This window comes from Oncorhynchus tshawytscha, linkage group LG19 (assembly GCF_018296145.1).
Source record: "Oncorhynchus tshawytscha isolate Ot180627B linkage group LG19, Otsh_v2.0, whole genome shotgun sequence".
NCBI classification, from domain to species: Eukaryota; Metazoa; Chordata; class Actinopteri; order Salmoniformes; family Salmonidae; genus Oncorhynchus; species Oncorhynchus tshawytscha.
In genome coordinates this window covers 56,956,511-57,017,458 of record NC_056447.1, presented here as the reverse complement: position 1 = coordinate 57,017,458, position 60,948 = coordinate 56,956,511, and the positions used below count along the sequence as shown (strand labels likewise).

At 45.2% G+C, this 60,948-nt stretch overlaps 1 protein-coding gene and 1 non-coding gene across 7 annotated transcripts; both read left to right on the top strand.

The window, feature by feature from the left end:
* Nucleotides 1-740: 740 nt before the first annotated feature.
* LOC112240224 (guanine nucleotide exchange factor for Rab-3A) lies at nucleotides 741-27,661 on the top strand. Of its 6 annotated transcripts, none has more exons than XM_042301962.1 (13): nucleotides 741-964; nucleotides 1,596-2,028; nucleotides 5,460-5,703; nucleotides 6,965-7,060; nucleotides 7,276-7,353; nucleotides 7,684-7,923; nucleotides 12,155-12,274; nucleotides 18,656-18,784; nucleotides 21,171-21,283; nucleotides 23,002-23,025; nucleotides 24,056-24,155; nucleotides 24,375-24,441; nucleotides 24,632-27,661. In XM_042301962.1, exons 2-13 carry the CDS (start codon nucleotides 1,811-1,813, stop codon nucleotides 24,721-24,723), a joined length of 1,521 nt encoding a protein of 506 aa, XP_042157896.1. In that variant the 5' UTR covers nucleotides 741-964; nucleotides 1,596-1,810; the 3' UTR covers nucleotides 24,724-27,661. The 6 variants fall into 6 exon arrangements, with proteins under 6 accessions (XP_042157896.1, XP_042157894.1, XP_042157897.1 ...); XM_042301960.1 differs by having other exon boundaries at nucleotides 1,592-2,028; XM_042301963.1 differs by lacking the exon at nucleotides 23,002-23,025 and having other exon boundaries at nucleotides 1,592-2,028.
* An 11,333-nt stretch (nucleotides 27,662-38,994) lies between these two features.
* Nucleotides 38,995-39,185, top strand: LOC112240225. The gene has a single exon (XR_002951990.1). It is a non-coding gene; the product is annotated as a U2 spliceosomal RNA (small nuclear RNA).
* Nucleotides 39,186-60,948: the final 21,763 nt, after the last annotated feature.

Genomic DNA, 60,948 nt, shown 5'->3' with positions numbered 1-60,948 from the left:
AGACGGATGTGGGAGAGGGAAGGAGAGGGAAGGAGAGGGAAGGACTTGTAGACCTCCGGTCACTTGATGTGTTAAGCTGTTTCAGCAACACTGCTGCATTGTAAGGCCTGGTACTGAGCTAATCTCAACAAATCTGTGTACAACACACATTGAAACAAGTAAAAGTTCAAAGTTACAACACAATTTTTACTGCCAAAATGTGAGTGGGAGCCGGTCTGCACCATACCCTCGCCAACCAAAAACCCACCGCCCAATGTATTACCTCAATAATATCACATACCACAGGAGGTTGGTGTCATGGGGAGGACATACTCGTGCTACGGAATAAGTTGAACAGTATCAAATACATCTAACACATTGGTTTGATGCCATTCCATTCGCTCTGTTCCAGACATTACTAAGAGCCGCTTTCGCCTCAGCAGGTTCCTCTGGAATTCTTCAATAGGACACATCTTAATAAGCCCAGAAAACTCAAATAGCGGTCAAACCATAGAGATAGATAGAGGACTCGTCTTTTATATCTGTGCCATTATAGTGCCTGTGACAGCATGGGCCGCACCATTGAGGCTACAACCCATAGGAATCCCCATCCAGCTGACTACTTTAAATGGCAGAAGTACGGTGGAAGCCCTAAATGGCGCCGCCCATTGCTAAAATGACTTTTTGACCGCTAGAGTCCTTTATCATTCTCTATGGGTCAAACCAATATGAGGCAAACCTGTCGGTGGCCACCTGGCGGTAGTAATGTGCATCGCAGGCCACCGGGAGCGAAGGTGTTAGTAATTAACCCGTTTGCGGTGGATCAAGAGAACAACAACACGAACTAGAGGCTGAACTTCGGACTGTGCTGTTTTGTTTCTGACTTCTGCAACTTTCGGTCAATGACATATGGGTCACTAAGATGATTGTGTTCAATATTAGACCATAAATTGATCTATCAGCTATCAAGTTTGATCCACACGTGGTGAGTTGCAAAACCCATATGCCAGCAACTTTTAACTTTTGAAAAAGCGTCTGTACAGCCAATCAATGTGTAAACTTGTCCTCAATGAATACATCTAAACAAATATGCGTACACAACGTAAAAACAAGTAGGCTATGATTTTTGTCGAACCCGTTCATGTGTAGCTGTATGAGGGAGAAAAAAAAACCACTTTCATTTTTCTGCTGGACGAACCGATTAACCGAAGTCCATGGGCGGACTGGAGCTCTGACGTCACAACACGATTTCAGCACCCGAACAAAAGCCCATAATAACACGCGACATTGTTCTGTGTAATTGCGTGCCATTCGTTTTTGGATGCTGAAAATCGGTAGTTTGCTTAATAAAAACGTCATTTTATGCGGCACTTCGGAGCTCCAGTCGGCCCACACGAGTAGCAAATCGTGGAGATGAGTTTAGTCGGCTAGTGCTGGCCAGGAGAGGGGTACCTGCTAAAGCTCTCCAGCAGGAGTGGAGCAGACGGCTCGGTTTATTCTAAAAGTAGTGCCTCATTATAATACGGCAGGTTGAAAGTCCACCTAAGTATTTTTAAAATTCTAATACGCATTATCATATTCTATTCCAGTAAAGAATATGCATTTTTCCCAGGTAGACTTCAGGTAAACAAGTTGGAAAGTGTTTATGCCTGCTGAAGTGAAGGTTTTTCCTACAACACCATTACACACAAGGAAAGAAAAAGAAGATTGAAGAAGGTGGAAGAACTCATCCCTTCTTAAGGGCCTTAATTATGATCTCACGAAAGCCATAACCTTCACAGTAACTGAAGTTACGGTAAACTGCAGTTGGATTAGTGGCTCTGTCTGGAACATGGATGCTTTTGAGGGTCTCCACAGTGTCCAGCTGTCCTCCTCTCCGCCTGCCTCTGCCTGCAACCCTGGGTATGAAGTACTAGTCTCAGCTGGGTCTGGTGTCCAGGTGTACTCCAACGCTACGTTCTATGGAAAACCCAGTGTTCTGGAGCATACACAACGGAGAGGGAGAGATAAATATCCCTCCTACCGAGAGGAGAGGTGTGAGGTTGGAAGGTAAGAGACCGATAAATCGTTTTTGATTTGATACTGACAGGTGGAAGTCGGTTCCAAGCCTGAAGATATTTTTAGGGTGGTCATAACAAATCTTAATTTGTACCACATTAATTCACAGATATACTGTGAATATCAATATTCTGTCTGATAATGTGTAATAAGGTGTTTCGGTCCTTTTTCATAGCATGTGATAGTCAGTCCACTAATGCAGGCTTTTTCCACTGAGGCCCTGTGCCCCTTTAGTTAAACAACAACAACAATCAAACCAGAAATATCTAGGCCAATAGCAGGATGTGTCTCCCACCAATAAACTGCACACTCCATTTGCAGTATCGTCATCAATGGACAGTAGAGAGAATATAGATTATGATTTGTATCCACTATTCTATGATTCTACTCTATATTCTATTCTATGATTCTACTCTATTCTATGATTCTACTCTATTCTATGATTCTACTCTATTCTATGATTCTACTCTATTCTATGATTCTACTCTATTCTATGATTCTACTCTATTCTATGATTCTACTCTATTCTATGATTCTACTCTATTCTATGATTCTACTCTATTCTATGATTCTATTCTATGATTCTACTCTTTTAAAATGGATTCTACTCTGATTCTATTCTATATATTCTATGATTCTACTCTTTTAATATTGATTCTACTCTGATTCTATTCTATGATTCTGATCTATTCTATGATTCTACTCTATAATATTGATTCTACTCTAATATTGATTCTACACTAGACATGTGTAGTCTATATCAACTGTATTGTATTGACACTAGACATGTGTAGTCTATATCAACTGTATTGTATTGACACTAGACATGTGTAGTCTATATCAACTGTATTGTATTGACACTAGACATGTGTAGTCTATATCAACTGTATTGTATTGACACTAGACATGTGTAGTCTATATCAACTGTATTGTATTGACACTAGACATGTGTAGATACTGTATGCATGTGTAGTCTTTCAACTGTATTGATTGTTGACATTGCAACTGTATTGTATTGACACTAGACATGTGGCTGTAGTATTGACACTAGACAGTAGTCTATATCAACTGTATTGTATTGACACTATTTGTCTATATCTATTCTATTCTGTTTCCTTAAACTGTAGTGTGAAGTAGGTAGCTATTTGTTCTGTTTCCTTAAACTAGATTTTTTTGGGGGGGTTGGGATGGGAAGATGTGTCATCATGTGACCTATGGACGACGACACAATTCGTTATTTTCTCTATTGGAATGAACATAGATTTACAGCGCTTCGCAAACATCGTTGAAAGCGAGTCAAAACGTCAGTAACACAAAAATAACATTCGCTTAACTTTATATCGTTTGATAACTCGATGAAACATTAATTGTAGTTCATAGCGTTGTCGTGAACATTATTTAATAGTAGACTAACATTTTAGCATTGTTTTGAAACTATTGCATTTCGTCTTTCTGAATGATATCGACAGCAAGTAGTAAACATTGGACACTAAGAATGAATGGAATTCTTGGGAACAGGGAGTAGATGCCGTCACGGCGGCGGTACGCGGTGAATCATCCAGCCGGGTGGTGAGAGGGTAAGTGCGGGGAGCTGGGAAGGGAAATCCGATGAAATGTTGTGCTGTCAGACTGCCATCATGGCATTAGCGAAAGTTGTGAAAAAAGTTGTGTAGGCTAGTTCGGCCTCACATGCTGTGATGATTCTTAATGATATATTGATGTTTGTAATGTTATTGTTTTTGACTGGGCCAGATAAATGCAAGGGGCTGAAGCCCTGGGGCCCAAGCCCGTAGAGGGCCCTTGAGACATAGAAAAATGTAAATGTTATTATTATTTTTACTGCAAACACAGGAGGTAATGGTAATCATCAGATGGGGGAGGAGAGCAGGTAGGGAGGCCCATAGTAGCCTGGTGGTTAGAGTTTTGGGACAGTAACCGAAAGGTTGCTGGATCCCCGAGCTGACAAAAGTAAAAATCTGTCATTCTGCCTCCTGAGCAAGGCAGTTAACCCACTATTCCCCGGGCGCCGAAGACGTGGATGTCGATTAAGGCAGCTCCCCTCACCTCTCTGATTCAGAGGGGTTGGGTTAAATGCAGAAGACACATTTCAGTTGAAGGCATACAGTTGGACAACTGTCAAGGTATCTCCCTTTCCTGATGTGGGTAACTGGAGATCCTGCCATGGTTGGGCAACTGATTCAGGGCCTCTTGGGGGCCCTAATCGATATTCGGTTGGCCCCCTCTTGATGGCAGAGAGGAAGTTAACCTCTTAGAGTCGCTTTGTGCATCCACCAACTTTCCTTCAATTTGCAAGTGGCTGAAACAATCTCACCGGAGAAAGCATTTGAGCGAGTGAAACAGCACCCACTGTCTTACTATACGAACCCCATGTATTCTGTGTGGCCAATAAGAGTTTGACATTCTATACTCTATTTGGCCAGACAGCATCAGATACATGGTCTACACACACTGAGACAGCATCAGATACATGGTCTACACACACTGAGACAGCATCAGATACATGGTCTACACATACTGAGACAGCATCAGATACATGGTCTACACATACTGAGACAGCATCAGATACATGGTCTACACACACTGAGACAGCATCAGATACATGGTCTACACATACTGAGACAGCATCAGATACATGGTCTACACATACTGAGACAGCATCAGATACATGGTCTACACACACTGAGACAGCATCAGATACATGGTCTACACATACTGAGACAGCATCAGATACATGGTCTACACATACTGAGACAGCATCAGATACATGGTCTACACATACTGAGACAGAGAGGTGCTGTTTCACTGTCCAGACAGCATCAGATACATGGTCTACACACACTGAGACAGAGAGGTGCTGTTTCACTGTCCAGACAGCATCAGATACATGGTCTACACATGGAGAGACAGAGAGGTGCTGTTTCCCTGTCCAGACAGCATCAGATACATGGTCTACACATGGAGAGACAGAGAGGTGCTGTTTCACTGTCCAGACAGCATCAGATACATGGTCTACACATGGAGAGACAGAGAGGTGCTGTTTCCCTGTCCAGACAGCATCAGATACATGGTCTACACATGGAGAGACAGAGAGGTGCTGTTTCCCTGTCCAGACAGCATCAGATACATGGTCTACACACACTGAGACAGAGAGGTGCTGTTTCCCTGTCCAGACAGCATCAGATACATGGTCTACACATGGAGAGACAGAGAGGTGCTGTTTCCCTGTCCAGACAGCATCAGATACATGGTCTACACATGGAGAGACAGAGAGGTGCTGTTTCCCTCGCTCGGCTGCTGTATAGTCTGCTCTACAGTCTAGGTTTCTAACTATATAGTATGCCTAACTATAAACAAATGTAACTATGTTATTTAAATATCAGGTATTTTTATGTTTTGTAAAGGTTGGTAGACCTGGAGCCCGGTCCGAGCCCCCGGGTGGACGGCGGTGGGCCGGCTGACCCAGGTTTCACCAGGCCCCAGGAGGGAGCTGTTGCCCAGGCCCGGCGCCGGGAGGGCAGCAGGCTGGAGGGTGCTACCCAGGGCGGGGAGCATGAGGACAACGTGTCCCGCCTCCGGAGCTCTTCCCTGGAGATCAGAGAGAAGGGATCAGAGATCCTACGGGAACAACTGGATGCTGCACAGAAGGTAGGGACCGGTATTACAGGCTGGCACACACACACACACACACACCCTAATCTCACACACACACACCCTAATCTCACACACACACACCCTGATCTCACACACACACCCTGATCTCACTCACACACACACACACACACACACATCACACACACACACACACACACACACACACACACACACACACACACACTGATCTCACACACACACACACACACACACCCTGATCTCACACACACACACCCTGACACACACACACACACCCTGATCTCACACACACACACACCCTGATCTCACACACACACACACACACACACACCCTGATCTCACACACACACACACCCTGATCTCTCACACACACACACCCTGATCTCACACACACACACCCACACACACACACACCCTGATCTCACACACACACACACACACACCCTGATCTCACACACACACCCCGATCCCTGATCTCACACACACACACACCCTGATCTCACACACACACACACACACACACACACACCCTGATCTCACACACACACACACCCTGATCTCACACACACACACACGATCACACACACACCCCGATCTCACACACACACACACACACACACACATCACACACACACACACACACACACACACACACACACCCCGATCTCACACACACACCCCGATCACACACACACACACACACACACACACCCCGATCTCACACACACACACACACACACACACCCCGATCACCCACACACACACACACACCCCGATCTCACTCACACACACACACACACACCCATCTCTACTGTATGACAGTTGCTTGACTCCATAACAATGTGTGACCTGGAAAAGGGTGTGACCATGCAGTCATCCCAATAGGTTCAGCCCTACGCTATGCTACTGCATACTGACCTAGTTCCCCTCCACCTCTCTCCACTCGTCTCCTCTCCTCTCCTCCACCTCGCTCCTCTCCTCCACCTCGCTCCTCTTCTCTCCTCCACCTCGCTCCTCTTCTCTCCTCCACCTCGCTCCTCTTCTCTCCTCCACCTCGCTCCTCTTCTCTCCTCCACCTCGCTCCTCTTCTCTCCTCCACCTCGCTCCTCTTCTCTCCTCCACCTCGCTCCTCTTCTCTCCTCCACCTCGCTCCTCTTCTCTCCTCCACCTCGCTCCTCTCCCCTCTTCTCTTCTCCTCTCCTCCACCTCGCCCCTCTCCTCCACCTCGCCCCTCTCCTCCACCTCGCCCCTCTCCTCCACCTCGCCCCTCTCCTAGGAGCTGAAGCTGAAGGATAAGGAGTGTGAGCGTCTGTCGCAGGTCAGAGATCAGCTGGAGCAAGAGCTGGAAGAGCTCACTGCCAGTCTATTTGAGGTTAGTCTTGGTCTAGATTAGATCTAGTCTAGGTTAGTACTCCCTGGAGCCTGGAATCGAGGCTAGTCTGACGGAGGCAGGAATGAGTCCTACAGCCTGCAACACACCGATCTGTCCTGGGTGTGCTCTTGTGATGGTATCAGTACATCTTGACATTGAGAAAGTGTGGCCCCTGCATGGTTGTTGTAACACACGGTTGTCTTCCTGTCCTCCAGGAAGCTCACAAGATGGTGCGGGAAGCCAACGTGAAACAAGCCGCAGCAGAGAAGCAGCTGAAGGAGGCTCAGGGCAAGGTTAGTCTGTGATCCCTCCGGGAATTGAACCCACAACCATGCCGAGCTCTAACCAATAGAGCCACACAGTCCTACCTGATTAATGCAGGAAAACCTACAAGAATCTGGGGTTGCTGAAAAAATTTGGCGTGAATGAGCCCGGCAGCTGAAGAGTTGCTGGTATCATTATCTACTGCTTTTGTGCCCTTAAACAAGGCACTTTTACCTGCTCCAGGGATGCTGCACTACGTCTGACCCTGTGGTGTTCCCCTGCTGTCGTGTGTGTGTCGGTTTGGGTACAATCTATAACTACTGTCTATAACCACACCCCGTGTTCTTGTCTCTTCCCAGATTGATGTCCTTCAGGCGGAGGTGTCAGCCCTGAAGACCATGGTCCTAACCTCCACCCCGTCTTCCCCCAATCGCCAGGCCCACCCTCAGCTCCTCTCCCCGGGCACCAGGTCCAAGGGGGCCAGCCCCCGCCATGGAGGAGGACACACGCGCAACAAGAGCGCCAGCTGGGCCTTGCCATTGGCCCCTGGTGGGAACTTAGACCTGCACTCCCTGCAGCCAGTCAGAGAGGACAAAGAGGTCAGCTGCTTTCAGACTACACACCGGCCGTGTCCCAAATACTCAGAATTGCGTTCTAAATACAGTGCCTTGCGAAAGTATTCGGCCCCCTTGAACTTTGCGACCTTTTGCCACATTTCAGGCTTCAAACATAAAGATATAAAACTGTATTTTTTTGTGAAGAATCAACAACAAGTGGGACACAATCATGAAGTGGAACGACATTTATTGGATATTTCAAACTTTTTTAACAAATCAAAAACTGAAAAATTGGGCAATGCGGGTAATGCGAAAACACGTGACTACTGCTATCAGAATACGAAGATCACATTATAAAGACTGGTCTAGAAGCACAAATGTTGCATTGTGGTCTGATTGTGTACAGATCTGGTCGCATTAATGCGGATTAATCCTTAGTCTGGACGCCATTCAGGCTACCGAAAGCACGTACAGTGGGCAATATCATTAGCACTTTGGAAGCGAAAGGCACCTTTTTTCATTATAACGTTAAGAGGAAATACGTTCCAAGCGTGTAAGGAACATGTTTGCTGGCCTCATAAATGCTAACCCGCTAGCTAATATTTAGAAAATAAATGTGGGTTTGGTTAGAGTTATGGTAACCTGTTTGCAATCCCTTTAGCTTTGCTAGCTGGCTCGTTGGCGACAGAGGTTAGCCGGCTCGTTGGCGACAGAGGTTAGCCGGCTCGTTGGCGACAGAGGTTAGCCGGCTCGTTGGCGACAGAGGTTAGCCGGCTCGTTGGCGACAGAGGTTAGCCGGCTCGTTGGCGACAGAGGTTAGCCGGCTCGTTGGCGACAGAGGTTAGCCGGCTCGTTGGCGACAGAGGTTAGCCGGCTCGTTGGCGACAGAGGTTAGCTACAGTAGTTAGCTATTGACATCAGTTGTTGTTGTGTTATCATATTTAGCCTATTCCACCGTTTGTAGAATGCATGCTGGCATTTGAATATAGCGCAGGAAAAAGGGGAATCCGGACACAATGTGGACACGGAAGACACATTTAAATGTAAACTCAGCAACAAAAAAACGTCCCTTTTACAGGACAACGTCTTTCCAAGATCATTTGTAAAAGTCCAAATAACTTCACAGATCGTCATTGTAAAGGGTTTAACCACTGTTTCCCATGCTTGTTCAATGAACCATAAACAATTAATGAACATGTACCTGTGGAACGGTCGTTAAGACACTAACAGCTTACAGACCGTAGGCAATTAAGGTCACAGTTATGAAAACACAGGACACTAAAAGAGGCCTTTCTACTGACTCTGGAAAAAGTCTAGACAGGCCGATACTCACTTTGGATTTTCATGTAGTAGAATTTTCTGCACACTATTGAGGAAAACACCCACGTGTGCTTGACTGCAGCTGATAATCAGAATAGGAGAAGCGCTCTACGAAAATGAACGAATAGAGGGGAACAAGTCTGATTGTGCATTAGATGATGTCTTCTCCGTATGAATGAGTAGTATGTTGATATTTGTTGCTTACTGCATACGTTTTTACTAAACAATACTCTCTAAGTAGTACACTATATATACAAAAGTATGTGGACACACTTTCAAATAAGTGGATTTGGCTATTTCAGCCACTCCTGTTGCTGACAGGTGTATAAAATTGAGCACACAGCCATGCAATCTCCATAGACAAACACTGACAGTAGACTGGCCTTACTGAAGAGCTGTGACTTTCATTGTGGCTCTGTCCATAGGATGCCACCCTGCTAGAGCTGCCCCGGTCAATTGTAAGTGCTTTTATTGTGAAGTGGAAACGTCTATCAGCACCAACAGAACGGGACAGACGAGTGCTGAAGCGTGAAAAAATTGTCCGTCCTCAGTTGCAAAACCAATCAATCAAATGTATTTATAAAGCCTAAAACCCCAAACAGCAAACTATGCAGATGAAAACTCACTACCGAGTTCCAAACTGCCTCTGGAAGCAACGTCAGCACAAGAACTGTTCGTCGGGAGCTTCGTGAAATGGGTTTCCATGGCTGAGCAGCTGCACACGAGCCTAAGATCACCATACACAATGCCAAGCGTTGGCTGGAGTGGTGTAAAGCTCGCCGCCGTTGGAATCAAAAGCAGTGGAAATGCATTCTCTGGAGTGATGAATCACGCTTCACCACCATAGCAGTCCGACGGACAAATCTGGGTTTGGCGATGCCAGGAGAATGCTACCTGCCCCAATGCATAGTGCCAACTATAAAGTTGGGTGGAGGAAAAATAATGGTCTGGGGCAGTTTTTCATGGTTCGGGCCCCTTAGTTCCAGTGAAGGGAAATCTTAACGCTACAACAAACAATGACATTCTAGATGATTCTGAGCTTCCAACTTTGTGGCAACAGTTTGAGGAAGGCCCTTTCATGTTAAAGCATGACAATTTCCCCCGTGCACAAAGCAAGATCCTTGTAGAAATGGTTTGTTGATATCAGTGTGGAAGAACTTGACTGGCCTGCACAGAGCCCTGACCTCAACCCCATTGAACACCTTTGGGAAGAATTCGAACGCCGACTGGGAGCCAGGCCTAATCGCCCAACATCAGTGCCCGACCTCATTAATGCTCTTGTGGCTGAATGGAAGCAAGTCCCCCTGCAGCAATGTTCCAACATCTAGTGGAAAGCCTTCCCAGAAGAGTGGAGGCTGTTATAGCAGCAATGTTCCAACATCTAGTGGAAAACCTTCCCAGAAGAGTGGAGACTGTTATAGCAGCAAAGGGGGGGGACCAACTCCATATTAAAATCCCATGATTTTAGATCGAGAAGTTGGACCAGCAGGTGTCCACATACTTCTGGTCATTTATTGTATGTTGTATTGTTAGTGTACAGTATGTCGTTTTTAGTAGTTAGTGGGCAAGACAGATTTCAGACACAGCCATACTGTTGTGATGTGCGTACTTATGTACTATAGATTATGGCGCACACATTCTCAATCTAATCTTGGGTCTGCTTCTGGTTGAACTTTTCAATCAACCTACTGTGACCACTAACAGCGATCTACAGAAATGCACAACAATTCAATGCTTGTTTCTGCACTAACTCTTCTACTGCTTCCCACTATAACCCTTGTGAATGTATTTCTCTCCTCCCTTCCTGCATCCTTTCATCACTCTCCATTTCTCTCCTCCCTTCCTGCACCCTTTCATCACTCTCCATTTCTCTCCTCCCTTCCTCCATCCTTTCATCACTCTCTCCATTTCTCTCCTCCCTTCCTCCATCCTTTCATCACTCTCTCCATTTCTCTCCTCCCTTCCTCCATCCTTTCATCACTCTCTCCATTTCTCTCCTCCCTTCCTGCATCCTTTCATCACTCTCCATTTCTCTCCTCCCTTCCTGCACCCTTTCATCACTCTCTCCATTTCTCTCCTCCCTTCCTCCATCCTTTCATCACTCTCCATTTCTCTCCTCCCTTCCTCCATCCTTTCATCACTCTCTCCATTTCTCTCCTCCCTTCCTCCATCCTTTCATCACTCTCTCCATTTCTCTCCTCCCTTCCTCCATCCTTTCATCACTCTCCATTTCTCTCCTCCCTTCCTCCATCCTTTCATCACTCTCTCCATTTCTCTCCTCCCTTCCATCACTCTCTCCATTTCTCTCCTGCCTTCCTCCATCCTTTCATCACTCTCTCCATTTCTCTCCTCCCTTCCTCCATCCTTTCATCACTCTCTCCATTTCTCTCCTCCCTTCCTCCATCCTTTATCACTCTCTCCATTTTCTCCTCCCTTCCTCCATCCTTTTCACTTGCTCCATTTCTGCCTCCCTTCCTACACCCTTTCATCACTCTCTCCATTTCTCTCCTCCCTTCCTACACCCTTTCATCACTCTCTCCATTTCTCTCCTCCCTTCCTACACCCTTTCATCACTCTCTCCATTTCTCTCCTCCCTTCCTGCATCCTTTCATCACTCTCTCCATATCATCCTCTCCCTGTCCCCATATACCATCCTCTTCCCATATCATGGGATTATTTTTCTTTCACTTGCTCATTGCCTTTCCCGGACCCCCCTCTCTCTCTCTCTGTCTGTCTGTCTGTCTGTCTGTCTGTCTGTCTGTCTCTCTGTCTGTCTCTCTGTCTGTCTCTCTGTCTGTCTCTCTGTCTGTCTGTCTCTGTCTGTCTCTCTGTCTGTCTGTCTCTCTCCTTCCCTCCATCCTCCTCTCTCCTTCCCTCCATCCTCCTCTCTCCATCCTCCTCTCTCCTTCCCTCCATCCTCCTCTCTCCTTCCCTCCATCCTCCTCTCTCTCAGCCTACGGTTCCTGCGCTCCTCTCTCTGATTTTGTGTCTGGTTCCGGGCCACTCGATCTCTGTGACCTATGAACCCTACTGGGCAGAGAAGGGGGAGGGGCCACGCTCTCTCAGCCGACAGGTAACCACACCCCTCTGGTTCCTCTTAAGATTTCTTCCTTCTAGGGACTTTTTCCTTGCCACTGTGTTTCTGCTTGCTCTTTGAGGTTCTAGGACGGGGTAGCCTTGGCTTCCTTCACGTTGTTCTCCAGAGCCAGAGTTCATATTGGTAAAGTAGGTTTTGAGTGAAGCGCTGATTGCCATCTTCTGCTGACTGATTGGCCGTGAGTAGACGTTGATAAAAACAAAAAACAAATCTACCAACCCTTCCATCCCTCTTCAGAAGCTCAAATTATCCAGAGTAAGCTAATTTACGGTGATAGCATTGCTTGTGTACTATATTTTTGAAAATTGATACCTCAGACAAAAAAAATGACATTTTGTTCTATAATTTGGTTGAAATGACTCTACCCCATGTGGGCACCACTGGAAGATTATTGCCTTCCGGTTTCAAATCTCCTCTGTTTGAACGTGCCAACGGCTTTCATGCTCCACCTTCTGTTGGCCTCTTTTTCTACAGGCTTTCATACCGAAGGTGAGGTGAACTGGAAGAGACTAAGGGATGGGTTACTGGAAAACAAATTATATAAAAAGGGCTTCATTACAGGGCCTACACAGGGCCATGGACAGGCTGGGAAGCTTAGCCATGGACAGGCTGGGAAGCTTAGCCATTGATAGGTTGGGAAGCTTAGCCATTGACAGGCTGGGAAGCTTAGCCATTGACAGGTTGGGAAGCTTAGCCATTGGGAAGCTTAGCCATTGACAGGCTGGGAAGCTTAACCATTGACAGGTTGGGAAGCTTAGCCATTGACAGGCTGGGAAGCTTAGCCATTGACAGGCTGGGAAGCTTAGCCATTGACAGGCTGGGAAGCTTAGCCAGTGACAGGCTGGGAAGCTTAGCCATTGACCGGTTGGGAAGCTTAGCCAGTGACAGGTTGGGAAGCTTAGCCATTGACCGGTTGGGAAGCTTAACCATTGACCGGTTGGGAAGCTTAACCATTGACCGGTTGGGAAGCTTAGCCATTGACCGGTTGGGAAGCTTAGCCATTGACCGGTTGGGAAGCTTAGCCATTGACCGGTTGGGAAGCTTAACCATTGACCGGCTGGGAAGCTTAGCCATTGACAGGCTGGGAAGCTTAGCCATTGACAGGCTGGGAAGCTTAGTCATTGACAGGCTGGGAAGCTTAGCCATTGACAGGCTGGGAAGCTTAGCCATTGACAGGCTGGGAAGCTTAGCCATTGACAGGCTGGGAAGAGCCAGTGACAGGCTGGGAAGCTTAGCCATTGACCGGTTGGGAAGCTTAGCCAGTGACAGGTTGGGAAGCTTAGCCATTGACAGGTTGGGAAGCTTAGCCATTGGGAAGCTTAGCCATTGACAGGCTGGGAAGCTTAACCATTGACAGGTTGGGAAGCTTAGCCATTGACAGGCTGGGAAGCTTAGCCATTGACAGGCTGGGAAGCTTAGCCAGTGACAGGCTGGGAAGCTTAGCCATTGACCGGTTGGGAAGCTTAGCCATTGACCGGTTGGGAAGCTTAACCATTGACCGGTTGGGAAGCTTAACCATTGACAGGCTGGGAAGCTTAGCCATTGACAGGCTGGGAAGCTTAGCCATTGACAGGCTGGGAAGCTTAGTCATTGACAGGCTGGGAAGCTTAGCCAGTGACAGGCTGGGAAGCTTAGCCATTGACCGGTTGGGAAGCTTAGCCAGTGACAGGTTGGGAAGCTTAGCCATTGACAGGTTGGGAAGCTTAGCCATTGGGAAGCTTAGCCATTGACAGGCTGGGAAGCTTAACCATTGACAGGTTGGGAAGCTTAGCCATTGACAGGCTGGGAAGCTTAGCCATTGACAGGCTGGGAAGCTTAGCCAGTGACAGGCTGGGAAGCTTAGCCATTGACCGGTTGGGAAGCTTAGCCATTGACCGGTTGGGAAGCTTAACCATTGACCGGTTGGGAAGCTTAGCCATTGACCGGTTGGGAAGCTTAGCCATTGACCGGTTGGGAAGCTTAACCATTGACCGGTTGGGAAGCTTAGCCATTGACCGGTTGGGAAGCTTAGCCATTGACCGGTTGGGAAGCTTAACCATTGACCGGCTGGGAAGCTTAGCCATTGACCGGTTGGGAAGCTTAGCCATTGACCGGTTGGGAAGCTTAACCATTGACCGGTTGGGAAGCTTAGCCATTGACAGGCTGGGAAGCTTAGCCATTGGGAAGCTTAGCCATTGACAGGTTGGGAAGCTGTGGATATGCAGCCATTTCTATAGTTGTTATTCCTTCCCTACTTTACTGTGTGATCAGTGTCTAGTGGTTGATATGTCAGTTTTATTCGGTCTGACTGAGTAGGTTTAGATCAACATTATTATCCCACCAGGGGGGAAACTCATTTGTTCATGTGCTTACAAAGTACAGCTGAATAATACACAATATAATTCATATGTGAGTGAATGTCTACCTTTCCTCTACTGAGTGATGTTGCCTGGATCATTTTTACGTGGACTGTGACACTACAGTGCATTCGGGAAAGTATTCAGACCCCTTGACTTTTTCCACATTTTGTTACGTTGCAGCCTTATTCTAAAATGGATTAAATAGTTTTTTTCCCCTCGTCAATCTGCACACAATACCCCATAATGACAAACGAAAACAGGTTTTAAATACATTTTTGCAAATGTATTACAAATAAAAAACAGGTCACATTTACATAAATATTCAGACCCTTTACTCAGTACTTTGTTGAAGCACCTTTGACAGCGATTACAGCTTCGAGTCTTCTTGGGTATGACGCTATGAGCTTGGCACACCTGTATTTGGGGAATTTCTCCCATTCTTCTCTGCAGATCCTCTAAAGCTCTGTCAGGTTGGATGGGGAGCGTCACTGCCCAGCTATTTTCAAGTCTCTCCAGAGATGTTTGGGTTCAAGTCCGGGTTCTGGCTGGGCCACTCAAGGACATTCAGAGACTTGTCCTGAAGCCACTTCTGCATTGTCTTGGCTGTGTGCTTAGGGTCGTTGTTCTGTTGCAAGGTGAACCTTCACTCCAGTCTGAGGTCCTGAGTGCTCTGGAGCAGGTTTCCATCAAAGATCTCTCAGTACTTTACTCCACTCATCTTTCCCTCGATCCTGACTAGTCTCCCAGTCCCTGCCACTGAAAAGCATCCCCACAGCATGATGCTGCCACCACCATGCTTCAAGTAGGAATAGACTTAGTCATGGCTCTATGTAGTGCTGTGTGCCTCCCATAGTCTGTTCTGGACTTGGGGACTGTGAAGAGACCTCTTGTGGCATGTCTTGTGGGGTATGCATGGGTGTCCGAGCTGTGATAGACAGCTCGGTGCATTCAACATGTCAATACCTCTCAGAAATAAAAGTAGTGAAGAAGTCAATCTCTCCTCTTTCAGCCAGGAGAGATTGACATGCATATTATTAATATTATCTCTCTGTGTACATCCAAGGGCCAGCCGTGCTGCCCTGTTCTGAGCCAATTGCAATTTTGGACAGACTTCTCCCCATCTTAGTTACTGTTGTATCAATATGTTTTGTCCATGACAGTTTACAATATAGTGTTACTCCAAGCAGTTTAGTCACCTCAACTTGCTCAATTTCCACATTATTTATTACAAGATTTGGTTGAGGTTTAGGGTTTAGTAAGTGTTTTGTTCCAAATACAATGCTTTTAGTTTTAGGGCTAATTTATTCCTTTACCACCCACTCTGAAACTAACTGCAGCTCTTTGTTAAGTGTTGCAGTCATTTCAGTCGCTGTAGTAGCTGACGTGTATAGTGTTGAGTCATCCGCATTCGTTGACACTCTGCCTTTACTCAGTCAGGGGAATGTTGTTAGTAAAAATTTTAAAAAGCAAGGGGCCTAAACAGCTACCCTGGGGAATTCCTGATTCAAACTGGATTATATTTGATATGCTTCCATTAAAGAACACCCTCTGTGTTCTGTTGGACAAGTAACTATTTATCCACATTATAGCAGGGGGTGTAAAGCCATAACACATACTTTCCAGCAGCAGACTATGATCAATAATGTCAAAAGCTGCATTGAAGTCTAACAAGACAGCCTCCACAATCATTTTATCATCAATTGCTCTCCAATCATCAGTCATTTGTGTAAGTGCTGTGCTTGTTCAGTGTCCTTCCCTATAAGCAATCTGAAATGATGTTGTCAATTTGTTTACTGTATCTGGTAAACAAAAAATGTACAGAAGTTTACTAAGGGTTCGTAACAGGCTGATTGGTCGGCTATTTGAGCCAGTAAAGGGGGCTTTACTATTCTTAGGTAGCAGAATGACTTTAGCTACCCTCCAGGCCTGAGGGCACACACTTTCTAGTAGGCTTAAATTGAAGATGTGGCAATATCGTCTGCTATTATCCTCAGTCATTTTCCATCTAGATTGTCAGACCCCGGTGGCTTGTCATTGTTAATAGACAACAATCATTTTATCACCTCATGGTCTAAGAGTCTTTTAGGTGCCTTTTGGCAAACTCCAAATGGGCGGTCATGTGCCTTTTTACTGAGGAGTGGCTTCCGTCTGACCACTCTACCATAAAGGCCTGATTGGTGGAGTGCTGCAGAGATGGTTGTCCTGGAAGGTTCTCCCATCTCCACAGAGGAACTCTGGAGCTCTGTCAAAGTGACCATCAGTTCTTGGTCACCTTCCTGACCAAGGCCCTTCTTCCCCAATTGCTGTTTGGCCGGGCAGCCAGGAAGAGAGTTGGAGGTTCCAAACTTCTTCCATTTAAGAATGATGGAGGCCACTGTGTATTTGCGGACTTTCAATGTTGAAGACATTTTTTTTGGTACCCTTCCCCAGATCTGTGCCTCGACACAATCCTGTCTTGGAGCTCTATGGACAGTTCCTTCTACCTCTAGCTTGTTTTTTTCTCTAATAAGCAATTTCAACCTTTTAATATAGACAGGTGTGCTTTTCCAAATCATGTCCAATCAATTGAATTTACAACAGGTGGACTTTAATCAAGTTGTAAAATCATCTCAAGGATGTTCAATGGAAACAGGATGCACCTGAGCTTATTTTTGAGTATAATATCAAAGGGTCTGAATACTGATGTAAATAAGTTATTTCAGTTTTAGATATTTTTTTTTACACATTTGAAAAAATGTCTTAAACCCTGTTTTTGCATTATCATTATGGGATATTGTGTGTCGATTGAGTAAAATTAGTTATTTAATCCATTTTAGAATAAGACTGTAAATGTCATGCCTTCTCTCAGGAAGCCCTTTTATATTAACCACACAGTACCAAATGTCATGGAATCACACCAGTGAAAGAGGCTTGTAGGAAGACAACAGCTGCTCTAGAATCACACCAGTGAGAGAGGCTTGTAGGAAGACAACAGCTGCTCTAGAATCACACCAGTGAGAGAGGCTTGTAGGAAGACAACAGCTGCTCTAGAAACACACCAGTGAGAGAGGCTTGTAGGAAGACAACAGCTGCTCCAGAATCACCCCAGTGAGAGAGGCTTGTAGGAAGACAACAGCTGCTCTAGAATCACCCCAGTGAGAGAGGCTTGTAGGAAGACAACAGCTGCTCTAGAATCACACCAGTAAAGAGGCTTGTAGGAAGACAACAGCTGCTCTAGAATCACCCCAGTGAGAGAGGCTTGTAGGAAGACAACAGCTGCTCCAGAATCACACCAGTGAGAGAGGCTTGTAGGAAGACAACAGCTGCTCCAGAATCACCCCAGTGAGAGAGTCTTGTAGGAAGACAACAGCTGCTCTAGAATCACACCAGTGAGAGAGGCTTGTAGGAAGACAACAGCTGCTCTAGAATCACCCCAGTGAGAGAGGCTTGTAGGAAGACAACAGCTGCTCCAGAATCACCCCAGTGAGAGAGTCTTGTAGGAAGACAACAGCTGCTCTAGAATCACACCAGTGAGAGAGGCTTGTAGGAAGACAACAGCTGCTCTAGAATCACACCAGTGAAAGAGGCTTGTAGGAAGACAACAGCTGCTCTAGAATCACACCAGTGAGAGAGGCTTGTAGGAAGACAACAGCTGCTCTAGAATCACACCAGTGAGAGAGGCTTGTAGGAAGACAACAGCTGCTCTAGAATCACACCAGTAAGAGTCTTATAGGAAGACAACAGCTGCTCTAGAATCACAGATACATTATCAATCTGGCATCAAACTTGAACCATAACGTACAATACTGGCAGTTTAACAGGTCAAAGGTAGGAACCTCAATAAAGTTGCAACAGATTATAGACTTACAAGTGACAACTACTTACTTAAATATACCTGGTTAACTCCTGTTTCCCATCTGTCCTGCAAATACAATCATGTTTATTACATATTAATCTATATACACAGTAAATCAAATACAGGAAAATAATTAAATAAAATCATTTCTCATTGAAATTATACAGTGTTTCCTGTCCTCAGATGGACAACGTGCTGTATGCAGAGTTCCTGACCTGGAAAGACAGACCTAGTCTGGACAGAACGTCAGCCTTCCTGGGCCGTATCTACAGAGAGGACATCGGCCCCTGTCTCTCCTTCACCAAATCTGAGGTATGTACCTTTGTGTTTCTCTGTACATACAGTTGAAGTCGGAAGTTTACATACTTAGGTTGGAGTCATTAACTCGTTTTTCAACCACTCCACAAATTTCTTGTTAACACACTATAGTTTTGGCAAGTCTGTTAGGACATCTACTTTGTGCATGACACAAGTCATTTTTTTCCAACAATTGTTTAGACACAGTGAAATAATCTATCACAATTCCAGTGGGTCAGAAGTTTCAGAAAATGATGTCATGGCTTTAGAACCTTCTGATAGGCTAATTGACATAATTTGAGTCAATTGGACGTGTACCTGTGGATGTATTTCAAGGCCTACCTTGAAACTCAGTGCCTCTTTGCTTGACATCATGGGAAAATCAAAAGAAATCAGCCAAGAACTCAGAAAAAAAATTGTAGACCTCCACAAGTCTGGTTCATCCTTGGGAGCAATTTCCAAACGCCTGAAGGTACCACATTCATACTATTGTACAAACAATAGTGCGCAAGTATAAACACCATGGGACCACGCAGCCGTCATACCGCTCAGGAAGGAGATGTGTTCTGTCTCCTAGAGATGAACGTACTTTGGTGCGAAAAGTGCAAATCAATCCCAGAACAACAGCAAAGGACCTTGTGAAGATGCTGGAGGAAACAGGTACAAAAGTATCTATATCCACAGTAAAATGAGTCCGATATCGACATAACCTGAAAGGCCACTCAGCAAGGAAGAAGCCACTGCTCCAAAACCGCCATAAAAAAGCCAGACTACGGTTTGCAACTGCACATGGGGACAAAGATCGTACTTTCTGGAGAAATGTCCTCTGGTCTGATGAAACAAAAATAGAACTCTTTGGCCATAATGACCATCGTTATGTTTGGAGGAAAAAGGGGGAGGCTTGCAAGGCAAAGAACACCATTCCAACCGTGAAGCATGGGGGTGGTAGCATCATGTTGTGGGGGTGCTTTGCTGCAGGAGGGACTGGTGCACTTCACAAAATAGATGGCATCTTGAGGTTGGAAAATTATGTGTATATATTGAAGCAACATCTCAAGACATCAGTCAGGAAGTTAAAGCTTGGTCGCAAATGGATCTTCCAGATGGACAATGACCCCAAGCATACTTCCATACTTCCAAAATGGCTTAAGGACAACAAAGTCAAGGTATTGGAGTTTCCATCACAAAGCCCTGACCTCAATCGTATAGAAAATATGTGGGCAGAACTGAAAAAGCGTGTGTGAGCAAGGAGGCCTACAAACCTGACTCAGTTACACCAGCTCTGTCAGGTGGAATGGGCCAAAATCTACCCAACTTATTGTGGCAAGCATGTGGAAGGCTACCCAAAACATTTGACCCAAGTTAAACCATTTTAAAGGCAATGCTACCAAATACTAATTGAGTGCATGTTAACTTCTGACCCACTGGGAATGCGAGGAAGGAAATAAAAGCTGAAATAAATAATTCTCTCTACTATTATTCTGACATGTCACATTCTTAAAATAAAGTTGTGATCCTAACTGACCAAAGACAGGGACTTTTTACTAGGGTTAAATGTCAGGGATTGTGAAAAACTGCGTTGAAATGTATTTGGCTAAGGTGTATGTAAACTTCCTACTTCAACTGTACGTACAGACAGAATAGAATGGCACAACTACTCGTACCAGAATAGAATGGCACAACTACTCGTACCAGAATAGAATGGCACAACTACTCGTACCAGAATAGAATGGCACAACTACTCGTACCAGAATAGAATGGCACAACTACTCGTACCAGAATAGAATGGCACAACTACTCGTACCAGAATAGAATGGCACAACTACTCGTACCAGAATAGAATGGCACAACTACTCGTACCAGAATAGAATGGCACAACTACTCGTACCAGAATAGAATGGCACAACTACTCGTACCAGAATAGAATGGCACAACTACTCGTACCAGAATAGATTGGCACAACTACTCGTACCAGAATAGAATGGCACAACTACTCGTACCAGAATAGAATGGCACAACTACTCGTACCAGAATAGAATGGCACAACTACTCGTACCAGAATAGAATGGCACAACTACTCGTACCAGAATAGAATGGCACAACTACTCAAGTCAATCCAGAATAGAATGGCACAACTACTCGTACCAGAATAGAATGGCACAACTACTCGTACCAGAATAGAATGGCACAACTACTCGTACCAGAATAGAATGGCACAACTACTCGTACCAGAATAGAATGTTATTTTTCTGAGAGGGAACTTCATCTGTAACATTCAGATTAGACAATAAATGCTTAGTGACAGAATTCACATGAAACAAGTCAATCACAAGATTCAATGTCTATATTCTGTATGTGTTTGTTTTTATTCAGGTTTTTATGAATAATCTTCTGTCAACAGTTGTCTCAGTCGGTGCAGAATGCAGTGGAGAACAACTCGCTGACCATCGAACCGGTGGCCGTGTCTGCTTTACCCATGGTCAAAGCCAACGCCATAGAGTGTGGCGGGCCCAAGTGAGTGATCAGTCAACGTTTTTACAAGGTTGTTTTCCTCAGGAAATGTATTCTGGGTAGTTTTGTTGTTGTTGTTGATACTATCTTGACAACAGTAATCACATCTGCACTACTCCCATCACTCGTTCTTTCTCTGTCACCTCTTATTCTCATACACTGCCTATTCATGCTCAAATTAAAATGGACAGTTCCTCTCCTCTTGGTGACTACACCTGTCTTCTGTGATGAATATCACATTAAAACAGACACTTCCTCTCCTCTTGGTGACTACACCTGTCTTCTGTGATGAATATCAAATTATAGGAACTTGGTTGGTCTTTTTATGTCATATTTTATTTTACAACAAACACCCCCAAAAAACAACAATAAATAACTTATCGTTTACATTTCCACAAACATGAATGACATCACACTTCCTCAGACACACATGTTCCCCACCATGCCCAATGTTGTTGACATCACCATTGTGTTTTATATAGTGTTATATAGTGTTTATATAGTGTTTATATAGTGTTATATAGTGTTATATAGGTTATATAGTGTTATATAGTGTTATATAGTGTTTATATAGTGTTTATATAGTGTTTATATAGTGTTATATAGTGTTATATAGTGTTTATATAGTGTTTATATAGTGTTTATATAGTGTTATATAGTGTTTATATAGTGTTATATAGTGTTATATAGTGTTATATAGTGTTTATATAGTGTTAGGTTCTATATATAGTATATATAGATTATATATAGTGTATAACATACGGATATATGTATATATATCTATATATATCTATATATATATATCTATATATATAGATATATATATATAGATATATATATATATATATCTTATATAGATATATATATATATAGATATATATATAGATATATTTATATATATATATATATATAGATATATATATATATATATATATATATATATATATATATATATATATATATATATATATATCTATATATATATATATAGATATATATATATATATATATATATATATATATATATATATATATATATATATATATATATATATATATATATATATATATATATATCGATATATATATAGATATATATAGATATATATATATATACATACATATATATATCTATATATATATATATATACATACATATATATATATATATATCTATATATATATAGATATATCTATATATATATATATATATATATAGATATATATAGATATATATATAGATATATATATATAGATATATAGATATATATAGATATATAGATATATATAGATATATATATAGATATATACACACACACACACACCACTGTTATATAGGGTAATAGACTGCTCCTTCTCCCTTGATGTGACCTCGGCCTCCATTCCTCACTAATCCACAGCTCTCCATCCTTATCAGTGACTGCAACCATGTGATTATCTTTCCTTCCCTCAGAACATTCCAGCTCAATCCTTAAGTCCTCGTTTCCATAGGATACCGGATGATTTAACCATATTTCAACTTTAGAAGTCAAAACCCATCAGTAGTTTCTGTCTATAGCTTGATGGTTTTTTTTGTGGGGGGGATTTGTCTGACTTTCTAATAGATTGGTTTTGGGTTTCTCTTCAAATCTGTTTTCTGAGTGCTAATGGGTTGACTCAATGGGCTACGTTGCTTCACCTCATGCTTCCTATTCACAATTTGATTGAATTCTTTTTCCCAGTGGCCTGAGAGCAGCAGTAGAGACGTAAGTGATTTTTTTTTATTTTTTAGGAGCCAATCGTTTTATTTACTTTCCTTTTCCACAAAAAAAAGGACTTGTTCTATGGTGTGACTATATGTAGTACTGTATACTGAGTCGCTCTCCTTAGTCGCTCTTCTTCGTCAGAATGTCCTCTAACACTTTGTCTAACCAGGCAGGCATGTGTTGTTCCACTGTTCCAGACCACGCTTTGTTCATTTATTGTTTCTAATGTTAAACAACTAACAATGACATTTTCATATCGTTTACATGTAGGGCCAATTTCACAGACCCAGAATAAGCCTGCTCTTGGGCAACAAATACTAAGGATTAGTCTTAATTTGGTCCGGAAACCGGCCCATAGATGAATTTCCGAAAACTGGCCCATAGAGTTCCATAGATGAATGAGGTTCTGGAAAACTGGCCCATAGAGTTCCATAGATGAATGAGGTTCTGGAAAACTGGCCCATAGAGTTCCATAGATGAATGAGGTTCTGGAAACTGGCCCATAGAGTTCTATAGATGAATGAGGTCCTGAAACTGTCCCATAGAGTTCTATAGATGAATAAGGTCCTGAAACTGTCCCATAGAGTTCTATAGATGAATGAGGTCCTGAAACTGGCCCATAGAGTTCTATAGATGAATGAGGTCCTGAAACTGGCCCATAGAGTTCTATAGATGAATGAGGTCCTGAAACTGGCCCATAGAGTTCTATAGATGAATGAGGTCCTGAAACTGGCCCATAGAGTTCTATAGATGAATGAGGTCCTGAAACTGGCCCATAGAGTTCTATAGATGAATGAGGTCCTGGAAAACTGGCCCATAGAGTTCCATAGATGAATGAGGTTCTGGAAAACTGGCCCATAGAGTTCCATAGATGAATGAGGTTCTGGAAACTGGCCCATAGAGTTCTATAGATGAATGAGGTCCTGAAACTGTCCCATAGAGTTCTATAGATGAATAAGGTCCTGAAACTGTCCCATAGAGTTCCATAGATGAATGAGCGAGTAGTGTTATGTTTCTCTGCCTCTGACAGGAAGTGTGCGTTGAGCGGCATGTCCCGGTCCTGTAAGCACCGCATCAAACTTGGAGACAGAGAGAGTTACTACCACATCTCTCCCTCCAGCAGGGCACGGGTACCTAACCATGTTTGTTGTGTCCTAATCATTTAAACAACATTATGCATTCTAAACATTGATGCATAACATTCATTCATTCAGATGAATTTATTATTCATGAATCCTTATCCTTATTCATCTTATTCATGAAGTCACCTTTTGTGTTCATAAAGACTTATCATTGCAGAACTTTTATTTTGAAATTGTGAAACCCGTTCTCATTTCCAACCCCTCCAGATTACAGCGGTGTGTAATTTCTTCACCTATATCCGCTACATACAGCAGGGCCTGGTCAGACATGATGGTAAGTGGGACGTCCTTCCTCTTAACAGATAAACACTGAGGTCAACAATGGACCCATTTTTAACAGTAATGGTGGGTGACCCAGGCATTACATTCCTCTTTTGTCAATGTAGACAGCAAATCTGTCTGGGGTTCTGAAACCCTTTCAACTAATGAAACCCTAATGTCTTTGACCCCTGACCCCCCCCCAGCGGAACAGATGTTCTGGGAAGTGACACGTCTACGGCGGGAGATGACTGTGGCCAAGCTGGGCTTCTACCTCACAGACACAGACCAGGGATAGAAGACAGACAAGAGGAGACGTCACCGTTAGCCCTGGGTCATGTTCATTAGGGCACACCGTAGCAACAAAAAAAAACGTTGTGCTCGACAGACCGTTTTTTTTTGCAAGCGCTTCGTATTGGACAAGTTCAAGATATTATCACCCGTTTAGGGACACTTTCTTCTGTTTTCATGCCTACTGAACACGACCCTGGGCTTAGAAAGACAAGAGCTACCAATCAGCTGTACAGAGACACAAGATCACCAGTACCCTTTTTACACTGTCCTGATAATCCAACCCAAAAACAAACTGGGCTGGTTTGGCTCAGTAGTGTGAAAAGTCCTCAGCTGGACACAGTGAACACAGAAACCAGATCACTGATCTTATTGAGTAGGGGAGCGATTTTCAAGTGTGTCTGACGAGGGAAGCAGAAATGCTACAGCTAATATGACACCACTTAGCAATTAGATTAGTGTCGTAACAAATCAGCCCGATCTGGCGAGCTACACGGTAGCGGAAAAAAACATTTGTAGCAAAACAGAATGTAAGCTTGTGAGATCAGTATAGTTCGTACGATGCTAGCAGTTAGAGCTATGTGCTTTATAAACTAGCACAATATTATAACACAACCACAAAGACATGCAATGAATAGCATCTTTTAAAAGGACAGTAGCGTATATGTGAAAACGTATCAATATACCATAGAAACTCTTGTTATTACTACGTAAAATTGACAAGTGGTTACACAGCTGATCTTAGTTGGCACAGATTGAAACTATATACGCATGTGTCATGCTGCCACGGAAACACTAACATGGGTTGAATCCTAACTGGTCAGGTTAATCACGCAGATGTTTTTAAGTTGGAGTTCTGACCAATAGAGAACTATGCTGCTCACTTTTCATTCTAACAGCTGTCATGTGGTACCTGTGTACTAGTCCTGCATGTTGTCTCATCTCCTCTCACCTTAACAACCAGACTACGTACGTGATGTCGTCGTCTCCTCTCACCTTAACAACCAGACCTACGTACGTGTCGTCGTCTTCTCTCACCTTAACAACCAGACTACGTACGTGTCGTCGTCTCCTCTCACCTTAACAACCAGACTACGTACGTGTTGTCGTCTCCTCACCTTAACAACCAGACTACGTACGTGTTGTCGTCTCCTCTCACCTTAACAACCAGACTACGTACGTGTTGTCGTCGTCTCCTCTCACCTTAACAACCAGACTATGTACGTGATGTCGTCGTCTCCTCTCACCTTAACAACCAGACCTACGTACGTGTCGTCGTCTCCTCTCACCTAAACCAGACTACGTACGTGTTGTCGTCTCCTCACCTTAACAACCAGACTACCTACGTGTCGTCGTCTCCTCTCACCTTAACAACCAGACTACGTACGTGTTGTCGTCTCCTCTCACCTTAACAACCAGACTACCTACGTGTTGTCGTCTCCTCTCACCTTAACAACCAGACTACCTACGTGTTGTCGTCGTCTCCTCTCACCTTAACAACCAGACTACGTACGTGTTGTCGTCTCCTCTCACCTTAACAACCAGACTACGTACGTGTTGTCGTCTCCTCACCTTAACAACCAGACTACCTACGTGTCGTCGTCTCCTCTCACCTTAACAACCAGACTACGTACGTGTCGTCGTCTCCTCTCACCTTAACAACCAGACTACCTACGTGTTGTCGTCTCCTCACCTTAACAACCAGACTACCTACGTGTCGTCGTCTCCTCTCACCTTAACAACCAGACTACGTACATGTTGTCGTCGTCTCCTCTCACCTTAACAACCAGGCTACGTACGTGTTGTCGTCTCCTCTCACCTTAACAACCAGACTACCTACGTGTTGTCGTCTCCTCTCACCTTAACAACCAGACTACGTACGTGTTGTCGTCTCCTCTCACCTTAACCAGACTACGTACGTGATGTGTCGTCTCCTCTCACCTTAACAACCAGACTACCTACGTGTTGTTGTCTCCTCTCACCATAACAACCAGACTACGTACGTGTTGTCGTCTCCTCTCACCTTAACAACCAGACTACGTACGTGTTGTCTCCTCTCACCTTAACAACCAGACTACGTACGTGTTGTTGTCTCCTCTCACCTTAACCAGACTACGTACGTGTTGTTGTCTCCTCTCACCTTAACAACCAGACTACGTACGTGTTGTCGTCTCCTCTCACCTTAACAACCAAACCACCCATTACGTTGCCTTAACCTTGATAGATTCTTGCACTACGTTGTAAATGCCTTGCATGGCTTATATAGGAACCTCGACTGAGAATGGGTTATGGAAGGGAAATATTCACTCAGTGTGGATTTAAAAATAAAACAAAATAATACAAAATAGCTGAGTCTGTTTTAGTACAAACCAGTTCAGAAGTAGTGTGTGTTGCAGGTACACAAAGTAAAAGCAGTGATCTGAAATATCCTCGTCTTCACTCTGGATACTGTGACCGCTTAGCAACGACTATCCTAGAAATTAAGAATACAGTTTTAACATAACAGAGTTATGAACCAATCATAGATGACTAAGCAATACGTTTTTTTTATTTTTGTTTTCTTCTTCCTCCTTCCTGATACCACCAATTTTTATTCACAGCTTTAAAATAACTGTAGTTTTGGGAGAGAAAACAGTTGTAAATGATTGCAGTATGTTATGCTCAACCTTAGTTGTAAATTGCACTCCTGTAAAATGTTATTGAAATTGCACTCCAGGTTGTGTATGATAAATGATGTTTAAAGCCAATACGTGACCATGAATTGTGTCGCTTTGCGTGGATACATAGCCAATAGTGTGTACAGGGGGTGTGTTTGTGTTCTACAACTCTAAAACACTATAGTGTTGATATTAGCCATATCCTGCATGAAAATATATTTATGAAACTTTTAAATGAAGAATATCGGAAGTCTGAAAGTGCAATTAAAGCTTCGTTCTTACAGCCGCGTTATGAGTTTGGAATCCTTGACTTATTATGCCAATAAAACAACACACGCCATCTTTAGATTGAAAGAAACATACACTGAGTGGACAAAATATTAAGAACACCTGCTATTTCTGTGAGATTGACCAGGTGACTGCTATGATCCCTGATTTGATTGTCACCTGTTAAAACCACTTTAAATCAGTGTAGATGAAGGGGAAGAGACGGGTTAAAGAAGGATTTTTTTTCTAAAGCCTTGAGACAGGGATTGTGTATGTGTCTTGGAACTGGGCACCGGTTTGTGTCAAGAACTGCAATGCTGCTGTTTTTTTCTCTCACACTCTCACACTAAACAGTTTCCCGTGTGTATCAAGAATGGCCTACCACCCAAAGGACCTCCAGCCAACTTTAAAGAATTGTGGGAAGCATTGTTGTCAACGTGAGCCAGCGTCCCTGTGGAACGCACTGAGCCGGTCAGGACAAAAGACTGAACCACCCATCTGTGTGTTGTCTGGCGCGGTTATAGTCTCTCAAATTATATAACCTTTTAAAATAATTGTTGCTGCTAGATGTCACAGAAATGAACTTCTATTTGTTATGTGAAAATGCCATGTGATGCACTTTCTCCATTGTCTCCATTTGTTGGATGCCTTTGTGGCCCCCCCCACTGTTTTTAAGGAGTGTGGCTTTAACCCACAGAAGCCCTGTCGGAAGTAGCCTACAAAATCATGTCACATGTAAAAGCCTACCGGTACAAATGTAAGAAGATGCACGTGGCCTTTTCCCAGCAACTTCGAGGAACAACGACTTTCTGGTGCGTGTTGTTCGCACGCGTATCTGCCCTCTCATTGGCTAGAATGTTACCACCTGATCTCACTGAGGACATGTATTTTCATTGTTAAAGCGGTTACTCTGCTATCTTGTCAATTAAATAGATAATCTTTGCCTCGAACTCGAGACCCTCCCACACATCACAGTTGTTGCTGAACCGGTTTAAAGGGAGGGAATATGGAGCTCCAACATCCTGGGAATGTTCCAGACTCACTACATTGTAGATGCCTGGCTGATCATACAGCGCCTGGACAGGTGTTGAACTTATCAGCTAACTACATCATATATATAGCTATCAGTAAAACCCTGGAATGAGTAGGTGTGTCCAAACTTTTGACTGGTGTGTGTGTATGTATGTATATATATATATATGAGCAACATACATACAGTGCCTTCAGAAAGTATTCATACCCCTCTGTACTCAATATTACATTTTCTTATTAATTTGTCAAACATTTCTAAAAACATAACTCCACTGACATTATGTGGTATTGTATGTAGGTCACTGACCCAAAATCTCAAATTTAATCCATTTTAATTTCAGGCTGTGACAACAAAATGTGGAGAGAAAAAAAGTCAAGGGGTGTGAATTCTGTAGCTATAGACATCTGACCTCGCAAACATAACATTCTGCATGCAAGCACAACTGCAATATAGTCAGCCTGGAACGGGGCCATAGTTTGAGAATTGCAGTCTGAGTCAGAAAAGCTGTTCCAGGAACATGCTTTCCGGATGCTAATGGATTATTGCTCAGAGTTTTAAGCACTTCAAACAAAGGAGTGACGTACTGTATCCTTAATACAGCTAATGAATTTAACTTCATTCAGAGGTTAACATAGCGTGTCTTTTATTATTTTAGAAGTCATTCTGTCCAACTTGAAGTGGTATTCTCATCCATGGTAATAACGATCAGTATAATGTGGTCTAAAATAGGGTTACTTGAATCATCTGAAAAAACGTGTACAATTCAGTATTTTTTTAAGGTTATATTGATATTTTCTAACAATCTGGAGTTAAGTATGTTGTGCATACTGTTATTTATCAACATATGATGTATGTCACATTTTAGTGTAGTGAAATAATATCGGTCCATCTTGCAGCAACCACCGGTCATCAGCTCTGACGTACCTTCTACAACAGGCCAGTATCATCAACATGACAACCACACCCCCAACCACCGGTCATCAGCTCTGACGTACCTTCTACAACAGGCCTGTATCATCAACATGACAACCACACCCCCAACCACCGGTCATCAGCTCTGACGTACCTTCTACAACAGGCCAGTATCATCAACATGACAACCACACCCCCAACCACAAATCAGTTCTGACGTACCTTCTACAACAGGCCAGTATTATCAAAGCTGACCACGACCGCGACTCCATTTTGCTGATCCCTGCCTACAGACAGAAACTAAAACAAGAAGCTCCCACACTGAGGTCTGTCCAACGCTGGTCCGACCAAGCTGATTCCACACTCCAAGACTGCTTCCATCACGTGGACTGGGATATATTTCGTATTGCGTCAGATAACAACATTGACGAATACGCTGATTCGGTGTGCGAGTTCATTAGAACGTGCGTTGAAGATGTCGTTCCCATAGCAACGATTAAAACATTCCCTAACCAGAAACCGTGGATTGATGGCAGCATTCGCATGAAACTGAAAGCGCAAACCACTGCTTTTAATCAGGGCAAGGTGACCGGAAACATGACCGAATACAAACAGTGTAGCTATTCCCTCCGCAAGGCAATCAAACAAGCAAAGCGTCAGTATAGAGACAAAGTAGAATCTCAATTCAACGGCTCAGACACAAGAGGTATGTGGCAGGGTCAACAGTCAATCACGGACTTCAAGAAGAAAACCAGCCCAGTCACGGACCAGGATGTCTTGCTCCCAGGCAGACTAAATAACTTTTTTGCCCGCTTTGAGGACAATACAGTGCCACTGACACGGCCTGCAACGAAAACATGCGGACTCTCTGGGTCTCGACCCCGCCCTGTGCAACTGGGTACTGGACTTCCTGACGGGCCACCCCCAGGTGGTGAGGGTAGGCAACAACATCTCCACCCCGCTGATCCTCAACACTGGGGCCCCACAAGGGTGCATTCTGAGCCGTCTCCTGTACTCCCTGTTCACCCACGACTGCGTGGCCACGCACGCCTCCAACTCAATCATCAAGTTTGCGGACGACACGACAGTGGTAGGCTTGATTACCAACAACGACGAGACGGCCTACAGGGAGGAGGTGAGGGCCCTCGGAGTGTGGTGTCAGGAAAATAACCTCACACTCAACGTCAACAAAACTAAGGAGATGATTGTGGACTTCAGGAAACAGCAGAGGGAACACCCCCCTATCCACATCGATGGAACAGTAGTGGAGAGGGTAGTAAGTTTTAAGTTCCTCGGCATACACATCACAGACAAACTGAATTGGTCCACTCACACAGACAGCATCGGGAAGAAGGCGCAGCAGCGCCTCTTCAACCTCAGGAGGCTGAAGAAATTCGGCTTGTCACCAAAAGCACTCACAAACTTCTACAGATGCACAATCGAGAGCATCCTGGCGGGCTGTATCACCGCCTGGTACGGCAACTGCTCCGCCCACAACCGTAAGGCTCTCCAGAGGGTAGTGAGGTCTGCACAACGCATCACCGGGGGCAAACTACCTGCCCTCTAGGACACCTACACCACCCGATGTTACAGGAAGGCCATAAAGATCATCAAGGACATCAACCACCCGAGCCACTGCCTGTTCACCCCGCTGTCATCCAGAAGGCGAGGTCAGTACAGGTGCATCAAAGCTGGGACCGAGAGACTGAAAAACAGCTTCTATCTCAAGGCCATCAGACTGTTAAACAGCCACCACTAACATTGAGTGGCTGCTGCCAACACACTTGACTCAACTCCAGCCACTTTAAGAATGGGAATTGATGGGAAAATGTAAAATATATCACTAGCCACTTTAAACAATGCTACCTAATATAATGTTTACATACCCTACATTATTCATCTCATATGTATACGTATATACTGTACTCTATATCATCTACTGCATCCTTATGTAATACATGTATCACTAGCCACTTTAACTATGCCACTTTGTTTACATACTCATCTCATATGTATATATACTGTATCATCTTGCCTATGCTGCTCTGTACCATCACTCATTCATATATCCTTATGTACATATTCTTTATCCCCTTACACTGTGTATAAGACAGTAGTTTCGGAATTGTTAGATTACTTGTTGGTTATTACTGCATTGTCGGAACTAGAAGCACAAGCATTTCGCTACACTCGCATTAACATCTGCTAACCATGTGTATGTGACAAATAAAATTTGATTTGATTTGAAAAGGGTGGCCTGGTCCAGCTCTGGGAAACACATCACAGGAATAAGGACAGATGTATTGCCTCTTGCCAGACCACCATAGGTACAGAGAACTTGTTTACAATCTCGCTTGGTTAAGGACTTCACGTTTTTTTCCATTACATACAATAAGAGCATTTACTACAGTCCCTGTACAGATGTATGACCCTGGAGTGTTGAGGCATGTTTTGGTTTGGCTGATCGACACCTACAGCAAATCAATCAAAAACACAAAAATAGTACAGGACCAACCAAAACAACATTCACCTCCTTCACTATTACCCTCCTCACTAGGCCCTGTAGAGCTGAAGGTGTCGATACAGTACTCCTCACTAGGCCCTGTAGAGCTGAAGGTGTCGATACAGTACTCCTCGCTAGGCCCTGTAAGAGCTGAAGGTGTCGATACAGTACTCCTCGCTAGGCCCTGTAGAGCTGAAGGTGTCGATACAGTACTCCTCGCTAGGCCCTGTAGAGCTGAGGGTGTCGATACAGTACTCCTCGCTAGGCCCTGTAGAGCTGAAGGTGTCGATACAGTACTCCTCGCTAGGCCCTGTAGAGCTGAAGGTGTCGATGTAGACAGTACTCCTCGCTAGGCCCTGTAGAGCTGAAGGTGTCGATCGCTAGGCCCTGTAGAGCAGTACTCCTCGCTAGGCCCTGTAGAGCTGAGGGTGTCGATACAGTACTCTAGGCCCTAGAGCTGAGGGGCCCTGTAGAGCTGAGGGTGTCGATACAGTACTCCTCGCTAGGCCCTGTAGAGCTGAGGGTGTCGATACAGTACTCCTCGCTGGGCCCTGTAGAGCTGAGGGTGTCGATACAGTACTCCTCGCTAGGCCCTGTAGAGCTGAGGGTGTCGATACAGTACTCCTCGCTAGGCCCTGTAGAGCTGAGGGTGTCGATACAGTACTCCTCGCTAGGCCCTGTAGAGCTGAGGGTGTCTGTGACGTAGAAGTCCGTCACTGGCCGCGGGCAGCATTTGGTTCTTTAACGCACACACATATTCATCACTCCTCCCTGCGCCATTATACCATAAGTTAACAATGTGGGTCGACACACAATTTAACTTCTGTCTTGGTGCATGCATTTCACACTTGTCAATGTTCATATTTGAGAGATACAATAATTATTATACTTATCAATGTTGTGGATGAGCGCATTGTTTGTTTGTTCTGTTCCTCTCTCTCCATCTCTGTAGCTTCTGGGTATGCTGGAAAAGGACCCGAGCTAAGGGAATTGGGTTGGCTTTATAGTGCCTGTCCCAAATGGCTCATTAATGCATGTGGGCATATTGAAAGATATTGTCAGTAATGATGTAATGTTGTAAATGTTATGTTGTGATATTGTTTAAAACCGTGTTGCAATGTATATCCTTTAGTATGTTTAGTTCATGGAAAATGTAGGTTTGTATTGTTAATTGATTCATTAATTAGGGTTAATTGTTCTGAGGGGAGGGGCTAGCCCTACAAAAGGAGCCTCTCTCCAGTCTCTAAGGGGGATTTTTTGGATTGAGCTGTGGATGGGGCAGCATTGTTGTTAAGCTGTCCCATAAGGTAGATGTTGATGGCAGTACTGTTATTTTCTGTTCCGGAATCACTTGTAAATAAACACCTTTGCACAGAAGAACTTTTGCGGTTCCGCCATCTTTTTATTTTTATAGAGGTTAGGTGATCCAGTTTAGCCATCTGGCCTACTCTACGTGACAGTGTCGATACAGTACTCCTCGCTAGGCCCTGTAGAGCTGAAGGTGCCGATACAGTACTCCTCGCTAGGCCCTGTAGAGCTGAGGGTGTCGATACAGTACTCCTCGCTAGGCCCTGTAGAGCTGAGGGTGTCGATACAGTACTCCTCGCTAGGCCCTGTAGAGCTGAGGGTGCCGATACAGTACTCCTCGCTAGGCCCTGTAGAGCTGAGGGTGTCGATACAGTACTCCTCGCTAGGCCCTGTAGAGCTGAAGGTGTCGATACAGTACTCCTCGCTAGGCCCTGTAGAGCTGAAGGTGTCGATACAGTACTCCTCGCTAGGCCCTGTAGAGCTGAAGGTGTCGATACAGTACTCCTCGCTAGGCCCTGTTGAGCTGAAGGTGTCGATACAGTACTCCTCGCTAGGCCCTGTAGAGCTGAGGGTGTCGAAACTGTGAGGTTCTGTGTTATGCACTATAGCCCCTTACCATATCATATGTGATTGAATATTATCTGCTGTTGGCTTGTGTGGATGTATGTGTTATGCAACATGGCTGACTTGAGACATTGTTAACAGTTTCAGGGCCATGGGCCTTTCTCATGATGGAAAAATACAGAATGACATGAAGACAGGAACTGTGCAATGAGTTGGGGGGGGGGCACATTCAGAACGTAGTGTTGCGAGAACAAACGGTCTTTTGTTAGATAACAGGAGCCAGGTGCCTGATAACTGTATATTCTACACAGCTTCAACGACTGACCGTTGAAGCGCTTAAGGGGCTGGGACCAGCCTCGGCGCCAACAATCAACGATAGGCTGGGTGAGTCTAAACCACGCCCAGTCTCTATTCTGACAGGCCGGCTCAGAAGCAGGAACTACCTCTGTCAGTATATTTATAATATCTTTGTCAGGAACAAGTCAGTTCTCTGTTTGCCCTGCGAGGTGGGACAGAGAGCCCGTATATACAAAAATTGCATATACAGTGCCTTGCGAAAGTATTCGGCCCCCTTGAACTTTGCGACCTTTTGCCACATTTCAGGCTTCAAACATAAAGATATAAAACTGTCTTTTTTTGTGAAGAATCAACAAGTGGGACACAATCATGAAGTGGAACGACATTTATTGGATATTTCAAACTTTTTTAACAAATCAAAAACTGAAAAATTGGGCGTGCAAAATTATTCAGCCCCCTTAAGTTAATACTTTGTAGCGCCACCTTTTGCTGCGATTACAGCTGTAAGTTGCTTGGGGTATGTCTCTATCAGTTTTGCACATCGAGAGACTGAAATGTGGCAAAAGGTCACAAAGTTCAAGGGGGCCGAATACTTTCGCAAGGCACTGTACCACTTATTGCTTAGCTAATAAAAAATACATAGTATACAATTGGTGACTCTTTGTCATATTTATCCTGTTGACGCAAGCCTAACAGTATGTTGAAGAGACGGAAAGACTGAAGGGTTGGATTGAGGTTGGAGAGGTTTGGAAGGGGGATGAGGGAGGTTTTTTTAGACGTTAGTAGGGCTTTTCTTTTTTCCCAGAAGTACTGAGTTAGGTAGGAGGATTTAGAAATGTGGAGCTAATGTTGTGATTGACCAGACACTCCAGCACAATAGGTGGTGGCAAACACATTTTAACGTTTGTTTGCGGACCCCCGTTATATCATAGAAGAATAACAAGCCCGTCTGAGTTCTTATTTGGTCTTGAACACAGCTCATATTCTGTGTTTACATTGGCGAAGTCTTCCCCCCACCCTGTCTTTCAAGTGGACGTTTTCCAAATGACCCCGTCGTTTCAACAAGTGGTTAGATGGAGAGAAAATATATATCAATTGCTTATAGTTAGTTAGCTCGTAGATTTATCAAAAGCAGAGTGGGTAGACACTTTTTGTCGATGTGCACAAGAGTAACTAACTTAATGAATCGGCACACCTTTGAGAAAGGCAAGATGGCCTAACCTTGTATTCTTTGCTGGCTTATAGATATTATATAAATAAAAATGAAGGAATCATATACAGTGGGGAGAACAAGTATTTGATACACTGCCGATTTTGCAGGTTTTCCTACTTACAAAGCATGTAGAGGTCTGTAATTTTTATCATAGGTCCACTTCAATTGTGAGAGACGGAATCTAAAACAAAAATCCAGAAAATCACAGTGTATGATTTTGAAGTAATTAATTTGCATTTTATTGCATGACATAAGTATTTGATACATCAGAAAAGCAGAACTTAATATTTGGTACAGAAACCTTTGTTTGCCAATTAGAGACCATACGTTTCCTGTAGTTCTTGACCAGGTTTGCACACACTGCAGCAGGGATTTTGGCCCACTCCTCCATACAAACCTTCTCCAGATCCTTCAGGTTTCGGGGCTGTCGCTGGGCAATACGGACTTTCAGCTCCCTCCAAAGATTTTCTATTGGGTTCAGGTCTGGAGACTGGCTAGGCCACTCCAGGACCTTGAGATGCTTCTTACGGAGCGACTCCTTAGTTGCCCTGGCTGTGTGTTTCGGGTCGTTGTCATGCTGGAAGACCCAGCCACGACCCATCTTCAATGCTCTTACTGAGGGAAGGAGGCTGTTGGTCAAGATCTCGCGATACATGGCCCCATCCATCCTCCCCTCAATAAGGTGCAGTCGTCCTGTCCCCTTTGTAGAAAAGCATCCCCAAAGAATGATATTTCCACCTCCATGCTTCACGGTTGGGATGGTGTTCTTGGGGTTGTACTCATCCTTCTTCCTCCTCCAAACACGGCGAGTGGAGTTTAGACCAAAAAGCTCTATTTTTGTCTCATCAGACCACATGACCTTCTCCCATTCCTCCTCTGGGTCATCCAGATGGTCATTGGCAAACTTCAGACGGGCCTGGACATGCGCTGGCTTGCGCAGGGGGACCTTGCGTGCGCTGCAGGATTTTAATCCATGACGGTGTAGTGTGTTGAGTGTGTGGACAGTGTGTGGACAGGTGTCTTTTGTACAGGTAACAAGTTCAAACAGGTGCAGTTAATACAGGTAATGAGTGGAGAATAGGAGGGCTTCTTAAAGAAAAACTAACAGGTCTGTGAGAGCTGGAATTCTTACTGCTTGGTAGGTGATCAAATACTTATGTACTATTCAGCACTATTCAGTTTACTTTTCTATTGTAGATCAGTGTGAAAAGAACTACATTTCCCATAGCTACTGATGAACCACATGAATGTTTTAGATTTTCAGGATAAATAGAAATGGGATAGAGCTAAGCACAGGCAAAATCCTAGAGGAAAATGTGCTGCTTTACACCAGACACTGGGAGATGAATTCACCTTTCAGCAGGACAATAACCTAAAACACAAGGCCAAATCTACCCTGGAGTTGCTTACCAAGAAGACAGTGAACGTTTTTGACTTAAATCTGTTTGAAAATCTATGGCAAGACTTGAAAATGGTTGTCATGATTCCCAATATCTTGACAGAGCTTGACTAATTTTGAAAAGAATAAAGAACACAATCAGAGGTGCAGAGCTCGTAGAGACTTACCCAGAAACACTCACAGCTGTAATCTCAGCCAAAGAATGGATTCAGGGAGCGCAATACTGATGCAATACATTTGAGTTATTTCATTTTTATTAATCTTATTATGAAATGTAGCTTTTCTTCCAGTTTAACATGAGTATTTTGTGTAGATTGTTGACAATTAAAAAAAACATATTTAAATAAATTTGAATTCCATTTTGTAACACATAAAATGTCAAGGAATCCAAGGGGTCTTTATACTTTTTCAAAGCACTGTATAAACTGGGTAAAACAGTATGTAAACATTATTAAAGTGACCAGTGTTCAATGACTCCAGGGCAGCAGCCTATAAGGTGCTGGGTTGAGTAACCAGGTGGAAGCCGGCTAGTAACAGTGACTAAGGTTCAGGGCAGGGTACTGGGTGGAGGCCGGCTAGTAACAGTGACTAAGGTTCAGGGCAGGGTACTGGGTGGAGGCCGGCTAGTAACAGTGACTAAGGTTCAGGGCAGGGTACTGGGTGGAGGCCGGCTAGTAACAGTGACTAAGGTTCAGGGCAGGGTACTGGGTGGAGGCCGGCTAGTAACAGTGACTAAGGTTCAGAGCAGGGTACTGGGTGGAGGCCGGCTAGTAACAGTGACTAAGGTTCAGGGCAGGGTACTGGGTGGAGGCCGGCTAGTAACAGTGACTAAGGTTCAGGGCAGGGTACTGGGTGGAGGCCGGCTAGTAACAGTGACTAAGGTTCAGAGCAGGGTACTGGGTGGAGGCCGGCTAGTAACAGTGACTAAGGTTCAGGGCAGGGTACTGGGTGGAGGCCGGCTAGTAACAGTGACTAAGGTTCAGGGCAGGGTACTGGGTGGAGGCCGGCTAGTAACAGTGACTAAGGTTCAGAGCAGGGTACTGGGTGGAGGCCGGCTAGTAACAGTGACTAAGGTTCAGGGCAGGGTACTGGGTGGAGGCCGGCTAGTAACAGTGACTAAGGTTCAGGGCAGGGTACTGGGTGGAGGCCGGCTAGTAACAGTGACTAAGGTTCAGGGCAGGGTACTGGGTGGAGGCCGGCTAGTAACAGTGACTAAGGTTCAGGGCAGGGTACTGGGTGGAGGCCGGCTAGTAACAGTGACTAAGGTTCAGGGCAGGGTACTGGGTGGAGGCCGGCTAGTAACAGTGACTAAGGTTCAGGGCAGGGTACTGGGTGGAGGCCGGCTAGTAACAGTGACTAAGGTTCAGAGCAGGGTACTGGGTGGAGGCCGGCTAGTGGTGGCTGTTTAACAGTCTGATGGCCTTGAGATAGAAGCTGTTTTTCAGTCTCTCTGTCCCAGCTTTGATGCACCTGTACTGACCTCGCCTTCTGGATGATAGCGGGGTGAACCAGGGGACGTATCAGATATTAAACTGATAAGAACATAATTTGTTTTATTCTGGAAAAGTTTTATTAACAAATTTCTGTTAAATATATATATATATATATATTTTTTGCGTTGATGACGTATGCATTGAAGTCAAGTGGTTCAACATTCAAATGTATTTTATTGACAACAATGAACAGCTTGAACAAGGCGACGGTCGGTGGAAGTCTGGCGCCACCAAGTGGACACTTATTTTAGTTCCCTTGTGGCATCAACGCTTCCTGAGATATTATATAAAAGATAACATGTTATGTCAATATTAATTATTTCTCCAACCCCTATTTGCTAGATTATTATTCCAATTTAGCTGTAAATCTGGTATTAACTCAATAAGGATTTGTCTCGTTTCCGATTGGAGGGTGGATGTCCACGTCACTTTGGAACCTTCCAATATGTTACATTGTAACAGTGAAAAGTGTCTTTTCCCGACGTTGATCAACTCCCAGTCTATGTCACCATTCATTTTAAATAGCATCATCTTTGATATTTGTTGTAAAGTGTACAGAGCTCATTTTGGTGTAACCTTTACCGGATTTGACGTGTCTGAGAACGGCACCTTCCTCCCGAAAGCATTGCGGTATCGCTTCTCGGCCTTTTGGCTAAGATCAAGTGTAGTATCTGTTCTTATCAGTTTAATATCTGATACGTCCCCTATCTGGGGACCATATATTAAATTGATTTTTGGAATAGGGAGATGGAATAGGGGCTTGCTCCGTCCACTCCACGCATCGACCTGGTATTGCAGTACCTCCAGGAACGGTGCACCCCCTGCCGTTGTAAAGGAAAAGTAGACCAAGTTAACCGGACTGCTCTTTTATCAGAATCATGATGGAAATTGCGTTTAAGCAATTCTATGTCAATGATGCCTCAACAGTGGTGGTCAAGTCAGTCACCCAATTAATCAAAGAAAATTACATTTGTCACATGCCGAATACAATTTTACCGTCGCTACAATTTTTCATCGCTACTGTATTCAATACATAGACTGGTTTGCGCATTGTTTTGCAGACTTTCCATTGGCGTCGTGGCATGAAAAACAAGTGTCAAGTGTCGCTTTTTGCAATGTAAAATTCTAATAAACACAAACAAAGTTCCTCTTCCTTAATTCTTCTGCCCCCTGTATCTCTCACCAAACTAGAATGAGATTCACTTTCTATGATCTCTCTCTCTCTGCTCTGATAGACATGAGCCTGCAACTCTCATCTCTCCAGCGTTGCACTTCATCATGTTTCCTCTTATAGAATCACAGCCACGCGAAGGGTTCTGGAGGAGCTGCAGCACGCATGAGAAATTGAAATAAATGTGCCAAAGTTATAGAGTTACTGCTGTCTGTTCAGAAATAAATTTAATAATTCAGAATAGCCTTCTACACTATGACAACGCCTAAACTTCAGCCACAGAGGATAAATGGCTTATTTTTTTTAAAAATTGCCTAATGGCAGTGTAGCCCAATTACAAGGCATAGTCTACAGTCGGGGATGCGCGGTGAATATGTTAGTGAACAAACAGTATGCAGACAAAACTGGCCTTTCGCAAAATATTTAAAAATGCCTACAATCGCTGAAAAACACAGGTCGGAAAGAAAATGGCTCTTGCTAAAAAGAGAATAATCTAATTTGTCAGCTGTTACCAAAATATTTGATCAACTTCCAAATATGGTTTGTTTACCAAAGTAAAACAGGAGAGTGGCGTTTGGCAGGAGCGCATAGGCCATCACCAGCGAGTGAGATGCGCATCTTTGGGTGAATCAGTGAAACTGAAAGCAATTTCCTCCTCATATTGTAGCCTAATGTGTCTCCACACAACTAGACATTGGCTATCGATGGATTCAAGAAGAGGTCATTTTCATTGATCTCAGATTCTCAGCTTGTCATTTCTCTAATTTCTGATGTATTATGGTGCTTTGAAGATGACAGGGAACTCCGGAAAAAAACGAGGTCGAATCATGACGTCAGTGATCTTTAGGTCGGAAAGTCGGAGCGCTAGAAAGAGACCAGAGTTCCCCACTTCGAATTCCTAGTAGGATGACCTTCCAAGACGAATTTTCCCAGTCGGAGCTTGTTTTTTCCAGATTTCCCAGTTGTCTTGAACGCCTTGAAGTCGGTGATTTCCCAGCGCCGAGTTCCCAGTTGTTTTGAACGTGATATTAAAAAAGATTATACCAAAGTCTCCAGTCATGTAAAATGACGTAGAACTACATGAAATGTGTTCATAAAAGGCCAAACATTTCCCTGAACCTAGCGGTGTCTAGGGATATGATTCTCACTTTGGGTGTGAGATTCAGGTTCAGATTGTGGGTTCAGATTGTGGACTTCAGAAAACAGCAGAGGGAGCACCCCCCTATCCACATCGACAGGACAGCCGTGGAGAAGGTTTTAAGTTTTAAGTTCCTCGGCGTACACATCACAGACAAACTGAAATTGTCCACCCACACAGACAGTGTGGTGAAGAAGGCGCAACAGCGACCTCTTCAACCTCAGGAGACTGAAGAAATTCGTCCTGTCACCTACAACCCGCACAAACTTTTACAGATGCACAATTGAGAGCATCCTGTCGGGGGCTGCATAGCCGCCTGGTACGGCAACTGCTCCACCCACAACAGCAAGGCTCTCCAGAGGGTAGTGAGGTCTGCACAACGCATCACCGGGGGCAAACCACCTGCCCTCCAGGACACCAACAGCACCTGATGTCACAGTAAGGCCAAAAAGATCATCAAGGACAACAACCACTCGAGCCACTGCCTGTTCACCCCGCTATCATCCAGAAGGCGAGGTCAGTACAGGTGCATCAAAGCAGGGACCGAGAGACTGAAAAACAGCTTCTATCTCAAGGCCATCAGACTGTTAAACAGTCACCACTAGCCGGCCTCCACCCAGTACCCTGCTCTGAACCTTAGTCACTGTTACTAGCCGGCTTCCACCTGGTTACTCAACCCAGCACCTTATAGGCTGCTGCCCTGGAGTCATTGAACACTGGTCACTTTAATAATGTTTACATACTGTTTTACCCAGTTTATACAGTGCTTTGAAAAAGTATAAAAGACTCCTTGGATTTCTTTACATTTTATGTGTTACTGTAACAGGATTTTTCCAGACGAAGGAGAGCTGGACCAAAACGCAGCGTAGTTGAAGTTCATAGTTCTTTAATAAGAGAAACTATACGTGAACAAACTACAAAACAATAAATGTGAAAACCCGAAAACAGTCCCATGTGGCACAAACACTGACACAGGAGAGAACCACCCACAAAACACCCAAAGAATATGGCTGCCTAAATATGGTTCCCAATCAGAGACAACGATAAACACCTGCCTCTGATTGAGAACCACTTTAGGCAACCATAGACTTACCTAGACAACTAAACTGAACACAACCCCATAAATCTAATAAACCCCTAGACAAGACAAAACACAATAAATCCCCCATGTCACACCCTGGCCTAACCAAAATAATAAAGAAAACAAAGATAACTAAGGCCAGGGCGTGACAGTACCCCCCTCCCACAAAGGTGCGGACTCCCGGCCGAACACCTAAACCCATAGGGGAGGGTCTGGGTGGGCGTCTATCCACGGCTCTGGCGCGTGACGTGGACCCCACTCCAACATAGTCTTAGTCCGCTTTCTTAGCGTGCTTTGAGTGGCGACCCTCACCGCCGACCTTGGCCTCGTAACCCTAACAAAGGGCCCACCTGGACCGAGGGGTACCTCATTACCGAGGGGTAGCTCAGGACCGAGGGGTAGCTCAGGACCGAGGGGTAGCTCAGGACCGAGGGGTAGCTCAGGACCGAGGGGTAGCTCAGGACCCAGAGGTAGCTCAGGCTGGTTGACGGCTCTGGCAGCTTCTGGCAGATCCTGGCTGACTGGCGGCCCTGGAATATCCTGGCTGACTGGCGGCCCTGGAATATCCTGGCTGACTGGCGGCCCTGGAATATCCTGGCTGACTGGCGGCCCTGGAATATCCTGGCTGACTGGCGGCCCTGGAAGACTCCTGGCTCTGGACTGGCGGGAGACTCTGGCGGCTCTGGACGGGCGGGAGACTCTGGCGGCTCTGGACGGGCGGGAGACTCTGGCGGCTCTGGACGGGCGGGAGACTCTGGACGGGCGGGAGGCTCTGGACGGGCGGGAGACTCTGGCGGCTCTGGACGGGCGGGAGACTCTGGCGGCTCTGGACGGGCGGGAGACTCTGGCGGCTCTGGACGGGCGGGAGACTCTGGCGGCTCTGGACGGGCGGGAGACTCTGGACGGGCGGGAGCGGCTCTGGAGAGGAGGAGAGGCTCTGGCAGCGCTCTGGACAGGGAGAGGCGCTCTGTACGGGCGGGGCCTGGTGCGGGAGACTCTGGTGCCGGCACTGGTGGTACTGGGCTCTGGAGGCGGCTCTGGACGGGCGGGAGACTCTGGCGGCTCTGGACGGGCGGGAGACTCTACGCTGGACGGGCGGGAGCTGGACCTGGCTCAGGGCGGGAGACTCTGGCGGGGAGGGCGGGAGAGCGGCTCTGGACGGGCGGGAGACGCTCTGGCGGGGGAGCTGCCACCGGAGGGCTGATGCGTGGAGGTGGTACTGGACGGGCGGGAGACTCTGGCGGCTCTGGACGGGCGGGGATAGACCGGACCGTGCAGGCGCACTGGAGGCTTGAGCACCGAGCCTGCCCAACCTTACCTGGTTGAATGCTCCCGGTCACCCTGCCAGTGAGGCGAGGTGGAATAGCCCGCACTGGGCTGTGCAGGCGAACCGGGGACACCATGCGCAAGGCTGGTGCCATGTACGCCGGCCCAAGGAGACACACTGGAGACCAGATGCGTAGAGCCGGCTTCATGGCACTTGGCTCGATGCCCACTCTAGCCCGGCCGATACGAGGAGCTGGTATGTACCGCACTGGGCTATGCACCGCACTGGGCAGGCTCGGTGCTTTACATTTAAAAAAAAGATTCATTAAAATGAAATAACAAAAATATAAAAGTATTACATAAGTTTTCCACTCCCAGAATCAATAGTTTGTAGAATTACCTTTGGCACAGATTACAGCCTTGTGTCTTCTTGCGTATGATGCTACAAGCTTGGCACACCTGTATTTGGGGAGTTTCTCCCTTTATTCTCTGCAGATCCTCTCAAGCTCTGTCAAGTTGGATGGGGAGCGTTGGTGCACAGCTATTTTCAGGTCTCTACAGAAATGTTCGATTATATTCAAATCCGGCCTCTGCCTGGGCCACTCAAGGACATTCAGAGACTTGTTCCGAAGCCACACCTGCATTGTCTTGGCTGTGTGCTTAGGGTGGTTGTCCTGTTGGAAGGTGAACCTTAAACCCAGTCTGAGGTCCTGAGCTCTCCGGAGCAGGTTTTCATTAAGGATCATTAAGGATTCATTAAGTATCTCTGTACTTTGCTCCGTTCATCTTTCCTTCAATCCTGACTAGTCTCCCAGTCCCCGCTGCCGATTGAAGTTTGAGTAGATATTAGCTTGACTAGCGGTAATTATTTCTCTGTCTCTCGCGTTTCCACGGTGTATTTCTTTGTTTACCGCGTGTTCCGGTAAAACATCACAAAAATAAAGCAGAGAAATGGTTTGAACGTAATACGTTATAAGTAAAAGCGTTCCCTTTGCTGAAGGGGATCCTATTTTGTGCTTGGAAGCAAGATTTCTATACAAATAGGATTAGCTTAACACTAGATGCTGCAGCTAACAAAGGAACAGCAGCCATTTTGTTTTCTTGTGTAAAAGTATTGGCAAATACCTGATTGACCATTCTTTTCATGTTTTCGAGCCAGCAGTCTCTGTGAATGAGCAACTTCCCTCCTCATTGTAGTCGTGCAATACCTTAGTTGAGATGAAATTCTCATGCCCCTCTGATATTTCCGCAAGCACTGCGGCAGTCTCAGCAAGAAAAACATAGATGCTTTTTATGATACATCTTCCACTTTGTGGGGACTGTCACCCCTTTCAATGACACTAATGGCGTCAGTCCAGCAACTGACCCGATGACTACCACTGGTGAAACATTTTGCAATATCACAGACAGATATCCTTGTCTCAATTCACAGGTAATGAAGAGGTTGCCACATGCAGATGCTGTGGTGACTGACAGGCCTTGACAGCCACTGAGGGTGTTGAAGCACAAACACCAGGAGATTTGGTTGAAAGGTTACAGCCACTCTCATAATAACGCGGCCACTGACAACTCATACATAGGGTCCAACCTTTTAGTTTGCACCTCTGACACTAACACCATCCGCTGGTGGGGGTCCCGAGACACAAAGGGTAGACCAGACCCATGATGGGGGGGGGGGAGGGGCGTCAAGACCACGTGCAACACCGTACGAGGCCGCCAGAGCAAAAAAACAAATCTATTCGTAAACTCCCCTGTGAAAACAGTGAGGAGCAGACAGGCCCCTAGAAAGCAATAATCTTAGAACACTTCTAAGATAGTCCTGAGGTGTCCCACACTGGTCGTAGAAGAAGTCCAGTGGACTTCCACCCCCAAAACAAATGGCAAAAATAGTCATGTCTTGCCATGTGTAGGTTCAACTACAAAACAACTAGTAAAATGCTCTAAGCATGTGTTCCTGTAGGATAACATTTCAGAATAAATCAGTAGGACAACTGGTCCCCTTGAGTACCGGTACCAATATCTCAGTCAGTCCAGCAACAATCAGTAAGAGGATTAGAGAGCTCACAAGTCAAATTGCTATTGATAATAGCGACAGAGGAGTTAGTAGTCACTCAGATTGCAACATGTGGAAGGGAATCTCCAAAACACTCTTCTGATGGTTAACACACAAGCCTCTAATAAATAGAACCCTCCATTCAGTAGGAAAGTTATTAGAAGTCATGAACCATGATCACACCGCATACGAGTCGTTCAGTGCTTAGAGAGTACTTCCGTCGTGAGGTTAGCGAGCTCCTCAGTGGATAACTTAGCTATGAAATAGACTCTTTAATACCTATCACCACTACAATGGTGGAAGACACAGTGACTTGTAGTAAAACCACTACAGACTCCTCAACACCTATTCTGACTGACCTCCAGACATTGACCTGAAAATAACCTGATTAATTCAGACTCATTCTGGACAAGTTGTAGTCTACGAGGATACTTGGTTTTCTTCCCTTGGCATGCACGCTTGGGTAAGCATAAACGCACATGTACAAAGGAACATTCAATGAGGATTTATCCTAGATCACATAAAAACCTCTTAGGGCTAGGGGGCAGTGTTCGGAAGTTCGGATGAATGACGTGCCCAAAGTAAACTTCCTGTTACTCAGACCCAGAAGCTAGGATATGCATATAATTTGTAGCATTGAATAGAAAAGTAGTTGCGCACTCTTCGTTATTTATCTTCTCTATTGAACACGCTATTCTCTGTCTTAACTTCTTTGGGACTGGGGGGCAGTATTGAGTAGCTTGGATGAATAAGGTGCCCAGAGTAAACTGCATTCTACTCAGGCCCAGTTGCTAATATATGCATATTATTAGTAGATTTGGATGGAAAACACTCTGACGTTTCTAAAACTGTTTGAATGATGTCTGTGAGTATAACAGAACTCATATGGCAGGCAAAAACCTGAGAGGAAATCCACCCAGGGAGTGGGAAATCTGAGGTTTGTAGTTTTTCAGCTCATGCCCTATCGAATACACAGTGTCTATGGGGTTATATTGCACTTCCTAAGGCTTCCACTAGATGTCAAGAGTCTTTAGAACCTTGTTTGATGCTTCTACTGTGAAATGGGGGCGAATGAGAGGGGAAAGAGTCAGAGGTCTGGCAGAGTGCCATTAGCTGACCACACGCGTTCACGTGAGAGTTAGTTTGCTTTCCATTGCATTTCTACAGACAAAGGAATTCTTCGGTTGGAACATTATTGAAGATTTATGATAAAAACATCCTAAAGATTGATTCTATACATCTATACTTAGTTTGACATATTTCTACGAACTGTAATATAACTTTTTGTCTGAACTTTCGCATGGACTTGGCTGGCGTCGTGATTTTGGATTGTGTATTGACTGACACATCTATAGAAGTGCAAAAACAAACACAGGAAATCACAGAGACATTGAACGTGTTATGTGTTGAAGGCAGCGGGACCAAAGCAAAATATAGAATACGAAGAAATATGAACCATAGGGCATGGAACTCAGGAAGCCCTGAGACCAAATGGTTAGCAGATGTAGTACTGTACTTGCACCCAGGTAATGCCTCCTCATGGGACAACAGAATATTAGGAGGGAGCAATGGCATTATTTTACCATATGCGAAAAACAGAACTTATAACTACCCAGGATTCATTGGCGGCCCTATAGATAGATTACACAGAATGGAGTATGGAGTGTGGGGACATGATATCCCCCACTCCGCAAGAACCGGAGAAAAACCAATAAAATATTCTACCACAGGGTGGGTATGTCTCACAACCCATAATAGTTCAAATCTGGGGATGGCCTACCCTAGGTCAACCCCATGGACCACTCTAAACATTCAAAGTTTGCAGGAAAATTATCAACCTAGTCTAGATGGCGCAGGAAATGTGTGCTGAAGCTCCCCTATGGAACTGGGGACAGGAACCAAACAATAGGTTCCATAGGAAAGAAGGAAACACAACAATATTATGATCAATGGGTTAAAACCCCCGCAAATAAGACAGAAGCCTGGGCGAGATATCATTGTATTTCGGCCCATGGCAATCTAAAAGAGTCAGGGATCCCCCACTTTCATAGATGGTCAGGGGGACATTATCCCTCACCCGGAATGTTGGGAGTAGCTCCAGCATTCGCAAAGAGAAATGAGGAAGCAAACCAACGACTGATAGATTGGGCAAACACGAGGGGTGCGTGTCCCTCTAGAAAGTTAGTTGGGGGGGGGCATTATGAGGGAAATTAGAGCACAAGATAGAATGGAACATGTGCATCAGTTTGGGTATAGTTTTCCACCCATAGGCAGAGTAAACAATGATTAGTTCATTTGGAAGTATGGTTTGACCCTACAAAAATGGAACACTACTATGGAATATCACTACAGGCAAAATGAGAAGAAAGGCCATAGAAGTAAATGAAACCGTAATCAGAGAAAATGAAGCACAGGAACCACCAGGGGGATATCAAAAACCTCAGACCTAATAGCATTGGGATGGGCAAAAAGGCCTCTAGATTCAACACCCCTTACTGGGGGTTATGTGCAATTAGCATGCTATGGAGGACTTAAGTTCCATGTTAGCCCTGGAGATATACCTGGAACCAGAGATCAAACACTTAGATCGGGCCCAGCCCGCTTTAGCGGAGGAGATGGTTTATGGAAGGATATAAGGAATGGGTTCGGAACTAATGTGGCCCAAAAAAACAACAATGGCAGGACCTCTGGGGATCAGGGTCCGAGTGGGAAAAGAACCTGACACAAGTCTGGAATAATTCTCTATGTAAGCAGTTAATGGATAACTCCACTAACTCTACTGGATGTGTAATAATAAAAAGAACCATACATTTGTTCAGACTATGGGCCAGGAAAACTATTGCAACATATTTAATAAAGACTTCTGGAAGGAAGGCTCAGAGGGTATAATGTGGTTCAGAGATGAAGATACCACAACTAAAGGTGGAATAAGGGGAAATTGGTTAGTTATGGCCTGGGGAGGATTTACTGCGGGCATAACTAAAGCAGCAAGGGATTTAGTGGTAGAACCAGTCAAAAAGGTGATGAGAACTATTGAAGACAAATGGGAAGCCGTAACCACTTGATGGAATAAAGTTAAAGCTACATTTTGGATGGGTTTGACCATAGGCATCCTAGTATTTATTGGTGTAATGATGGCCATTGGCTATGCCAAAAAAATGGGCCTACCAGTAGATCAGGGTTTGAGGGCTGGTTAGGGATGTTTAAGGGAATAATATTACTAGGGAAACTGGTGAAGAAACTAATAAAGTTAATCCTAAAGCTGTTCAGGAAACTAATGGAGGGTTATATGGAGCATGGTGTACGAGCAAGTGCACCAGCAAAGCCCAAAAACCTCAACAAGCGGAAAGAAATGCTCAGGGTAACCACCTTGCCGAGGGGAACCGGAGGAGGAGGCCCCCCCTGCACCAGCTGTGGTCGGAGAGGACACACGGCCGATCGGTGCTGGGGGGTTCCGTCTGGGAATAGAGATGGCAGGCGGAACACTTCTCGATCACCCCAGGTGAGTCAGCACCAAACTCACCCAGAACCCCCTGTTGGCCACATGTTTGTCTTAACTTTTTTCCCTCTTCCCAGCATAGGGCGCTAGTTGATTCAGGTGCAGCTGGGAACTTTATGGATCGCGGACTCGCCCTTAAGTTAGGTGTTGGGCTTGTGCCGATAGATTCTCCCTTTCCCGTGCACTCCCTAGATAGCCGGCCATTAGGGTCAGGGTGGTCAGGAGACCACGGTTCCACTGGACATGGTGACGCAGGGGAATCATAGGGAGCGTATCAGTCTCTATATTATTGATTCGCCTGCGTTTCCAGTGGTGCTAGGGATTCCCTGGCTGGCCCGGCACAATCCTAAAATTTAGTGGAAACAGGGGTGCTCCAGGGGTGGTCAGAGGAGTGTTCTGGAAGGTGTCTGGGTGTTTCCATCGGTGCCACGTCAGTGGAAAGTCCAGACCAGGGTTGCACGGTGTGCATTCCCCCCCGAGTATGCCGATTTGGCAATAGCTTTCAGTAAAAAGAAAGCGACTAAATTACCACCTCATCGACCGGGAAGGGATTGTGCGATAGATCTCCAGGTAAACGCTGCGCTTCCCAAGAGTCACGTGTACCCATTGTCCCAGGAGGAGATGTTGGCTATGGAGACATATGTCACGGAGTCGCTGGGACAGGGGTACATTCGGCCCTCCATCTCACCCGTCTCCTCGAGTTTCTTTTTTGTGAAGAAAAAGGAGGGAGGTTTGCGTCCGTGTATTGATTATAGAGGTCTAAACGCCATCACAGTGGGGTATAGTTACCCACTACCTCTCATCACTATGGCAGTGGAATCATTTCATGGAGCGCAGTTCTTCACAAAACTGGATCTCAGGAGCGCGTATAGTCTGGTGCGTATTTGGGAGGGAGACGAGTGGAAAACCGCATTTAGTACCACATCGGGCCACTATGAGTACTACGTCATGCCGTATGGGTTAAAAAATGCTCCAGACGTTTTTCAATCCTTTGTAGACGAGATTCTCAGGGACCGGAACGGGCAGGGAGTGGTTGTTTATATCAATGAAATTCTGATCTACTCAGCCACTCATGCCACGCATGTGTCTCTGGTACGCAAGGTGCTTGGTAGACTGCTGGAGCATGACCTATACGTCAAGGCTGAGAAGTGCGTGTTCTCCAAACGAGCTGTCTCCTTCCTGGGTTATCGCATTTCTATCTCGGGGGTGGTGATGGAATGTGACCGCATTAGGGCCGTGCGTAATTGGCCGACTCCGACCACGGTTTTATTTATTTTAAAGTTAACTTTATTTAACTAGGCAAGTCAGTTAAGAACAAATTCTTATTTTCAATGACGGTCTGCCCCTGAACTGCCTGTTCAGGGGCAGAACGACAGATTTGTACCTTGTCAGCTCAGGGATTTGGAACTTGCAACCTTCCGGTTACTAGTCCAATGCACTAACCACTAGGCTACCCTGCCGCCCCAGGCTACCCTAGGCTACCCTGCCGCCCCAGTAAAAAGAAGTGCAGCGGTTTTGGGGTTTTGCCAACTGCTACTGGAGGTTTATCCGGGGTTTTGGCCAGGTGGCGGCTCCCATTACCTCACTGCTGAAGGGGGGCCCGGTGCGGTTACAGTGGTCCGCAGAGGCGGACAGAGCTTTCAACAGGTTGTAGGCGCTGTTCATGGATGCACCCGTGTTGGCGCATCCGGACCCCTCTCTAGCATTCATAGTGGAGGTGGACACCTCTGAGGCTGTGGTGGGTGCCGTGCTATCACAGCGCTCGGGTACGCCACCAAAACTCCGCCCCTGCGCTTTCTTCTCAAGGTAGCTCAGCCCAGCGGAGCGTAACTATGACGTGGGGAACCGGGAGTTGCTAGCGGTGGTTAGGGCTCTGAAGGTGTGGAGACACTGGCTTGAGGGGGCTAAGCACCCCTTTCTCATCTGGACCGACCACCAGAATCTGGAGTATATTCGGGCAGCTAGGAGATTGAACCCACGTCAGGCAAGGTGGGCCATGTTCTTCACCCGGTTCCGGTTTACATTATCTTATAGACCGGGCTCCGAGAATGTAAAGGCTGACACACTGTCCCGCCTTTACGACACGGAGGATGGGTCCACCGAACCTACTCCCATCCTTCCCGCCTCGAGGCTGGTAGCACCAGTGGTATGGGAGGTGGACTCGGACATCGAGCGGGCATTACGGGTAGAACCAGCACCTCCTCAGTGTCCGGTGGGGCGAAAGTACGTGCCGCTTGGTGTCCGGGACCAACTGATTTGGTGGGCTCACGTCCTACGGGTCACCCTGGGGTGGCGAGGACAGTGGGGAGCCTTCGGGGGAGGTATTGGTGGCCCAACTTGACTAGGGACGTTAAGGTTTATGTCTCCTCCTGTTCGGTATGCGCCCAGAGTAAGGCTCCTAGGCACCTTCCTAGAGGGAAGTTACAACCCCTCCCCGTTCCACAACGGCCATGGTCTCATCTATCTGTAGATTTCCTGACCGATCTTCCCCCGTCTCAGGGGAACACCACGGTTCTGGTGATTGTGGATCGGTTCTCTAAGTCAAAAAATCAAATCAAATTTTATTTGTCACATACACATGGTTAGCAGATGTTAATGCGAGTGTAGCGAAATGCTTGTGCTTCTAGTTCCGACAATGCAGTAATAACCAACAAGTAATCGAGCTAACAATTCCAAAACTACTACCTTATAGACACAAGTGTAAGGGGATAAAGAATATGTACATAAAGATATATGAGTGAGTGATGGTACAGAGCGGCATAGGCAAGATACAGTAGATGGTATTGAGTGCAGTATATACATATGAGATGAGTATGTAAACAAAGTGGCATAGTTAAAGTGGCTAGTGATACATGTATTACATGAAGATGCAGTAGATGATATAGAGTACAGTATATACATATACATATGAGATGAATAATGTAGGGTATGTAAACATTATATTAGGTAGCATTGTTTAAAGTGGCTAGTGATATATTTTACATCATTTCCCATCAATTCCCATTATTAAAGTGGCTGGAGTTGAGTAAGTGTGTTGGCAGCAGCCACTCAATGTTAGTGGTGGCTGTTTAACAGTCTGATGGCCTTGAGATAGAAGCTGTTTTTCAGTCTCTCGGTCCCAGCTTTGATGCACCTGTACTGACCTCGCCTTCTGGATGATAACGGGGTGAACAGGCAGTGGCTCGGGTGGTTGTTGTCCTTGATGATCTTTATGGCCTTCCTGTGACATCGGGTGGTGTAGGTGTCCTGGAGAGCAGGTAGTTTGCCCCCGGTGATGCGTTGTGCAGACCTCACTACCCTCTGGAGAGCCTTACGGTTGTGGGCAGAGCAGTTGCCGTACCAGGCGGTGATACAGCCCGACAGGATGCTCTCGATTGTGCATCTGTAGAAGTTTGTGAGTGCTTTTGGTGACAAGCCGAATTTCTTCAGCCTCCTGAGGTTGAAGAGGCGCTGCTGCACCTTCTTCACGATGCTGTCTGTGTGTGTGGACCAATTCAGTTTGTCTGTGATGTGTACGCCGAGGAACTTAAAACTTACTACCCTCTCCACTACTGTTCCATCGATGTGGATAGGGGGGTGTTCCCTCTGCTGTTTCCTGAAGTCCACAATCATCTCCTTAGTTTTGTTGACGTTGAGTGTGAGGTTATTTTCCTGACACCACACTCCGAGGGCCCTCACCTCCTCCCTGTAGGCCGTCTCGTCGTTGTTGGTAATCAAGCCTACCACTGTTGTGTCGTCCGCAAACTTGATGATTGAGTTGGAGGCGTGCGTGGCCACGCAGTCGTGGGTGAACAGAGAGTACAGGAGAGGGCTCAGAACGCACCCTTGTGGGGCCCCAGTGTTGAGGATCAGCGGGGTGGAAATGTTGTTGCCTACCCTCACCACCTGGGGGCGGCCCGTCAGGAAGTCCAGTATCCAGTTGCACAGGGCGGGGTCGAGACCCAGGGTCTCGAGCTTGATGACGAGCTTGGAGGGCACTATGGTGTTAAATGCCGAGCTATAGTCGATGAACAGCATTCTCACATAGGTATTCCTCTTGTCCAGATGGGTTAGGGCAGTGTGCAGTGTGGTTGAGATTGCATCGTCTGTGGACCTATTTGGGCAGTAAGCAAATTGGAGTGAGTCTAGGGTGTCAGGTAGGGTGGAGGTGATATGGTCCTTGACTAGTCTCTCAAAGCACTTCATGATGACGGAAGTGAGTGCTACGGGGCGGTAGCACTACGGGGTGCCGGAGGACATGGTTTCTGATTGGGGTCCCCAGTTCACGTCCCAGTATGGAGGGCGTTCATGGAGCGTCTGGGGGTCTCGGTCAGCCTGACCACCGGTTATCACCCCGAGAGTAATGGGCAGGTGGAGAGAGTGAACCAGGAGGTGGGTAGGTTTCTGCGAGCGTATTGCCAGGATCGGCAAGGGTAGTGGGCGAGATACATCCCCTGGGCTGAAATGGCCCAGAACTCACTACGCCACTCCTCTACTAACTTGTCCCCCTTTCAGTGTGTGTTGGGGTACCAGCCGGTCCTGGCACCATGGTATCCGAGCCAGACCGAGGCTCCTGCGGTAGAGGAATGGGTGCAGCGCTCCAAGGAGACCTGGAGGGTTGTCCAGGAATCCCTCCAACAAGCGAGTGGACGGCAGAAGAGGAGTGCTGACCGCCACCGCAGTGAGGCCCCCGTGTTTGTACTGGGGGACAGGGTCTGGCTCTCGACCCGAAACCTGCCCCTCCGCTTGCCCTGCCGGAAGCTGGGGCCGCATTGTGTCGGGCCCTTTAAAGTCCTGAGGAGAATAAACGAGGTGTGTTATCGATTACAACTCCCTTCCTATTATCGTATTAACCCCTCGTTTCATGTGTCTCTCCTCAGGCCGGTGCGGGATTGAATATTGTAACCCTGGTGTTGGTTAGAGACGAACGTGCTGTTGTATGTTAGTGTATAGTGCTGTTATATTTTCGTACCCCGTATCTGGGGCATTTTGTTTTAAGCACCCAGTGTTCAGTGGGTAGTCGTGTTTTCACCGTGTGTGCATTAAAAGAGCACTATACTGAACACTCTGTTTCCCTGCGCCTGACTCCACATTCACGACACCCAGGACCTTACAAAGAACTTTCAGAGATTGAAGCATGGCCTCAAACCACTCTAACCACTCTGACTCTGAGGACCAGGCTCCTGGGCAACATGAGGAAATGGTAGCTAAAACCTGCTGTCAAATATTACAAATAATTATATGGTCAGGGGTAGCGTGGAAAGATAGACAAGGACAAGGTGTAGTCACCACCCTTGCAATGATATTAACCTGTGCAGTGGCAGTGATTAAAATCGGATTTACTAAGGGAACCGAAGTTATGTTATCCATGGTACCCATAGTAGTGATACAAAGAATGTTTAAAGTATGTGGAAAACATTATGGACTAGTAATCATGGGAGAAACCATGTCAATTGTGTTTAGACTGATGGGGCAAATTGGAGAATTTGAAAGGTGGAATGACACCACAAATCAAACACAACCCCTCTGTCAGTCTATAACAGGATTTAAGTACGCAGGCTGGGGGATGGAGTTAATGATGATAATAGTGATGGCCCAGATAATACAAAGCCTGAGGGGCACTACAAGCAGCTGAAAAAGCAGAAGTAAGACAAAAGGAAAGATCAGGCAGACAGAGTGAAAGGAAGTAGGGAACTCTCCTAGCTGGGGGAAGATGGATCAACTCTCCAGGGCAGTGATGAGATGTGAGGAAGCAGCAGGAGATCTAAGAAGAGAGTTAAAATATGTAGGCGATCAGTGGGTTAAGATATTAGGACCCAGCAGAAAGGACAAGAGGGAAAGGAAGGGCAATAAGAGAAAGTAATTGCTAACCCCATTGTCCCCTGATTCTAGGAAAGAGATGTGAGAGAAGAATCAGAGGGATACCAAAGTAGTGACCATCCAATAATTATAGGAGAGTGGAGCATGGCGCAAATGGGGGAATATGTGAAACATTGGCAGATATTCGATAGACCAGACCTAGACAACTGTTGTGAAGGGCACATGTTAAGCTGGACACCAACTGACCATCTAGATATATGTGGGAGTTGTGCAAAAGAGCTTAGAGTAAAATTGCAAGGATGACTTTCATGGAGAGGGAAGACTTAGAATGTATATGCCTAGATTGCCTGGAAGAAGGTAGAGAATGGCATGGAGAGGGAGAGACTTAGAATGTATATGCCTAGATTTGGAAGAAGGTAGAGACTGGCCTAAAATGAGGTTGGTAGTAAAACGAGAAAATAAATGGGAAAAGACAACTGATAGAGAGAGAGTCTATCAAGGAATAGAAATAGAGTGGGACAAGGATACTGGCAAAATAGATAAAAGAGGACTAAATAATGAAATATATTACACAGGGTGGACCCAAGAGGATGGACGGATGGAGCCCTCCATGTATCGATTGTAAGAAAATTTGTAAATTGTAAGAGAATTGACTAGGGAGGATAGTCGGGAGAATAGATATACAACCCCCTTTCAGATTAGAGCCATAAGGGAGCCTAGACATCTACCACCCCACTATCATATTAGAGCCATAAGGGAGCCTAGACATCTACCACCCCAATACCAATATCAGATTAGAGCCATAAGGGAGCCTAGACATGTACCACCCCACTACCACTATCAGATTAGTGCCATAAAAGAGACTAGACATATAGCACTATCATATTAGAGCCATAAAGGAGACTAGACATTTACCACTATCAGATTAGAGCCATAAGGAAGACTAGACATCTACCACACCACAATCACGATCAGATTAGAGCAAAAAAGGAGACTAGACATCTACCACTATTATATTAGAGCCATAAAAGAGACTAGACATATACCACCCCACTACCACTATCAAATTAGAGCCATAAAGGAGACTAGACATATACCACTATCATATTAGAGCCATAAAGGAGACTAGACATCTACCACTATCAGATTAGATCCATAAGGGAGACTAAACATCTACCACCCCGCTACCACAATCAGATTAGAGCCACAAAGGAGCCAAGACATCTTCCACCCCACTACCACTATCAGATTAGAGCCATAAAGGAGACTAGACATCTACCACAATCAGATTAGAGCCATAAAGGAGACTAAACATCTACCACCCCGCTCCCACAATCAGATTAGAGCCATAAAGGAGACTAGACATCTCCCACACAACTATCAAATTAGAGCCATAAGGGGGTCTAGACATCTACCACACCACGACCACTATCAGATTAGAGCCATAATGGAGACTAGACATCTACCACCCCATTACCACTATCAGATTAGAGCCATAAAGGAGACCGGACAACTACCACTATCAGATTAGAGCCATAAGAGAGACTAGACATCTACGACCCCACTACCACTATCAGATTAGAGCCACAAGGGAGCCAAGACATCTTCCACCCCACTACCACTATCAGATTAGAGACACAAGGGAGCCTAGACATCTACCACTCCACTACCACTATCAGATTAGAGTCATAAAGGAGACTAAACATCTACCACCCCACTACCACTATCAGATTAGAGCCATACATGAGACTAGACATCTACCGCACAACTATCAAATTAGAGTCATAAGGGAGTCTAGACATCTTCCACCCCACAACCACTATCACCTTAGAGCCATAAGGGACTCTAGACATATACCACCCCACTACCACTATCATATTAGATCCATAAAAGAGACTAGAAATCTACCACTATCAGATTACAGCCATAAAGGAGACTAGACATCTACCACCCCACAACCACTATCACCTTAGAGCCATAAGGGACTCTAGACATATACCACCCACTACCACTATCAGATTAGAGCTATAAGGGAGACTAGACATCTACCACCCCACTACCACTATCAGATTAGAGCCACAAGGGAGACTAGACATCTAACACTATCAGATTAGAGCCATAAGGGAGTCTACACATGTACCACCCCACGACCACTATCAGATTAGAGCCATAAGGGAGACTAGACATCTACCACTATCAGAGTAGAGCCATAAAGGAGACTACCACTATCAGATTAGAGCCATAAGGGAGTCTAGACATCTCCCACCCCACTACCACTATCAGATTAGAGCCATAAAGGAGACAACCACTATCAGATTAGAGCCATAAGGGAGTCTAGACATCTCCCACCCCACTACCACTATCAGATTAGAGCCATAAAGGAGACTAGACATCTCCCACCCCACTACCACTATCAGATTAGAGCCATAAGGGAGCCTAGACATCTATCACCCCGCTAACACTATCAGATTAGAGCCAGAAGGGAGACTAGACATCTACCACTATCAGATTAGAGCCATAAGGGAGTCTACACATGTACCACCCCACGACCACTATCAGATTAGAGCCATAAGTGAGCATAGACATCTACCAACCTACAATCACTATCAGATTAGAGCCATAATGGAGACTAGACATCTACCACTATCAGATTAGAGCCATAAGGGAGTCTACACATGTACCACCCCACGACCACTATCAGATTAGAGCCATAATGGAGACTAGACATCTACCACTATCAGATTAGAGCCATAAAGGAGACTACCACTATCAGATTAGAGCCACAAGGGAGACTAGACATCTCCCACCCCACTACCACTATCAGATTAGAGCCATAAAGGAGACTACCACTATCAGATTAGAGCCATAAGGGAGTCTAGACATCTCCCACCCCACTACCACTATCAGATTAGAGCCATAATGGAGACTAGACATCTACCACTATCAGATTAGAGCCATAAAGGAGACTACTACTATCAGATTAGAGCCACAAGGGAGACTAGACATCTCCCACCCCACTACCACTATCAGATTAGAGCCATAAAGGAGACTACCACTATCAGATTAGAGCTACAAGGGAGTCTAGACATCTCCCACCCCACTACCACTATCAGATTAGAGCCATAAGGGAGCCTGACATCTACCACCCTACAATCACTATCAGATTAGAGCCATAAGGGAGACTAGACATCTACCACTATCAGATTAGAGCCATAAGGGAGTCTACACATGCACCACCCCACAACCACTATCAGATTAGAGCCATAAGGGAGACTATACATCTACCACCCCACTACCACTATCAGAATTAGAGCAATAAAAGAGACTAGACATCTACCACTATCAGATTAGAGCCATAAGGGAGTCTAGACATGTACCACCCCACGACCACTATCAGATTAGAGCCATAAAGGAGGCTAGACATGTACCACCCCACGACCACTATCAGATTAGAGCCATAAAGGAGGCTAGACATCTACCACTATCAGATTAGAGCCTTAAAGGAGACTACCACTATCAGATTAGAGCCACAAGGGAGACTAGACATCTACCACCCTACAATCACTATCAGATTAGAGCCATAAAGGAGGCTAGACATCTACCACTATCAGATTAGAGCCATAATGCAGACTAGACATCTATCACCCCACTACCACTATCAGATTAGAGCCACAAGGGAGACTAGACATCTACCACTCTCAGATTAGAGCCATAAAGGAGAATACCACTATCAGATTAGAGCCACAAGGGAGACTAGACATCTCCCACCCCACTACCACTATCAGATTAGAGCCATAAAGGAGACTACCACTATCAGATTAGAGCCATAAATTAGTCTAGACATCTCCCACCCCACTACCACTATCAGATTAGAGCCATAAGGGAACCTAGACATCTACCACCCTACAATCACTATCAGATTAGAGCCATAAAGGAGGCTAGACATCTACCACTAGCAGATTAGAGCCATAATGGAGACTAGACATCTATCACCCCACTACCACTATCAGATTAGAGCCATAAGGGAGACTAGACATCTATCACCCCACTACCACTATCAGATTAGAGCCATAAGGGAGTCTAGACATCTACCACCCCACTACCACTGTCAGATTAGAGCCATAACGGAGACTAGACATCTACCAATGTAAGATTAGAGATATAAGGGAGCATAGACATCTACCAACCTACAATCACTATCAGATTAGAGCCATAAAGGAGACTACCACTATCAATTTAGAGCCACAAGGGAGACTAGACATCTCCCACCCCATTACCACTATCAGATTAGAGCCATAAGGGAGTCTAGACATCTCCCACCCCACTACCACTATCAGATTAGAGCCATAAGGGAGTCTACACATGTACACCCCACGACCACTATCAGATTAGAGCCATAAGGAGACTAGACATCTACCACCCCACTACCACTATCAGATTAGAGCCATAAGGGAGACTAGACATCTACCACTATCAGATTAGAGCCATAATGGAGACTAGACATGTACCACCCCACGACCACTATCAGATTAGAGCCATAATAGAGACTAGACATCTACCACTATCAGATTAGAGCCATAAAGGAGACTACCACTATCAGATTAGAGCCATAAGGGAGTCTACACATGTACCACCCCACGACCACTATCAGATTAGAGCCATAAGGGAGCCTAGACATCTACCACCCTACAATCACTATCAGATTAGAGCCATAATGGAGACTAGACATCCACCACTATCAGATTAGAGCCATAAGGGAGTCTAGACATGTACCACCCACGACCACTATCAGATTAGAGCCATAAGTGAGACTAGGCATCTACCACTCCACTACCACTATCAGAATTAGAGAAATAAAGGAGACTAGACATCTACCACTATCAGATTAGAGCCATAAAGGAGACTAGACATCTACCACTATCAGATTAGAGCCATAAGGAGTCTAGACATCTACCACCCCACTACCACTATCAGATTAGAGCCATAAAGGAGACAAGACATCTATCACCCCACTACCACTATCAGATTAGAGCCATAAAGGAGACTAGACATCTACCACTATCAGATTAGAGCCATAAAGGAGACTAGACATCTACCATCAGATTAGAGCCCTAAACAATCACTATCAGATTAGAGCCATAAAGGAGAGACATCTACCACTATCAGATTAGAGCCATAAGAGAGTACCACCCCACTACCACTATCAGATTAGAGCCATAAAGGAGACTAGACATCTACCACCCCACTACCACTATCAGATTAGAGCAATAAAGGAGACTAGACATCTACCACTATCAGATTAGAGCCATAAAGGAGACTACCACTATCAGATTAGAGCCATAAGGAGACTAGACATCTACCCCCCACTATCACTATCAGATTAGAGCCATAAAGGAGACTAGACATCTACCACTATCAGATTAGAGTCATAAAGCAGCCTAGACATCTACCACCCTACAATCACTATCAGATTAGAGCCATAAAGGAGACTACCACTATAAAATTAGAGCCATAAGGGAGACTAGACATCTCCCACCCCACTACCACTATCAGATTAGAGCCATAAAGGAGACTAGACATCTACCACTATCAGATTAGAGTCATAAAGCAGCCTAGACATCTACCACCCTACAATCACTATCAGATTAGAGCCATAAGGGAGACTAGACATCTACCACCCCACTACCAATATCAGATAAGAGCCATAAGGGATACTATACATCTACCAACCCACTACCACTATCAGATTAGAGCCATAAGGGATACTAAACATCTACCACTCTCAGATTAGAGCCAAAAGGGAGACTAGGCATCTACCACTATCAGATTAGAGCCGTATCAGATTAGAGCCAGAAGGGAGACTAGACATCTACCACCCCACTACCACTATCAGATTAGAGCCAAAAGGGAGACTAGACATCTACCACTAACAGATTAGAGCCAGAAGGGAGACTAGACATCTACCACCCCACTGCCACTATCAGATTAGAGCCATAAGGGAGACTAGACATCTACCACCTCACTATCAGATTAGAGCCATAAGGGAGACTAGACATCTCCCACCCCACTACCACTATCAGATTAGAGCCATAAAGGAGACTAACACTATCAGATGAGAGCCATAAGGGAGTCTAGACATCTACCACCCCACTACCACTATCAGATTAGAGCCATAAAGGAGACTAGACATCTCCCACCCCACTACCACTATCAGATTAGAGCCATAAGGGAGACTAGACATCTACCACCCCACTACCACTATCAGATTAGAGCCATAAGGAGACTAGACATCTACCACCCCACTACCACTATCAGATTAGAGCCATAAGGGAGTCTAGACATGTACTACCACTACCACTATCAGATTAGAGCCATAAGGGAGACTAGACATCTAACACCCCACTACCACTATCAGATTAGAGCCATAATGGAGACTAGACATCTAACACCCCACTACCACTATCAGATTAGAGCCATAATGGAGACTAGACATCTAACACCCCACTACCACTATCAGATTAGAGCCAAAAGGGAGTCTAGACATCTACTACGCCACTACCACTATCAGATTAGAGCCAT

Coding starts and splice junctions, on each gene's coding strand:
- LOC112240224 (XM_042301962.1), top strand. CDS start 1,811: ATGGATGCTTTTGAGGGTCTCCACAGTGTCCAGCTGTCCTCCTCTCCG. Junction 7,061..7,275: donor TCACTGCCAGTCTATTTGAG/GTTAGTCTTGGT, acceptor CCTGTCCTCCAG/GAAGCTCACAAGATGGTGCG. Junction 23,026..24,055: donor CTGAGAGCAGCAGTAGAGAC/GTAAGTGATTTT, acceptor TGCCTCTGACAG/GAAGTGTGCGTTGAGCGGCA.